Source organism: Chenopodium quinoa, unplaced genomic scaffold, assembly GCF_001683475.1.
Source record: "Chenopodium quinoa cultivar QQ74 unplaced genomic scaffold, ASM168347v1, whole genome shotgun sequence".
In the NCBI taxonomy this organism is placed as follows: Eukaryota; Viridiplantae; Streptophyta; class Magnoliopsida; order Caryophyllales; family Amaranthaceae; genus Chenopodium; species Chenopodium quinoa.
In genome coordinates this window covers 833,692-899,028 of record NW_018744537.1, presented here as the reverse complement: position 1 = coordinate 899,028, position 65,337 = coordinate 833,692, and the positions used below count along the sequence as shown (strand labels likewise).

Below are 65,337 nucleotides of genomic sequence, written 5' to 3'. Positions count from 1 at the left end.
TTGAACAGGAGCCTGATTAGGCTAAACAAGGTCACACAATTCAACAGGGTACAGTAATTGTCAGCAAGTGTAAACACAGCACAGCATAGTAATCATGCAACCATCATGCAACTGAGGCTACTAATCACATGGCATTTGAGCCTTCCAAACATAAACAACACAGCCTAATAATTAGGCAACTATGAATCTCCAAAGCTATTAGCAAACCCAACGCAGCATAACTCAAACTAATAATCAGAGAAAATGACATCACAGGACGTTTAAACCCAACAATTGCAACAATTAGAACCAGCAACTGCCAATACACCAGACAAACCCAGGAAAGGCCAACAACAATCAAAATAAGGCGAGACAACACAAATCAGTACAACCACTCCACATTATTAGCCAATTACAGTTCACAATAACATGCACCAAATATGAATAGATCCATTCCAAGCATTTCAACCATATAACATCAAGTCAGGAAAAAAACCCTAAACCCTAGAAAAGATGAAAGAGTAAAAGAACAAGAAAACGAAGAACCAATTAATTCGAGGGTAAGAAATGAGTTACGCTGCTAGATTAGTAGGAGACTCGAGCTACGACGCACAGCTTTCAGCGCTCTCAGCAGGAAGGGACTCAGATCTCTGCCTTTTTTTGCCAGAAGCGACATCCTTTGCCCTAGATCTGACATCAGCCCAGAAAATAGTCGCTCCCTCTTCAACGGCTTTAGGAGGCGAAACGGCAGGAACAGGGGGTTCATCATCATCGCTGTCCAGAATGATGACTTCTGGAACAGTTTTGGTACAACCCTTACCAGCCTTACCCAGATCTGGGTTCTTAACAACACAAGGCTCATCATCAGACTCATATGGGTTAGTTTCGCGCCCCCCCTGTCCTACGCTTCATATCCAAGTACATCGCAATACGAGTTCCAAACAAACGCATCTTCCCACTGCGCTTGTCACACTTATAGGTAGCAATGACGCCGAAATCGGGGTTTTTTTTGTCTGAGGAACTCATTTTCTGGGTTTCTAGTTGAAGAGGGAGAATCGCAAAGATTAGGGTTTCAAGTTGAAGAGAGAGAAACACAAACAGGCATTGCTTTGGGAGAAGGCAGAAAGTTTGAAAATGAAAAAACGGAGGATAATAAAGGTTGGAAGATGTAACAGAGCTTCATTAATGGCGACGGTTGAGAGCTGCATTGATGATGGTAGGTGAGGAGGTGAGGAGAGAGAATGAATTAGGGTTCCTCAATTGTTGATGGGAAAAGGGGGAGGGGATTCTGATTTTTGGTAGGAAGGATTAGATTAGGATGTTAGATTAAGGGGTTTATTAATCATAGTTACATTTTAGGTTAGTATGTAATCAGTTTTTTTTAAGGGTAATTTCGAAATTTTATATTGCCTAAACTTACTATAAAAGGGAAAAAAAACTTGTTGCAAATAATATGGAGCGCCCACTTTTAGTAATTGTTGCAGATAATAAAAAACGGAGGAAGTAAATAAATTTTATATTACAAAAGCTGTAAATTTTTCATTATGTCTACCCCTATTTTTTTATTATATTTCTTTTCTCGGCAAATTCTCCTAATAAATGGCAATCTTCTTCTCTCCATCTTCTCTATGTTAATGGTGGTTTTCGAACAAGATATGTTTTTCTTTCATGTTTCTTCTCTTTTTTCCTCTCCTCTCTTAACGGAAGTGTCCGAGTGAATGGTGAAGGATCGGACATGTGTCATGTGTCCATATTCGTGAAGTGTCGACACGAACACTTCGCGATATTAGCCGTATCCAATTAACTAACATAGGGGTCAATATAGGGCCAAAATGTTTTTTCTAATTTAATAGACAACAAAATAAATAATGTAAAGAAATTACATAAATAAATTTGTATTAATATATTCTTACTAATCACTAGACGAAAAAGGTAAAAAGGCACCGGTTCAAACACCCCCTTTGGCACCGGTTTTGAACCGTTGGGGATTTGAGGGATGCCAAATCCATGAAAATTGATATTTTATTGGCCCGTCCATTATCGATTCACTATTGACCCGCAACCTGCATTGACCCGACCCGCTATTGACCCTTTAAAATGTACCCTTTTGGACCCGACCTGCAATCGACCCACACTGACCCTAATTCGACCTACCTAATAATCAGGTCTAGTTTATATGAATAATTTACTTTTCGAAGCAATTATTTTAATAATGATGAAGTGGAAATTAAAAGTTACGCTCTAACACATATAGCTCCTAGAAATATCATAGCATGATTTAACGCTAATATATACTACATAATTATTGTAATATTATTTTACCTATTAAATTATTTATAGACTTAAAATTAGGAATGGCATATAGGTATAAAAATGTAAGTCACGCATCGCACCCGTCTTAGTTGGAGCGGGTATGGATCCAACTTTGACAGGTAAGCAGGTGGGTATGGATACAAGTCATACCCATCGTAGGTAGTGGATAAGTGGTGAATTTGATCTCAAACCCCCCTATTACCCGCCTACCCACCCAACAACCTACAACTTATTACTACCCTTAATTTTTTATTTAATTCTTTTTGTATTTGTAACGATAAATGACTACTTGCATACAAATTGACTACTTACTTATATAATATATTATTAAAGTATGTATTTACAACAATCTAGAGATAACATAATGACATGTTGTTCTATAGGAAATTTATCAAATAAATTTTGTTAGGTTAGCGGATAATAGGCAGCCGAGTAATGGATATCAACATAGGTGGTGGATCGGATGTGGGTGTTAAAGTTTTACTTATCGCGGGTGTCAAGTAGGTCACATAATATAAAAATTTGGCAGATGCGGATATAGTGGAGGGGGTACCCGCACCACCCAATTGCCATCATTACTTTTGGATAAATATTTTAGTAGTATTTGTTTTATACTACATCTGTACTTTTTTTTTTTGTTATATTCACTTACGTTGTGATGAGGCTTCCAAAGTCAATATTTCACCAAATATTTTAAGCTTGTATGAATGTAAATTTGATTTCTGAATAATATTGAGTATACATTAAAATGATTATAGTAAGCTTGTACATGAGAATTTTATTTATATATAAATAGCAAATGATGGCCATATATTTTTAGTTTGACCCCATAAATACTACGAACTCTGTGTAGAACAAAAAAAAAAAAAAAACGATGGTAGTATGTACATTTAACATATTTATTTTGCTTGTGTGTGAGAGAATAATGTGCATATGTTTGTAGATATTTGATATTGCCTCCATTTTATAATATTGACATTGTCAAACTTAGCAGATTTATTAATGTTTGACCATAAATATAAATAGTTAAACATTAATAAAAATATACATAAAAATGTAATATTATAAAACTTTATATGCATGATCTTTTATAATAACACTTGTAATAATAATTGTAGAATTTTCAAAGTATATATGGAGAATGCATTAGTCCAAATATATATGTATAGTTTATTCTAAATATTTGGTCATGTACATATGTATAAACAGTCATCAAACTTCTTACACAATAATAACTGTATCACATAAGATAAAAAAAGTTATATTTTTTGGCAAAAATATTATTATATAAGTTCAATTATCTTTATTCTGGTATATACGAACTGTGATTTTTTTATTTTTTTTTGTATTTATTTGAATTTTTTCTTCATTAGATATAAACTTGTATTACCAACTTACCGTGTATTCGATATGGTATATAATTGATGGTCTTTACAAAATATACGGAGTACAAACTAAGTTGGATACTAATTTAAACTATTACTCTAGTTCCAGTGTCCCACTATGCATAGTAATAATTTCCATAAAGCCATTATTTTTTTTTATGCATATTATTATGTACGAATGCACTAAGCCACTAACAAAAAATTATGATATACCATTTTTTTTATAGACAATATTTTATGTTAGGAAATAAATAGATAGGTTGTCTTATATCTTTTTGTAACTGCCTAATTCAGACATGAAGTATACAAGTTTATATTATACTCCGTATTATCTTTTTTATAAATATCTAAGTTGGCAAAAATATTATATAAGATCAATAATCATTATTCTAGTATATATATTTTATTATCAAAATTATATTCAAGTTATAATACTCCGTAATTAACTTTCATGTGTAACGATATTTAATTTTGATAAATTTATTTGATATGATGATTTTTTATTTTAAGAATAATAATGATTTTTTATTTTCCATAATAATAGTAAAGGATTATGATATCATCAATATCATTATTCCTTGATTTACTCCTTGATTTACACAATTAGCTAGGTTCATTGTTAAAGATTTCCCTTACTATTGTCTAATATACCTAAACATATACTCTAATATATTTATTAGTCATACTCTAATGCTTATGCTATAAATACTCTTATATACTCTTCAATATAATCAAGCTTACCAAAAAAAAATAAAAAACCTTCTAATGCTCCACCCTCTCCAAACCCTCTCGGAGAATCACAATGCAATGCAACTCTTCTCACTACCGCTTCAATTCATACATTGATTAAGATTTGAGATGCTATATCCAACATTGGACTCTCGTTTCGGAAGTCCATCCTGCGGGGGCGTGTAAAGGATAATGATATCATCAATTTCATTATCCCTTGATTTACACAATTAGCTAGGTTCATTGTTAAAGATTTCCCTAACTATTGTCTAATGTAACTAGACATATACTCTAGTAGTCTAATGTATTTATTAGTCATACTCTAATGCTTACTTATGTACTATAAATACTCTTATATACTCTTCAATATAATCAAGCTTTCTAACAATCTCTTTCTCATAACTCTATCAATGTACATATATACAAGTTAAACTATTAGACAATAATAGTATCACATAAGATCAATTATTTTTTTGGCAATATACTATATAAGATCAATTGACTGTATAAATTGACGTGGGTATTGATAACTTTAGACCAATTACCTTTAGAGGAAATAAAAATGTGGAGAGGGAAAATATTTTAAAGGTTAGGATGGATATAATTAGCAAGATTTTGTTTTATCAAATACTCGTACAACCATCGGATCAATAAACCTATACAGCTATACTAAAAGCGAATATCAAGTTATCCACTGACATATGTTATTATGTGGTTTAAAAAAAAAATCGCCTATTATTATGTTATGTTACTCGTCAAACAATAAAAAAAAAACCTTGATATTGTCGGTACGTGCATGAAAACTAATCTAGTGTTTCGCCTATTACTTTCACGAGTTCCTTTCAAAATTTCTTTTATGAGTTTTGCTCTAACTATAAATCTTTACTCGGCCTAAGCCCAATTAGTGTCATGTTACTCACGGTTTTGTGTGAAGCCCAATATTTCGGCCCAAGACTAGCTACTTCAATTGTGAGCATTAACCCAACATGAGTGGGTCTATATTATAATTCCTCCATTTTTTTTATTATTTTTTAAAAATAATTTGGTGAAGCCGAGGGGCAAGACCCATAAGAAGAACAAGAAAGCTACAAACTAGAAAACAAAAGAAAGAAAGCAAAACAAACGAAAACAAAGCTATAAAAACTACTACTGCCAGACCCAAGTCCCAACTTAGCTAATTCTTTGGAATCATCCTAGGAATAGCCATTCTGCGCAAGTCCTTTAATAAAACATCACCAAAAAATTTTGGGATCGCCTCAAAAAGTACCATTTTGTGCTCCAAGGTAACCCCATAGTTAAATTAGCGAGCCAAATCACTACTCTATCAACATCCATGTAACAATGACCGATAGTGATAATTTACCCCTTTCTATCAACTAGAGCTTTACACTTTTGAGGGATATGAGTAAAAGGAGAGTTGGAGGGAGTTGACTCCAACAACAGACCCACTAATACAACTTTAGAGTCTACTTGCAAACTAATTTTCCTATGGCTTCTGGTTGAGACTACTGCTAGGCCCCTTAGCACTGCACAAAGCTCTGCTCTAGTACAAGAACAATGACCACAATTGATCGCAAATAATTCATGTACAGTCCCGGCATGATCCATGATGACACCTGATAACCTGTTATTTGATATGATTTTAGGGTGTTTTTGAGCCTTGATCGCTTGATAGATTGGTGTTTTGGTTCACTTTTACTCAATTTTCATGCATTTTTTATATATCCTTTGCTTCACAGGTTGTTACTGTTTTTCTTGAGTTTTTAGGTTTAAAAACGACCAATTGAAGTCCTAGGATAATAAACCGAGGTTGGAAGCAAGAAGATGATGGAAAGAAGCCAAGTCATGAAGAAAGAGAGATGTGCAGTGGAGCGGCCTCTCCATAGAGTGGCGCAACCTCTCCTTAGGCGCGGCCTCTCCTGGTTAGTGGAGAGGCCTCTCCAAGCCTAGCCGGAAGTTTCTGCCTCAACTTTGCAAGGTGAAGAAATTAGAAAGAGCGGCCTCTCTTGAACGAGGCACGATCTCCACATGAAGAGACCTCTCCATGTCAGCGGAGAGGCCTCTCCATTTGTAACTCTTATCATAAATACTATCAAAATTTATCTTATAATGATAGGTATCAAACTTTATTATAAGTGATAGCGAATATTATTGAGATATTCTCTTCATAGGTTTAGGATAAATTTAATGTAAATATTATCTTATTTTGACAGGTTTCCTAACACAGTTAGAACTGTCGTACATATTGTAACCTATAAATATTGATCAATATAATGGAATACTCTCCGATCACGGAGTTTCACAATCTAACATGGTATCACAACCTAGATTTTTTTAGGGTTTCACAATTTTTCCTAGATCTTTTTCCTCTCTTCCTCTTTTCTTTCTTTTACTCTTCTGTGGTAGTTGCATGCAATACCACGGCACTCCCCAATCATCAAATACTGGTGCTTAATTTAAAAAAAGAAAATTCTTTTCTTTGATTTCTTTGGTGGAAGCTACGCACATCATAGTTCTTTCCCCTTACTTCTTTACCAATGGTTGGGAGCAATGAAAACAACCCCATCCCTCTAATGACTACCACCCGGCTAATGTTATTAGCAACATCAGGAACGAAGTACCTGAAATTCTTGATCGTGACAAAGGGAATTATGGTAGTTGGGTTTAACTTTTCGAGATTCATTCATTGTCATTCTTGCAATGTTATCGACCATATAGATCCCAATTCTCCTCGTCCTACGGACCTCACCACGACGCAATGGAACCGCCTTGACTCGATTGTGAAAAAGTGGATCTATAATACAATTTCTACAGATTTAAGAAGTATAGTGTTGTACAAGAATGCTACGGCACAGGAGATCTGGGATAGACTCGCTAATAATTTTTCAAGATAACGGTGAAATTCGTGCTATTTATCTTGAGAATCAATTTAACAATCTTTTTGTTGAGAATTTCCCGAATGTGTCTTCTTACTGCCAGAAATTGAAGGAACTCAAGGATCAACTAAATAACGTTGGTCAACCCGTGTCCGAGAGAACTTTGGTTTTACGTCTTTGTGCAGGTTTAATTGACTTAGACTATGATGGAGTGGCTCAATCCATCACTCAAATTCGACCTCTTCCCGAATTTGATGAAGCAAGATCACGAATTTTGTTAGAGGAGTCCCGAAAATCAACAAAAGAAAACTCCGGACAAGCGTTTGTTACACAAACGAACAACACCACCACCACCACCATCGCGGCAGCCGCCCAACAGCAGCAACAACCGCAACAACAAGGCAGGGGTGGTGGTGGCAGTGGCCGTGGCAACAAAGGCAGGGGTGGAAAGGCAAAAGGGAAAGGCAGAGGACGTGGTCAGCAACAACAGCCATCCCAAGCCCAATCTACTACCCTAAATTAGTCCAGCCCAACTCAGCAACAACTTTGGGCAAGCTTCCAGCAATGGGCTCAGCAAACCGCATGGGCCAGGCCTCCTGCTCCATTTCCAGTCCAGCAACAGCAACAACGGTCCATTCTTGGTTAGCCCAGACCACAACAAGCATATGCAGCCCAGCCTATTTACGGGCAGCCTATGACTCCAACGGACTTGGCGTCGTCATTCTCTACGATGACTCTTCCAAACCCCGATAATCAGTGGTATGTGGATTCGAGTGCCACATCTCACATGACGAATAACGCCGGTAATATCTTACCCTTGTTTAAATTAAGCACTAAAAATCATATTTTAGTTGGAAATGGTCATCATATTCCAGTAACGGGTTATGGTCATGGCACCCTTCCCCATTCTAACACACCTCTTGTCCTTCGTGATGTCCTCTTAGCACCTCAACTCATTAAGAAACTTATTTCAGTCCGTAAATTTACCACTGATAATCCTGTGTCTATTAAGTTTGATCCTTTTGGTTTCTCTGTGAAGGATCTTCGTACGGGGAGAACAATCACGAGATGTGATAGTTCGGGAGATTTATATCCAGTGAGCACCACCAAGTCCACTCCATCAACTTGTCTTGCTACTTCCCTCATTGTTGCTTCCTCCTCTACTTGGCATAGTCGTCTTGGACACCCTGGAGCTCAAGTTTTTAGCTATCTTAAGTCTAAAAATTATATTTATTGTAATAAGGAGCATGACTCCACGTTTTGCAATTCATGTCAATTAGGAAAACATACTCGACTTCCATTTGATAATTCTAATACTACTACAGTTTGTGCTTTTGATATCATACATGCCGATTTATGGACGTCTCCCATTCGTAGTTCTCAAGGTCACAAATACTATCTAGTCTTATTAGATGATCATACTCATTTTGTGTGGACCATTCCCCTCAAATACAAATCTCAAGCTTTTCATTCATTTATCAATTTCCGAAATTATGTTGAAACCCAATTTGAACGTAAGGTTAAATGCTTTCAATGTGACCATGGTAGAGAATTTGATAATGACCCGTTTAAGCAACAATGTTTTGAACATGGGATGCTTTTCCGCTTCTCTTGTCCACACACCTCCTCACAAAATGGTAAAGTTGAACGTATGATACGTACACTTAATAACATTAAGTGTACAATTCTTTTTCATGCGTCTCCCCCCCCCCCCCCCGAATTGGTTTTATGCTCTAGAAACAGCCACTTATCTTTTAAATATTTTGCCAACAAAAGCTCTCAAAAACAATACTCCTGCTTTTCCCTTGTTTGGAAAAACCCCTTCGTATTATCACATTCGTGTCTTTGGGTGTCTTTGTTTTCCTAATTTGTCTGCTACAACTCCACATAAATTAGCTCCTCGATCGACACCATGTGTGTTCTTGGGTTATCCTATTGACCATAGAGGGTATAGATGTCTTGATCTCACCACCTATAAAATAATCATCTTGCGTCATGTTATCTTTGATGAAGCGACCTTCCCTTTTCGAAATCTAGCTCACTTCCAAAGCCAGGATTACGATTTCTTAGGTGATGATTCACCCTCGCCACATTTGTTGTATCCTCTTCTTCCTAACCCGCAACAAAGAAGCCCACACGCATGTCCATCCCACAACCATGGCTCACAAACCACAATCAACTCTCCCCTTCACATAGGCCCAAGCAAAGAGCAGCCCCAACCGCAGTCAGACCGCGGCCCAAGCCTTTCTCCCAGCCCACCTGCGGTCTCCACTGCATGCGCCTCAATCTCCCTCCTCCTCCCAACCGCAGCCAGACCGCGGCCCAAGTCTGTCTCCCGCAGCCCACCTGGGGTCTCCCCTGCATGCGCCTCAATATCCCTCCCCCCCTTCACTCGCAGCCCACTCCCCTAGCCCATCAGTGCAACGAGCCCTCTTCCCACCCCAATTTAGCTCTAGCCCACCCACTCATCACACACTAGCCCAGATCTATACACCTCCCCCCTTGCGAGGAGTGCCACCCATTCAACCAACATATCCATCACCTCAAATGCAAACCCGAGCACGCCATGGTATTTTTAAACCAAATCCAAAGTATGCCCATGCTTTAATTGTTCAACCAGATAGCCAAACTCCACAACGATCTCCATTGCCAAAATCTCATAAACAAGCCTTGGCTGACCCAAATTGGAATGCGGCGATGCAAGATGAATTTTGCTTTGATTGAAACAGGGACTTGGAATTTGGTACCTAGGCCTACAGGGGTAAATATTGTTAATTGTATGTGGATATGTAGACATAAAGAAAATTCTAACGGCGACCTTGAAAGGCACAAGACTCGTCTTGTTTGTGATGGCAGGTCGCAGGAAAAAGGTATTGATCGTGATGAGACTTTTAGCCCGTTTGTTAAACCGGCTACTATTCGCACTGTTCTAAGTTTGGCTATGGCTCGTAATTGGTCTATTCATCAACCAGATGTGAAAAATGCATTCCTTCATGGTGATTTAAAAGAGACTGTATACATGCATCAACCACCTGGTTTTGTTGACAAACGTGTTCCAGATTATGTTTGCTTGCTCCGAAAGGCATTATATGGTCTAAAATAGGCACCTCGAGCCTGGTATTAACGGTTTGCTAATTTCTTGATCAAGATGGGTTTTTTCATTGCAAAGAGTGATACATCGCTTTTTACTTATCGTCATGGTAAAGATATGCCATACTTACTTCTCTATATTGATGATATTATCTTGACTGCTTCTTCCGATGGGTTGCGTGGGAAAATTATTACTCAGTTGAAAACCGAGTTTCCAATGTCTGATTTGGGGTATTTGAGCTATTTTTTGGGCATCTCAGTGACTCGCACACCATCTTACATGCTTCTTTCTCAACAGAAGTATGCACAAGAAATTCTTGAACGTGCAGGTATGGGTAGTTGTAACCCTGCTATTACTCTTGTGGAGGCTAAGTCTAAACTTAGTCTTGATTTGGGTCCTCCAGTGAAGGATCCTACCAAATACCGCAGCCTTGCAGGTGCCCTTTAGTACCTCACTTTCACTCGCCCTGATATTGCGTATGCGGTACAACAGGTATGTTTGTTTATGCACGATCCTCGCGAGCCACATCTAGGTGCATTACATCGTATTCTGCGTTATGTAAAAGGAACCATTGATCATGGGTTACATTTATATCCTTCTGCTACTACACGGTTGGTTACTTATACTGATGCGGATTGGGCGGGTTGTCCTGACACTCGTTGTTCAACTTCTGGTTACTGTTGTTTTTTAGGTGACAATCTCATTTCTTGGTCATCAAAGCGTCAATATACATTATCCAAATCTAGTGCAGAAGCAGAATACTGAGGCGTTGCTAATGTTGTCTCTGAGGCTTGTTGGCTTTAAAATCTACTACTTGAGCTACATTGTCCTCTCCGACAGGCCACTGTTGTTTATTGTGATAATATAAGTGCAGTCTATTTGTCTACGAACCCGGTTCACGCACGAAACATGTCGAATTGGATATACATTTTGTTCGTGAGAAAGTTGCATTGGGTCAAGTACGGGTGCTACATGTTCCGTCACGACATCAATTTGCTGATATATTCACAAAAGGCCTATCTCGAGACTTATTTTTGGATTTCAGATCCAGTCTTAGCGTACGACCTCCTCCCGCTATGACTGTGGGGGTGTGATAGAGAATATTATTGAGATATTCTCTTCATAGGTTTAGGATATATTTAATGTAAATATTATCTTATCTTGATAGGTTTCCTAACACAGTTAGGACTATCGTACATATTGTAACCTATAAATATGGATCAATGGAATACTCTCGATCACGGAGTTTCACAATCTAACAATAAGCGTTTATCATTTAAATATTTTTTAGTATATATATTTTTTGGATTTTTTATACTCGTAGTATTGAATTAATAAATATATCTTTTCCTATATTTTTACTTTATTTTTTTTCAATAAAATAAATTAATTCGTGGATGTGGTATTAAAATTTTAGGTATATCAAATCTAATTTGTTACTTTTATGTAGTTGGCAACATAATTTTTTAATTCTAAAATAAAGTACAAATCTTTCTTCTTATTGGTCGGAATAAGTATATTTCTTACGTGGCGTTCCAAATGCTCTCCAAAAATACCTACTTTATTTATATATATTAGATTTACTGCACAATCAAACATATGCATTAATATTTATTTTAATGAGTCCTTTCAATTGGGGCCATCTCATTGTTCAAAACATTTAACAAAGAAAAAAAAAAGTAAATAACTGAATTTTATCCATTACAATTTATAAACAACAATTAGTCCAACTGGGTTAGTCATATTATCTTCAATCACTCTTCTTGCTAACATAATACTCTACTAATACTATAAAACGTGTTACACAAAATTTAAGGGACCATAGGAGAAGAGAGGGAATACAGTTCGTTCATCAATTATCTAAGAACGTACACATAACACATTATTATGTCCACACCTTTTCCATGTTGGGTTATAAAAACGAGAGTTCTTTGTCCAAGCTTCTATCAATTAACATTCACAAAAATACAAGTAGTTATTCCCATCATGCAGAAAATGAAGTGTATTATTATAATGTTTTTCATAGCCATGCCCATGATTATTGGTGCATTGGCCCGCCAATTTGGGGCTGAGATAACCACCGAGAAGCAGGAGAAGTTCCTCCCGATTGCTAACATCATGCTCTAAGAATGTCAGGAATTAATTTTCCGTAGTTGTATTAGAGTATAAATAGGTATATATATACAACCTATCAGAGAGATTAGGGCTCAATTATATTAACCCGTACACTATACATTATATACGGGCCTAACACCCCCCCCCTCAAGTTGGAGCATGCAAATCACAAATGCCCAACTTGCCAAACAAATACAAGAATTGATTTTTACTTAATGCCTTTGTGAAAATGTCTGCTAGTTGATCTGTTGTTGGTACATACGACGGATTAATGACCCCTTCCTGAATTGCGTCCCTAACATAATGACAATCAACCTCAATATGTTTAGTGCGTTCATGGAAGACAGGATTCTGCGCAATATACAACGCAGATTGACTATCACAAAACAAGCTCATCGCACGGGGATGCGAAACTCCCAAACTGTAGAGTAGAGACTTCAACCATTTTAACTCATCAGTAACTTTAGACATCGAGCGATACTCTGCCTCTGCAGAAGACTTAGAAACAGTATGTTACTTCTTAGTCTTCCAAGAAATAGGAGAGCCACCAAGGAATACCAACCAGCCAGAAATCGAACGTCTTGTCATAGGGCAACTAGCCCAATCCGAGTCACACCAACCTGTCAAATGTAAATTGCAATCTGAACGCAGAAGGATTCCTTGACCCAGGCAACCTTTCAAATAGCGAACCGTACGGAGTGTCGCATCCCAATGATCTTGTCGAGGTTGATGCATAAACTGAGACAGGATATGCACTGTATAGGCCAAGTCAGGTCTAGTAAAAGACAAATAAATGAAGCGACCCACAAGACGGCGATACATTTCGGGATCTGCAATTACAGGAGTCTCTGATTTAGCCAGAGTATGATTTTACTCAATAGGAGTACCTGCTGGACGTGCCCCTAGCAAACCAGACTCTGGAATAATATCAAGAGTATATTTCCGTTGACATAAGAATATGCCTTCCGGGCTCCGAGCAACCTCAATACCAAGGAAGTACTTCAACACACCCAAATCTTTCATATGAAAACAGTCACTCAAATATGATTTGAACGTTGAAATCGCAGAAGAATCATTCCCAGAAATTATTAAATCATCAACATACACCAGAACACTAAGATGAACATCTCCATGATTCAGAGTAAAAAGAGAGTAGTCAGAGTACGATTGCGAAAAACCGTACCTTTGCAAAGAGGTGGCCAATTTTGAGAACCAACAACGAGGTGCTTGCCGTAGTCCATATAAAGATTTATGAAGACGGCACACCAGACCCGAATGAGGGCCATGAAATCCAGGAGGAGGTCTCATATAAACCTCCTCATCAAGATCACCATGCAGAAAGGCATTGTGTACATCCATTTGGTGTAACTCCCAATTTTTCGCAGCAGCAACAGCAAGAACTGCACGAACTGTAACCATTTTAGCAACGGGAGCAAATGTCTCTTTATAATCGATACCCTCAACCTGATGGTTACCAAAGATCACGAGACGAGCCTTCAATCTTTCAACTGAGCCATCTGACTTAAGCTTGACCTTGTACACCCAGCGGCATCCAAGAGCTTTCTTACCCGGAGGTAATTTCGTCATCACCCATGTTCCATTATTTTCTAAGGCAGATATTTCTTTTTGCATTGCCTCCCTCCACCCCGCATCTTGCATAGCTTCCTTGAAATTACGTGGCTCAACCACCTTGTCAACAGCTGCAATAAATACACGGTGTTGCACAGAAAATTTATCATAATTCACAATATGTGCCAAAGGATAGGGAGTACCTGGGGAGCAAGGAGTAGACGATGAACGTGGATAGATAGATGGACCGGGTAGAGAAACAGTATGGGCCACATAATCACGGGTGCCAACCTGGAGGGTGCCTTGGACGTTGACCACGTCCCAAATCAAGGGGAGAGGAGCTCAAAACCTCCCTTGTGTTGCTGGCCGTAGCACCCTCAAGACCAGTAGCAGTAGACGCCGCAGGGTGGCTGCGGTCAGCACTGGGCTCCGCAAGTGGGCTGCGGTCCAGGCTGCCAGCAACAGCAATAGGGGAAGCGGTAGAATGGGTAGCAACAGATGTGTTAGCAGGAGATGTGGGTGAGTCAAGCACGGTGCCTGCACTACCCGCCTGTGAACCCAGCGCGTTCGAGGTGTCACCAACCTCAAGTACATGTTCAAGATCATCCAAGAAGTTGTAGTCAACTCCAGTAGTAACATTAGGCACTTCGTCAACACTTACATGAGAGTGTGTGGAGTCACTAGAAACCGCAAATGGGAATTCATTTTCATAGAATTTAACATCACGAGATACAAATATCACCCGTGTCAAAGTCATACAACTTCCAACCTTTCTTACCATGAGGGTAACCCACAAATACACACTTTCGACTTCGAGGAGCAAATTTGTCACCCTTAGATTTTTTATTATGAGCAAAACAGAGACACCCAAACACCCGTAATGCCTCAAAATTTGGTTGTTTGTCGAAAATAATTTCATATGGGGTTTTATTGGATAACAAGCGGGATGGAGTGCGATTAATCAAATAAACCGCCCCAAGGACACATTCCCCCCAAAAGGTAATTGGCAAGTTGCCTTGGAACATCAAAGCCCTACTAACATTTAGAATATGTTGGTGTTTACGCTCTACCCGACCATTTTGTTGAGGTGTACCAACGCAAGAGGTTTGAAAAAGAATGCCATGTTCATTAAAATAGGGTAACATGTGTTTGAACTCCGTACCATTATCACTCCGTACACATTTCACAGTAGCATCAAATTGACATTTTATCATGGCAAAGAAAGAGCTGAAAGAAGAATAAACTTCAGTTTTGTCAGTTAACAAATAGACCCAAACACCTCTAGAATAATCATCAACAATAGTAAGAAAATAGTGAGCACCACAAGTGGAAGGTGTCTTATACGAACCCCATAAATCACAATGTAACATTTCAAAAATTCGACTAGCTCTACTATCACTAGCAGGGAAACTATCCCGTGATTGCTTAGCTTGAGGATAAATTTCACAAGCCTTATTCAAAAATTTTCTACTAGAACTAGAACTAATAGCAGGCACTAACTTGATTTTATTGTCCGACGGATGTCCCAAACGACGATGCCACAGCTCAAATGTAGAAACTTCTGGAATCGTCACCGCAGAAACTGTAGGAATGCGCCGGAAGTAGTAGAGTCCATCTATCCGTTCACCGGCTCCAATCAGGCTCCCCGAGTGTTGGTCCTGTATAGCACATAAAGAGTCAGTGAATCGGACAAAACAATGCGAATCATCAATCATTTTTGACACCGATATTAAGTTGCAATTTAATTTCGGAACAAATAGAACATTTTCAAGGATAATGCCATTCGCTAAACACACTCGGCCCTGCTTTGTATCCATAGCATGAGCACCATCCGGAAGCCCTACGGGACAAGGAGTTATAGAGGTGACATCTAACAAACAAGAGTCATCACCGGTAACATGATGAGAGGCCCCAGTGTCGACTATCCAAGATAAGGAAAAATACTCACCGGTCATCTTATCATGTGGTTTATTATTAACCATATTCAACATCATACGAACATGTTCGGGTTGGAGTTCGGACAAAGCCGAAAGAGTGTCTTGAGAAAGCACCGAAGAGGCAACACCAAGTGGGCTGCCCACGGCATTTCCTCTAACCGTGGGCTTGCTGTGTTCCATGTTAGGCGAGGCAGAGGATCCAGAGGAACCAGCAGTAGCAACTACCTTGCTACCAGGCGTAGAGGTAGCCTGACCAGAGGAAACACCTCCCCCTTTTTTACCATATTTGTCCAGCCACCATTGAGGATAGCCATGAAGCATAAAACAGCCAGAGGTGTCATGGCCAGCCCGTTTACAATGAGAGCAGAAGAGGCGCGATTTGTCAACACGAGGCGTCGACTGAGATGACTTTCGGTCAGGAGGCAGAGCAAAGACATGGGCTTCATCCTTGGGCGTTTGAGCCTTCTCTTGAGCAATACCTCGAGATCGTTCCTCCTGAAGAAAAACCTGTAAAACACGATCAAGAATAGGGGCAGGTTGCTGAGAAAGAAGATTCGTGCGAACCATAGCGTAGCGATAATCATCAACACCAATTAAAAACTGATGTAATTTTTCCTCCTCCTTATCAACCTCATACTTGGCAGCCACATTACACGTACAGAGATCACATACGCACCCATGTGGAGGTTTAAGGCGATATAAGTCATCAAACAGCCCCATCAGAGTATTGTAGTAATCCTCAATGCTCATGGTGGATGATTGTTTACAACCGGTGATAGCCGAACGAAGTTGTTGCAAGCGGGGGCCATTAGCTTCACAAAAGCGCTTCTCCAAGTACCCCCAAAGTTTATGTGCTTCATCGAAATAGGGCATAGAAGCAGTCAATTTCGGATCAATGGCTTTCAAAATCCAAGAGACCAACATTGAATTAACGGTCTCCCAATCTAACAGCCTTTTCGCCTCAGTTGGTTTGGAGATGGTGCCATCAACAAACCCGAATTTCCGTCGAGATTTCAACGACAAAGTAATAGCTCTAGACCATGCCAAGTAATTATCACCCTTCAAAATCACATGAGTAATCAAATTACCAGGTTGATCACCAGAACCAAGATAAAAAGGAGAAGAGGGATCGATTTTGTCATCCGTCATGATCGAACAAGAGAAGTGTAGAGAAATTCAGAAAAAAATTTAGTGCGTTAGAGAGGTAGAGAGTAGAATTGTGTTTTAGGGTTTAGAGAATAGTGGCTCTGATACCATGTCAGGAATTAATTTTCCGTAGTTGTATTAGAGTATAAACAGGTATATATATACAACCTATCAGAGAGATTAGGGCTCAATTATATTAACCCGTACACTATACATTATATACGGACCTAACAAAGAAGCGCGAGTTGGGGAAACTCTGACTGATTGCCGTCCTGCTGGCCATTGTTGTGACAAACCTGAACAATGTTGTTTTGGGTTCGACTGTACATGGGCTGATTTCAATGCTGAATGCAAAGCGTGCGGCATAGCTACTAAAGATTGTCATGCTAGTTGTAGTTGTTGCAGAGGCTTTCACTGCGTCCGCCCCCATTGGTATTCCCTGGTGGGTACATGCTATAGTGATTGATCTCCGCAATATCATTTGCCCAACCTATCGATCTATCTATCTGTCTATCTAAGCTATATGTGTGTATGCATGGTTATCTACTTTGGGTTTTGTCTGCCCGATTAAATTAAATAACATGTTACTTGGTTACCTGTTGGAAAATGTGAATGTGTAATTATTTCTTGGTTTGTTATACTTTGTATCTGAATAGGTTGTTGTAAAAGGTCCTTACTTGCAATTATTAAATAATTGTGACTTTATTAAATAGGTTGTACTTTTGATGTTTGTAACATAGCTACACAAAATAGCTATGTAGTTTCACTATACTCAAAGTATATGCATGTATGATTCAACTTTATTTTTATTTTTATTTTTTGCATTTATTTTCTTATATTAAAATTACAAAAGGTAGTAACTTGCCATTGTGGATGTTGTGACTTAAACTGAAATTATTTGGGAATAATGATGTAGCAACTCAAAGCTTAAAGAGATGAAGTATTTTATTCTGTTGTCATTTATTTTATTTTATTTTTAAAATTTGTTGGTTTTGACATTTTTAAAAAAAATTGGGTTGTTAGTTTTGAATTATTAATCTCTGTTTTGATTCTAGACTTTTTTTTTTTTTTTATCATATACTCGTACAACCATCAGATCAATAAACCTATACAGCTATACAAAAAGCGAATATCAAGTTATCCACTAATATATGTTATTATGTGGTTTAAAAAAAATTGCCTATTATCATGTTATGTTACTCGTCAAATTTTAAAATAATATCATTAATACAAAGTTAATTAGGAATTGATGTGCTTTTGTGACGATTTAAACTATGTTGTAGGCATGTAATGACTAATAATAATATTGGTGAAAATGATCGATTAAATACATAAAAAAAAAATATAGCAAAGTAAGCATAAAAATTTAGAAATTTCTAAAAATTAGCAAAAAATAAAAAAAATAAAAAATTGTTCTAAGCCTGTTGGGTTGACCCGAACCCAAAACTATGGGCTAGAGTTGAACATTTATTGACCCGTAACCTGTAGTGACCCAATCCGAAATGACTCGTGACCTGATTCGAATGGCAGGTCTACATATAGTAATAAAATCATACTAGATTGTGATATATATTATTTTCACTACTACATTTTTGACCAAATGCAACGGCATAATAAAGGCTAATGCAACGATATTTTAATTGCCGGTGCAATAGAGTAGGCTATTGCCACGGATTTAACACTAATGTTCTTAGAGGTAAATCTATTGTCACGACTCTAAAGAACCGTTGCATTAGCCTAGCTATTTTAACAAAAAAGGGGGCTATTGCCACGGTAGTGTATTATATGATGGAAAATTTGAAAACGCGCGGAGTACTTCCCTCTATTTTTTTCCCCACAATGTTTGAACAACATATTCCCCAATTTTCACTCTGTACTTCCCATTTTCTCCATTTTCCCCAATTCTCCATTTTCTCCCATTCTCATATTTTCCCCAATTCTCCTAATTTACTTCCATTTTCCCCAATTCCGTCAGAGGAAGAAAGCAAACAAGACAATGTTTTCACCGTCAATGTTTTCGCTCCTTTTTCACCGTCAATGTTTTCGCTCTCCATAACCCAGCTTCCTCGAGTACTCGGAGCTGCTGTCTACGGTTGATGGAGTTGTTGCTGCTACCGGAGATTTAAACCGAAGAAAAGAGGAGAGAGAAATTTGCAAATCCGGTAACAATGGATCCCAAATTCACTGAGATTTCCCAGAGCTTCGAACGTTTCAAAGCTACTTCTGTTCGCAATGATTTCGACACCTCCACTCGTCTCCTTTCTCAGCTTAAGGTTTATTTCCTCTCCAATTCAGACCCTAGATCCTTAATTTTCTTCATTGTTTGTGAATTCATACAATTACTATGTTTAATTTAATTGACGAGATTTTGTGGAAATTTTGCTCAAATTGCACTTGTTTGCTCTATTTTTTCGTGTTTCTAGGGTTTTATTATGTTTTTATGCGACATTAATGGTAGATTTTGGGTTGATTTTGCTGTAAGTGATGGTTTGTAGATTGAAATTAGTTGGAGTAAATCCGAGTGTTTTGGGTGGTTATGGGAACCAAGGTGGATTGCAGAGCGCGTATCTAAATCAGCAGCTGGGGCAAGGAGGGGCTGGTGGGAGGTCGCAGCATGGCCATATGGGTGGTGTTGCACCGTATGGCGGCCATTGAGTTACTCTTAAATAGTCACAGGTATACCATCTCCTTTAAACTTTAAACTTCTAGTTTCTATGAGATCTTGAAATCTTGAATTATTCTTGGGTTTTGCATTCAATTACGTGATGTCAGGATTTGTTTTGAATAGTTTTAGCACTCTAGGTAGCCAATTGCTTGTGAATTTTAACTCAGAGTAGTATCTATCAGTTTCATTGGTATTTGATACATTTCAATTTATTCTCAAGTTTTTGCATTATATTTTGCTGTGATCATAATTAACATTGAGTTAGCCCTTGTTAGGCATACCTCTGTTCCTCAAACTTTATGGAGTGTAGTTTGTGTACCCTTATGCAGCATTGTTTGTCTACATCTTTTTGAACAATCATTGTTGTTGTTTGCTTCTGTTTGAAGGTGTTATGGCATATCTGTGTAGTGACTATATTAGTTTGAAGTAGTTGGTTTAATAGCAAATTCAGTAATCAAACAGCTCATACACCGACCTCTTCGGCGACCCAATCTACGATTTAACCCTTTTATGGTTCAAGAACGAGCTCTTTCTCCCTCCTTTCGACTCCTTTCGACCTCTTTCTCCCTCCTTTCGACCCAATCTACGATTTAACCCTTTTATGGTTCAAAGTAGATGGATTTACTTCATACAAGAGGAGTTTGATACTTCATGTTATATCAAAGAAGGCCTGAAATTGAACTTTGAGTCAAGTCTAACCTGGAAGATGTTTTACTACTTTCAACTTTAAGTTTTGCTTGATTCAGCTTTAGCTTTTATTATGGAAATTTACTTTTTCCTGAAGCATGGTTTGCTTTTCTTTGTAGCCTTTCTTTGGAATGTTTGGATATGGTGGAACCATTGCGTCTATGCATTTAGGAAGGTATGATAAAGAACTTCTCTTAATTGGTTAATTTGAAGCTTTGATCTTGCAATGTGTTTGTTGGCATCATCTCTGAATTCTGTGCCCTTTGCTAGTCATGCTGTGGTTTTAGCAAAGACCAGAGAGTCCAAGAAGGTTTATTAGCTACGTCTTGATACAGATGCTTTGTTAAAGCGATCTGGTTCTGGTCATAGCTGGAAGGTTATAGTTTTTGTTTTGGAACGTTTTTTTTTTTTTATTTTAATTTTTTTTTTTTAAATTTCCTCTTTAGACAATACTTTGCTGGCCCAGAAGTTAACTTCAATTTCTTTCATTGTTAATTAATTTTCAGGCTGCTGGTGGAATGCGAGATCCGTCAGATTGTGAGATTGAAATGTCACCTCATGGAAGTTTCACTAAGGTACATTTTGTGAAATATTCACTAAGTTAATTCTTTAGTGTGGGGACGTTATTGTGAAACATATCCTCTATCGTCACCTTCAGCAAAATCAACATCTGATTTAAGAAGCAATTAGCAAATTTGTATTATTACTTTTTACAGGAATCATCATAGCTGATAACTTCTTTCCTTTGTTTGTAACTCATGAATTTATGATAGTCAAGCCATGAATAAGTATTCTACAGGTCTACAGATTCCTAAAAATCTTGCAAAATTCTATTCTAATTTGAATTGATAGCTGTGGTACGATATAAAAGATGCTTGTTGAACTTCATAAAGCATAACGACTACTCAAGCCTGTCATGATCTTGGTCTAATTGCTACATTGTTTCAGGACAAACTATATTAGATTAATCTTAACATCTGTTAGAAAGTGATTCGATTCAGACATTAAATGGACATGCTATTGGTTGTAGCCTTTCTAGAAGAGTGATGTTCATAACTTGTGTGATCTGTTCTCTCAAATGTTTCACTGATGTGACTGATCTGCTACATTCATGGGCAGGTTCCCAAATCCCTTTGAATTGTAGATACTATGAAGTATGATTTAGAGAATGTGGAAAGATTCTAGATGCTTAGAACTTTAAGATGTGATGCCGTAAGACATTGTTGCTCATTGTATTCGATCTGTTTAAAACTTCTGCCCTTGAACTTTTGCCCAATGCACTGCAAATTGTTATGAAGCCCAAGTTGAAGCTGCCTGATATATATCAACTCCAGTGCAAGCTCAAGGATATTTATTTCCCTTACATTCAGGCATGCTCATGTTTCATATTATACTAATTTACTGCTTTTCCAAGATCTATGTATCATATTATTTTGGTGAGTGATTAATATGTAGTCTCAGACCCTTAATTCTTATTATAATTATTCTGATTCTTTCCTTGACTTATTTTTTCCTCTTGAGAGTCTTGACTATTGAAGCTCTTTTGATCAGTAAATAACATCTTCAACTCTGGAAGGAGCTTTTGTTCTACCACATCAGTTTTCATTATTAGAAAGTGCTAAAGTGCTTTCTGGTTGTATGTTACTCCCTCTCCTGAGAAATGGTAGCATAACAATCACTTTCAGGTAGCTATATGTTTGTTCTGATCTTACTGTAGTATACAAGGTAGAAGTGAATTTTGACCAATTTAAATAATTCAATATTGTAATTTAGAAAATTTTGCTTGCAGTCCTGTAATTTCTGAAATTCTTCTCTGTATTGAAGCTGTGCAGAAAGTTTTAGATCTTTGACTTGTTATACAATATGTGTAGTCTGTCAAGGAGTGAAAAGTAGTTATTGCCGCCCACCTAGATGTTTTGCATTCTGCAGTGCAAAGTCCTGCATTGTGAGCGTTACTGTGTGTTTGCCATAAGTTAATTGCTATCCATATTAGTCACTTTTGATCATTTTTTGTACTTCTAAAAGTAAATTAAGAGCCTACTGTTGCAGGGTTGAAGAAGGCATCCTGGTTTGGACTTGCTTTTCCCTGTTTGCTTCTGGTTTGTTGCCTAGTTTTCGTTGCTGTCTTGTTCTGGTTTTGGCTGGTTACTGCTGCTGCTGTTCCTTTTACTGCTGCTGTTATGTTTCTGCTGTTCTGCACTGTCAGCACAGCTGTTGTGCTGCTTTCTGCCTGGTGCTATGCATGCCTGGTTCTGGCTGCTGCTGCTGTTCTGCTGAGCTTGTTGCTGTTGGGATAGCTTACTAGTGTTGCTGGTCTCTACTGCTGTTGTTCAGCTGCTGATGTTGGTCGCTTGCCTCTCAAAGATTGTAGTCGTGTAGTTTTCTCAATTAATTTAATTAGTGAAATTTGATTTTGTAACTTTTCCCTTAAAGGGCAATAATGTACAAACCTTCAATTTATATTAATGAAATTCCAATTTAATCTTCTTAATTATTGTTGTTATTATTATTATTATTATTATTATTATTATTATTATTATTATTATTATTATTATTATTATTATTATTATTATTATTATTATTATTATTATTATTATTATTATTATTATTATTATTATTATTATTATTATTATTATTGGCATTAGGGTATAGGGAACCGTGGCATTAGGTATAGGAAACCGTGGCATTAGATATTATAGCTAATGCCATGATAATAATGTTGTCGTTGCATCAGGTGTTGATCTAATGCAACAGATCATTGATGCCGTGGCATTAGGTGTCATATGTCGTTGCATTAGACCTACTGCAACGCCATCAGATGCCACGGTACATGGCCGTTGCATTAGGCCTAATGCCACGGATTTTGACGCCTAATGCAACGGAAATGAGGGTTGCAATAGGTCAAAAATGTAGTAGTGTTTAATCAATTATAATATATTATAAATGGATGTTTGTACATTTTGAACTACTTCATTCGCTCCAAAAAATATTATGATATAAAAAAGTAATTTATATGATAATTATTGAGAGTTATAATCTATTTATTTTTTGAAAAAAAATTATATTTGAATTTGTACATATGAATTATTGGTATTTTATTGAAAATAAAACTCTAAACTAACAATTTTATCCTAAAAATCTATCCAACTTTTATCGAAAATAGAACTCTAAACTAACTTTTTTTTCTTATAAAAGCGAAAAGTTGAAAAGCCAGGCTAAAAGTTTCTTAAAGGTATTTGATCGATAATAAAACTCTAAATTAAAAATTTTAACCCAAAATTGTAACCAGATTTTTTTTGAAATAGTATCCTAAACTAATTCTTTAATCCCACAAACTCTATGTAAATCTATCCAACGTCGCGCGATACTTGTTTTGAGTGGGTTTTAGTTAGTGGGTAATAGGTGGTGGAGGGAACCACTAACAAAAAAAGTGGGTAATAGTGGGTAATTAATAGTTAAATATTACCAAAAAAGGAAAGAAAATTTTTTGTTGCAGATAATAGAGAGCACCCATTTTAGGTAAATGTTGCAGATAATTGCGGGCGGAGGGAGTAATATATTAGGTAGATATGATATAATATATTAGGTAGATTATAAAGATAAGAATATAAGATAAATTTTCTAAGTTTTTTTCCACTAATAATAACATTTACAATAAATTCACTTTTTTTTTTTTATAATTTTTTTTTTAAAATTTTTATTGATTTCGTGTGATTGACATCCTTGGTTAATGCTTATATATATAACCCTTAGGGCTACACATAGCATAACCCTTTTTTTTGGAAAATGATATACATATATAGTCCTTAGGACTACATATAAGCATTAAATACACACTAGAAAATCGTATAAATTTAGAAAATCATAAAAATATAAGCACTAATACACTAATTTACGCGTATTTTTGTCATGAATTCCTAATTTTATAAAATATTCTAGAATATATTTAATGCTTATATATAATTCTTAGGCAAACACATAGCATTAATTTTTTTTTTTCCACGTTAAACATTGTGTCCCTCTTTATTATATCTTTTCTTTATTAATGTCCTAATTACAATTCTCACTTTCAACATCCACGCGAGTTTATGGCTAGGTGTTTTATAATTTCTAAAAAAAATACAGCATCAATTATCAATCTGAAAATTTCTAGAAATAATTTGTTATTAGACATGATAAACATGGTAAATTACGTGCTCGAATCAGTCAGATATCAACAAATAAATTTTCAAAGGTTGGCCTAAAGTATGATATCCTTTTCGTGCCAAATAATGTCACGAGTATTGCGAAGCAACAAATGGAGTTCTTGTTGAAGACTTGTTTACACAATATTCTTGTTCTTGTTTCTCCACCATTTTCATAAGTTCCTCTTGTGCTCTCAAGATTCGAGAAGAAAGTGTGAAGGAAAAGATAAATACATATAAATGCATAATATAGTATAAAAACCAATAATTTTATTTATTTATTTTATAACGTGAAATAAAGAAATGGTATAGTGTCATAACTAAACCTAAAAATGGATGTAGAAATTTTACAAATGATAGGAAGAATGATTATATATGCACCACAGATAAAAATATTTCAGTTCATAAACTTATTAATTCCCACTTACAATTTGTAGGTGGCTTGCCCCTCGTGATCACCAATTTGTAGGTTTTTGAGTGTTGTTAAGTTGTGAGTAATATAAGTAATATGGCTACTATCGGGTATAGCAGCCGTCGTTAGAAACAAGTTTCTCACTCACAAGTCGTAGCTTCGCTCCTCCGCTGTGTCTGTGCTCCCCCCGTGGGTTGGGGGTCGCGTCCTTCGAAAATCCGAATTCGACAGTTCGAAACAAGTTTCTCACGCGACAAGGCAACTGAGAAAACCGAATTCGCCCCAACCTCGAATTCGGATTTTCGAAGGACGCGACCCCCAACCCACGGGGGGAGCACAGACACAGCGGAGGAGCGAAGCTACGACTTGTGAGTGAGAAACTTGTTTCGAACGACGGCTGCTATACCCTTAGAGCAGAGTGAAGCAGAAATGCCCTCGCCCGGGAGGCTGCGGTCAAGATAAATAATAGTACGCACGTACATTCAAAGTTTTTAATGGTTGTGTAGCCGATGCTTTATCGGCCCTTTCAGAACCAACTCACGAATCCACTAAAAGCCCCTCCGAGAACCGCTACCTATTGCAAAGCGGGGGCTTTAGCTTAGGGATTGAGGTAATTCGAAGGCTACACGTGAAAGGATTCTTTAGATGTATGTTGCCCTCCTTGGACATCTGAGAAGGTATACTACCTGACGTAGCAGGACGCGAGGCAAGGCTTATCTGCTCGGGATAGACAGCTTTTTACCCTTGCGCCCTGTGAAAAGGTTGGTGCCCGGAAAAAGACAAGCGTGTAAACGCGTTGATCCAGGGGTATAAAAGGTCCAACTTGCTGTAACTAGAGGAATTTAAAAATTCGCTCTCGGTTACTGGACTGAAGCCGTAAAACCTAGTTCAAAACACCAAAGCCCCAAAAGGGCCCTTGCGAGCCTTAGCCATTTAGGAAAGGGCTCGTTCCGGGGAGATACTTCGGATGAAGAAGGGAAGACCTTACTTTCACACGCATGAAAGCGAACGACGCGACGGGGGTAACCAAATATAGCAGCTGCCAGTCCCTTATTTTCCTTAAAAAACTGGAAAAAAGGGACAGTTCGAAACAAGTTTCTCACGCGACAAGGCAACTGAGAAAACCGAATTCGCCCCAACCTCGAATTCGGATTTTCGAAGGACGCGACCCCCAACCCACGGGGGGAGCACAGACACAGCGGAGGAGCGAAGCTACGACTTGTGAGTGAGAAACTTGTTTTGAACGACGGCTGCTATACCCTTAGAGCAGAGTGAAGCAGAAATGCCCTCGCCCGGGAGGCTGCGGTCAAGATAAATAATAGTACGCACGTACATTCAAAGTTTTTGAAGCTATAAATTCAAGGAATTAAAAGAAACTTTTAACAAAACCTTGAATTTAAAGAAACCTTCCTTGTCGAAGGAGGCAGGAAAGGAACGCCCTCATCCCATTTCCTACCAGAAATGGTAAGGGCGGATAGCAACATTAACCACATTAGCTACATTAAGAAGGAACGCGACCCCCCAACCCCACGGGGGAGAAGTTTACAAAAAATCTATTTAGTAGACTTCATTTCAAAAAGACAGAAGATTCAAGTCTTTTTGAAATCATCGTAAGTGACCATTGAACCATTTCGAGGCTGCCTAATAAGCAGGAACATTCACAACAAGAGGTCATAGACTTATAAGTGTGAATGAATGACTCGGAATGACAAGACGACAATGGTTGTGTAGCCGATGCTTTACCGGCCCTTTCAGAACCAACTCACGAATCCACTAAAAGCCCCTCCGAGAACCGCTACCTATTGCAAAGCGGGGGCTTTAGCTTAGGGATTGAGGTAATTCGAAGGCTACACGTGAAAGGATTCTTTAGATGTATGTTGCCCTCCTTGGACATCTGAGAAGGTATACTACCTGACGTAGCAGGACGCGAGGCAAGGCTTATCTGCTCGGGATAGACAGCTTTTTACCCTTGCGCCCTGTGAAAAGGTTGGTGCCCGGAAAAAGACAAGCGTGTAAACGTGTTGATCCGGGGGTATAAAAGGTCCAACTCGCTGTAACCAGAGGAATTTAAAAATTCGCTCTCGGTTACCGGACTGAAGCCGTAAAACCTAGCTCAAAACACCAAAGCCCCAAAAGGGCCCTTGCGAGCCTTAGCCATTTAGGAAAGGGCTCGTTCCGGGGAGATACTTCGGATGAAGAAGGGAAGACCTTACTTTCACACGCATGAAAGCGAACGACGCGACGGGGGTAACCAAATATAGCAGCTGCCAGTCCCTTATTTTCCTTAAAAAACTGGAAAAAAGGGACAGTTCGAAACAAGTTTCTCACGCGACAAGGCAACTGAGAAAACCGAATTCGCCCCAACCTCAAATTCGGATTTTCGAAGGACGCGACCCCCAATTTCGTTCAAAAAAAGAAAGTTGTGAGTAATACTATTCAACAAAAGCCATTAAAATTAGTTTTATTTTATTTTCATTCTTAATTCACTTGAGGGTACACCAACTCAACCAATCTTTGCTTGATTATGCTGCATACTATATGAGTAAAAATGATACGGAGTACTTGTATATACTGGTAAAAATTGTGTAAAACCAATAAACCATGACTATTGACTAAACTTCATTATTCTAAACAAAGTGGGGAAAAGTAGAGGTGATCATTGGGCGGGCCGGGCCGGGCCGAAGCTAAAAAAATTTGCCCACTTCTCGGGCCGGGCCAAGCTTCGGGCCGAATTTTTTGTGCCCAAACCCGCACAAAGTGGTCGGGCCGTGCGGGCTTTTCGGGCCATTTTCGGGCCGGGTCTAAAAAATCAACTAAATATGCTTTAAAACGCATTCCCAAACCCGCCCAAAAAAATAAAAATTTCGGGCCAAAATTTCTGCCCAAAGCCCGCCCAAAATCGGGCCGGGCCATACTTGATCAGGTCTAGGGAAAAGTAAACGTTAACCAGTGTTGTGTATATTCGTGAGTCGTGAGATCCTAAAACCCTTTTTTTGGAGCTCCAAAAATGGCGAAAATACTCACACTCCTAACAATTCTTCTTCTGAATCTAACTCATTCTCTCTCATTCTCCCCAGAAAACCCTACAAATCGTCGAATTCTAGTTCTTCTCGATGATTTCGCCATTAAATCTTCTCACTCTTTGTTCTTCGATTCCCTTCTTTCACGTAATTATCAGCTCGATTTCAAGCTCGCAGATGATCCTAAACTTGCTTTACAGCGTTACGGACAGTTTTTGTACGACGGTCTCATCATCTTCGCTCCTTACATCGATCGTAATCTCTTCTTCAACTTTCAATTTTGTTTTGGAATTTTAGCGTTTTTTTTTTTGGATTTTTGGTTGATTTTTTGTGATTTTATTTGAAGGTTTTGGAGGTTCGATTAATCAGGCAGCGGTGCTTGAATTTGTTGATTCTGGACGTGATTTGATTGTTGCTGTTGATGTGAATTCGTCTGATTTGATTCGCGAAATTGCAACAGAATGTGGTGTTGATTTCGATGATGTGAGCTTATTTTCTTAATTAATCTCCATTTTTTCCGATTTATCTGTTTTAATTACCTGCTGTAAGTGTGCAATTAGCTTTTAGTATTCTGAAATGGTCACATTTGGCTGTTAGTTAAACTAATTTTATGATCTTTAATCATAATTTCTTTCATCAATTGCAATCTACATCTACATTTCTATGATCTGTGTATTGTTCGTTTTGTTTTGTATAATGCAGTATGGTACATTTGTCTTGTCCTGGCCCTAGACATTTTGGATAGTGTTATTTCAAACTCGTATAGTTAGTTCTGTTTAGATTCGAGGGAAAAAGAGAATGAGTAAACATACTATGAGTTCAGCGAATCAGTGTTATTTTAACTCGTATAGTTAGTTCTGTGTATATGCAAGGAAAAGAGAACGAGTAAACGTAGTATGAATTCTGCGAATCATTAAGGCGCACAGTATTCTTTTCTTCTCAACGGAAATGCCAAATGATTCGTTTTTGCATAAACTGATTTAGTATGAGTATGACCTTAATTTTACGTTTTTCTTTTACCATTTTATCATGTATGTATGTAGTTGGCGAACTTTCTGTTATCTGTGTGACCCTATAAAGAAGTCAGTGCACATATCTTTTGGGCTGTGTTTTTGTTTTTCGAGCAAGTTATCACTTTCTTCCTGATTTGATTTCTGTATGGCTCTAGGACCCTGCAGCGATGGTTATTGATCACACAAGCTATGCATTGTCAGAATTTGAAGGTGATCATACACTGATTGCTAGTGATGAATTTATCGCATCAGATGTCATATTAGGGAGCAAGAAAATTGAGGCAAGTCAATCCATTATTGTAATATGTGACATATGCTTTTAGTGATTTGAGGTGGCTGTAAATGCTTGTGCAGCTTATATCTCTATTCATGTGGGTCATCTATGCGTCTTATTATAGTGCATTGCTTCTTTGGTTTCTACTTAAATAATGACTAACAGTAATGTTCAGTAATTAACGTGTATGTTCTGTCTGGGTTTCCTGCCGAAGTTTTTTCAGAGTTGTTGCTTATAGTTTATGCTGCTTTAAACTATACTTGTTTCATGGGTTTCTATGATATACATTTTGCTAACATAAACGATCTGGAATTCTGGAGTTAATTTCATTGATTAGTGGTGGGTGATTCTAACATGAATATGCTCCAGGCTGCAGTACTTTTCCAGGGGACTGGTCATTCAGTAAATCCTTCTAACAGCCATGTAAGTTACGCTCTATTGACCTTGTAATGTTGAAAGATGTGTTTGGCATTCGGTCATCAATCGATTATGTTTCAACTTATTGTCTTATTTTATTGTGTCTCTGCAACTCTGATAGGTGTTGCAAGTTCTCTCCGCTTCACCATCTGCTTATTTGGCTAATCCTTTGTCCAAGTTATCAAGTGCCCCAACATTTACTGGACCCAGAATATCGTTGGTTTCAGTTGTGCAGGTATTTTACTGCTCTTTATTCTTCTGATTTTCCTAATAGATAAGCTATGTAAGTAAAGGCTAAATTTGTCATGAACATTGATAGCTGTTTTTCATTTGTTCTTGTTAGGCAAGAAACAATGCTCGTATTCTGATATCAGGCTCACTTAAACTTTTCAGTGACCGGTAAACTTGTTTGCCTCTGTAACATATTGTTCTTTTAGCTGTTGAAGGTCTGTATTGTTTTTTGTTGATTACAGAAATTCTGTTTCTTTGTTCAGATTTTTGAGATCAGGAGTGCAAAAGGCTGGTAGCTTGACTAGGTAAATAGAGCTTTGATTTGGATTTTTCAGGCTTAATAGCATTTTATGTAGAGACAATAAAACAACTATCTAGCGATTCTTGTCATTAATTCAATCAGTTGCTCCACTGAGCATTTGCAGTTTTTAACCTTTTTTGTAAGGTTTCCGGTAATGATGGTGAAATTAAAGCTTTACTTTCTCAATTCTGATGAAAGTTACTAGGAGAGTCTAAAGCAAAGTAGCTCTAGTAAGAATACATAAGAACTGATCACCCTAAATAAGATCCATTGTTGTCCAAGATGCATTAGTGATTTTTGTGGTTGCTTTCAAAATTTAGTACATATGTTGTTTATTTTAGCCACTTTTGGGCTTGTTGCAAATTTTCTTATTATTGGATCCGTAAGTAAATCTAAATCCTTGCATATGTCTATGTAACTACTTCCTCTTTCATAAAGTCGATGGTTTCTGTGAGGACCATTTTTTTTTTTATCAGGATGTTTCCGTATATTTGGGCACTGAAATGCAAGTGGAATATCTAATGCAACAATTTTCTCAGTGGTTTGTGTGATATTTTGACAAAGCCTTTGAAACATTATTGGACAATCATTGTTTTGCTAGCACATTCATCATTCACGTATTTAACTATCTATCTCATGCATGTCAGTGATAGGACCTGAATTTGTTTTTAAAAAATTATTTATGACTAGATGCTCAGGTCTTTGCTTCCTTTATTTTCTTCACCGTGTTTACTGCATACCTTTCTGGGAAATATTGTTTGGCATCTGTGCTAGCATCTCTTCTGATCAATACATCCTGCTTACTTCCTTGGAATATGATTTGAAGTAAATTTTTATTTGTATAAGCGGAAATGCTTCTTGTTGTAACAGATTTGACAAATCCGGTAATGAGCAGTTTGTGACTGAACTTAGCAAATGGATTTTCCATGAAAGAGGTCATCTCAAGGTGTGTCATTTTTTTCTTGCTATGTATGCTCAATTTTATGCTCTTAATTTAATGTTATCTCTTCTATAGAAAGTTAATGATGTTTCTTTTGTGTCAAAGATATTACAAATGTAAGCTTTGGAAGCATGATCACTGACCAGACACTTGATTTTACAGGCTGTAAATGTAAGACACCACAAGACAGGACAAACAGATGAACCTTCAATATATAGGATCACTGATGACCTGGTAATTTATTTTTGCTTCACATTTTACCTGTTCCTCAATCTATTCTGCAAAATGCAATCAACTGAACTGGTTTTTCTGTTACTGCTTGAATTTGCAAAGGAATATTCTGTTGAGATTTATGAATGGTCTGGAGTGAACTGGGAGCCGTATGTAACTGATGATGTTCAAGTGCAATTCTACATGATGAGCCCTTATGTGTTAAAGACATTATCAACTGATAAGAAGGTGCTTATCTACATATCTATTTCGCTTGTGTATTTATTTCAGCTTTTCCTTGGTAAATAGTCACCAACTCACCACTGTTTTGCAGGGTCTTTATTATACTTCATTCAAGGTGCCAGATGTATATGGTGTTTTCCAGTTCAAAGTTGAGTACCAGAGGCTCGGATATACAAGCTTGTCTCTAGCAAAGCAGGTATATAAGATTATTACTAGTATAGATTTCATTGTGTGCTAAGCTATGAACAGCTGGAGAAACCCTTTTTATATACTCAAAGCTATAAAATCATAATATTCTCAAGTTTCTGTGAAGTCATAGCTAATTGTGTGTTGGAATTTGGTCGTGCACATTTAGACGTTTATTAGTGCTACTCATAGTACTTCCTTTGTTTCATAATATTTAGTGTCTGTATTCTTTTTTGATTCTTATTAATTTGTGACATCATATTCATATAAGCTCTTGTTATGTTATTGACACTTGACAGCTGTGCACTTCACCATGGTTTAATTTTTTCTCTTTTGATTGCAGATTCCTGTACGACATTTCAGACACAATGAATTTGAAAGATTTATAACTGCTGCATATCCCTATTATGGTTCATGCTTTTCAATGGTACAGCATAAACCCAATAATGACCACCTGCATACCGTTCCTGTTTTTGGCTAAGATATTTTTTATCAGTGCATTTTTTAGTGCTACTGTATATTATTGTCATGTTTTTTTGCTTCCGTTTTGGTTCTCTTTTCTGTGAGATTTTATTTGGCTAATTTTAAATGAAGTATGAGGTTTGTTGTAGATTAATCTCATTATCTTTTCCTCAATGCAGATGGCTGGCTTCTTCGTCTTCACACTTGTTCATCTCTATAGCAAGTAAGAGTAGCATGACAATTTTGGCTGGCGATATACATCGGTTCATCCCAAGTTCTGTTCTTATTTGTAGTCCTAGTATTGCACTCAATGTGTGCACAAATATCAGACAAAATGTAGAAATCAATCTTAGAAAGAAATCACCTCTGTAGAAAATTTGATCTTATTTTTTACTGGAGAAATTTTAATTCAAGGCTTTAATCATTGTTACACAATATGATGAAAAGAAATGCTAGATAGGAAGTTAAAAAAGCTGTTTGTAGTATTGTGCATGGCGGCGATGTAGTGTAGGTGGCTTCAACTTCAAGTCATCATACCTGAACTTTTTAACTATTGATAGTCATTGACATTGTCTGATGGTTGTTAAATAACGATATAACTGACAAAGTACTCCGTTTTAACTTATCTCATAAACTGTATCTGATAAACTATATGCAGTTTGGAGTAAAGTAGATTGTTTTTGGTAGGGATCAAATTTGCTTAGCTTCCTTAATTTTTCTCGTCTGAACGTGTCGAGCAGTATTGTTGCTTTAATATACAATGTCTAGCAGGTAGCAGCCAAAGGGTCCAAACTGTGTTAAATCCATCTAGAAGACGATAATTAAGAGACTGTTAAAGATTTGATAACATCAGCTTATATTTTGTATGGAGACAAAGGCCTGGCCTGAATTCTTCTTTCTTTGTTGATATATTTGCAGTTAACTAAGCTGCCTCCTCATTTTCGAAAAATTTAACATTCAATTGCCGAAGCTTAGATATAGTACAGACCGTCTTACCACTAATTTTTTTCCCCGCAAATAAGCTTTGGAAAATTATAAACAGCAGCTGATCAAATTCTCAAGTACAGGATCCAAGCAATTCAGAACAGTCCAACACGAATAAGATTGATGTTCGAGCTTAAGATAATTGAACTGAGATGCAAGAATAAAAGCTTGATTGCATCAAAAAGCACCAACACTGAAACACACATTTGCAGGGACAACAATTACGCCCTCTAGAACAGCTACTGTAATGAAATCAAAATGGCGAGAAAGCACATGTACACTCACCCCCTAAGATCTATGCACAATCAACGTAAATGATACTATTCACTATTGCCTCTAAATTCTCGAAGTAGTCGTACAAAAAAAGTTCGTGTCAGTCTTCCTCTTCAAAAATCCCACGTTTTGTCCTTCTTGACTCCCAAGATGGTAGACATCCCAAGTAGTGTGAATGTAAAAATAAGGAAGAAATTGATTCCTCCTTCTGAGACGTTGAGAAGGATGAAAAGCAGCTAAAGGGTCGTAGGTGCTTCTTTTCGTTTTCATATACTTCGAGATGGGGTTCCGGAATAGTAGATGCCTTGAGACTTTCTGGTAGTATGCAGTTGCAGACTGAACCTATCATCATAACAGTGTATCAGATTGATAAGTGCTAAGCCCCATCACAAACGAGAGATCAACGATTGCATTGAAACAAAAATCCCATAAACACAATGCAGGTTGCAGGGTGATCTCTCCAAATCAGAGGATTAAGAAGTACTGACTAATTCTACAGGCAAAGCTACTGAATATCGATTATCTATTTTCTACTAATATTATGTGTACATGTTTTGAATTTGAATTAATATTGGTGATGCCATAGTCTAGAACAACATGTTAGACTTACTTGTTATAGTGAGACTATCATTCTTCATATCAATCAATAAATATACCAGTTAAAAAGATGCATTTATCCAAAAACACTTATATCAGATAGTCGGTTAAAAAGATGCATTTATCCAAAAACACTTATATCAGATAGTCGTGGTAGGGAGACGGGGGACGGAAATAAAAGGCTAGGTACAAATCTACATACCTATTCTAGCAAGTCGATTAACCCATTTAGGGATCTTCTTTCCTGTTAACTTGTGACAGATATCGTCGCAGAAATGGTTGCAATTCTTGACGATCAAGTGATAGGTATCACCATGATAATTTCGTGATTGTTGCTCCATGAAATCCCTGACTTCACTAGGCTCTAGAGATGTTGTTCCCATGAATATCGCTTTTCTAAACTTGAAACCAGGGCATTGCCGAGGTTCAACCTCAAATACACCACTTGTGGGGAAGTCATGAGCGCCAAAAGCGTACTCCGAGCCATTAACTGTCAAACAAAAGAGATCAAATTTCAGCATCTAACAATTCAAAAGTAAATGACTATGCATCAGCAAGCAAATCTGGGCTATATGTGCTAACTGCTATTCTGCTAATCATCTGGGAAAGGCAGCTTAATGATCACTAAAAGTGCAATTTGTACCTACATACATGGTGATGAATTTTCCTGAAATAACTCCCTCGAAACCATGAAGCAACTATAGGAGACTTCCCCTTTCTTTTGCTTATAGTCGACAAACACTTGGGTATTGTACCAATTACCAAAGCTGAGCTCTATTAACATCAGCTTTATTAGCTCTATTCTAAGATTGAAACATTGAAAGATGAGCTCTATAGCAAGAAATTCGCTAAATTCACAATTATCCTAAGATGATTATGTCCACTAACAAGTAACAAAGTCTATCAAACTGGTTTCACAAAATCATAAATCGATACAAGTCTATAAAAAGATCAATCAATTAAGTTCTATTATAGTAGAAGAAAAGCTAACCTTCAACACCAGTGTGATATATACCAACTCCTGCCCAATACATGTAGCCATTGATTGGTGTTAAATCATAAACATTTAGGTAGACCGGAGCAAAGCCTGGACCGGTATCAGCTGATTTTACCTTGGGGAACATACAAAAACGAGAGGCAAATTTTCCTCTACTACGACCAGATTTACCACTCGACGAACCATTTTTGGATTCTCGTTTCATATTTTCTACGAGGATGAGAATCTATGAAACGAGGAATTCCTTGATGAGTAGTTACAACCTGCAAAATAGAATGGCATCACAGCTTAACAATCAGAAACACGCACACGCAGACGACAGAGGCACTATCTAACACAGATCAGGCAGACAGGCACTAAGAGTAATTGGGTTTTTTCTTCAGCTTATTGACTTAGGAAACATAGCTTGCAATAACATCATTCACTAATATAATTACTTATACATTTAGTTGCTACTTGCACAATCATGTTGCACTATAGATGCTTCTTATTTATCAGCAATCTGTTTATCAATCAATCATATCATTAAAATTTCAGTTTATGTGCGAATCATACAGATTTTGAGAAGCAAGATGTTCAAACACAGTGCATATGCATCATCTGCTTCAGACAATAAAACATACAACACAAAAACTTCCTCATTTTTCATGAAAAAAACATGATTTTGTACAAGTTACAATGCTACATCTTGAATCAGCAGATTAAACCAAATAACCAGCAGATCCCAGAGATAATATTATTGGGAACCCAATTTCAGATCCCAGAAAGCAAAATGCAGCTTTAATAAAAGCATATCAGCTTCAAAAATCCCAGAAAAAAATTTGCAAGAAAAAAAGAAAATGTTCTTGAATTTATCCCCCCAAAAAATTCAACATTTTGCATCTAATTTTCTACAAATCATGAGCAATGCCAGTAAATATAATTCTTGCCAAAAAAACTCAAATTCAAGATGAACCCATTTTCAAACCCCCAGATATTAACATAAACATGAATAAATAAATAAAAAATAATAATTTTCCTTGATTTCATTGGAATAAGAACAAGAAATGCAATTTCAAGAAATACCCATTTGAAAAAATAAAAAATTAGAGAGACCCATATTTACCTTTAAATCAAGGAAGAACCACCATCAAGGTTGCAGAGAAATGCCCGGTTGTACATATACTTTTGCCAACTATGCAAATCAAATCATAATCATATCTTTACATAATTATCATATTTCCCATAATTCTATCTTAACACCGGTTCACCAACCTAGTGCAGACCCGCCATTTATGTATCTTTTATAAACTTCCTTTTTTTAACTTCTTTTTTTGGGATTTTCAGAGCTTAATTAATAAGCACCTGAGAGTGAAAGTTCCTGTGAATTAAAACCCACCCATTTTCCTGACAAAAATGACTATATAAAATTAAAATCATAAAAAAAAATTACATAAAAAAAAAATTAAATTAAAGAAGGCTGTTTTTAGCTTCTGCCCAAGAATTTCATCCCTTTAATCTTCTTTATTAAAGAAAGGTCCCCTCAACTAGGAAAAAGGAAACAACCCCATGAGATAATAATATGATACATGTGTATGTCTTAATAAAATGTTTCAATTTTTATAGTATGATAATAAGATAAGAAAAATACAAAAGAAGACCCCTTTACATTATTTTTGTTCTACAGCACATTTATATGGATTTTTCCTAACTATCTTCCTTGGATGATTCCTTGGACATAATAATGTCCTCTTCCTAAAATGTTAATAGATAATTAACTGAAGTGTGATGTGATGGAAACTTCTAATAGAGGAACTTCTTGATCCAATGGAATTTTATTTATTTTCCTACTTCTTCGGCTTCTTACAAATTGCCTTATTTTATATTGGAGTATTCTTAAATAACCGTATCATTTCCTATTTATCTAATATGATTTTTTTAAAAATTATTATTCTAGAGTAGTTAACTAAACAACGGAGATAGATACGTTGTAGGCTTAAGTTTCTCTTATTGATGCTCTATTGTATTTTGAAATGAAACCTTATTAGACTTGTGTATAGTCACATTCTTCTCCAACATGAGCTTATGCTTGGCTTGGTAAGATTTAAATGTTTAATTGAAAATAATGAAGTTTTTAATCACTACAAGATATGTGGCTTTTATCACTTAATTATAGATAATCAGCTTGTTGGAACAATTTAGAAACTACAACTACTATACCAACGAAAATTTATTGGTCACAAAGTATCTTGTACTCTTATAGTTATGTAAAAGCGAGCATTTTGAAGCTACAAACTCTAAATAATACTAAGTACTTGTATCTTTTAATGCCAATACACCCAACATCAAGTAATTATGAGCTTCGCTTAAATTTGATTTATACGGTTATACCAAACTCACTCGTAGAAAATTTTCTTTAATATGAACCTTCAATCCTTCATCTTACCTCAAACACAAAAGATGACCATTAAATAACACATACACATCCTAAACATGAACCCTCTATTATTCTGAAATCTTTTATAGATCTATACCTATTTATTAATCAGAATGTTTAAGGGTGCAATTCCCTAGGGAATTTCAACAAGAAGTTGGTCAATCTTCAAACTTGGTAAATGACATAGGATTTGAGTAAATACAGAGTTAGTAATAATTAAAGCCGGCAGCAAAAGCAAGCAATGGTAATTGGTAAGGACAAAAAGCATTGGAGCTTAAGCTTTTTTGTCTGATTTGCTTCTAATTCTCTTTGATTTTATTTGATTATGCTTTTCATGATTGTTTTCACTTTCCTATAATGTCGCTCTTGCTTAAAATATTAGAGCGTGGGCCCCATATTATTTTTTTTTCCTTCTGTTCATTTATTTTTAGGATGATAATAATAATGTTAGGTGCAAAAGAAAGTTGCAAATCATTATGAAACTAAATTATTGTGTAGAATTTGAGTTTTCATATTATCCACAAACAAACGAAAACAAATAATGGAGCTATTTATATCATTAACATGAAATTATTCATTTTTGGCTAATTAGCTAATGTAACATTGCTCTACATCTTTTAAGAGTTTGAATAGAATATGATTTACTAGTGTACTACTAGTATTAAAGTATGTTAAATAAGAAATTAGAAGTAAAATAATCTGAAATTAGTATTTATTATACATTCATACTGTAGTACAAGTCGCCAAACCTCAATTAGGCAGGTTTGGTTATGAGAGACGTGGACGAAAAAAGAGGTTTAATTACTTTAAACTCTAATGAGAGTGCTTCGTTGAGAGAGGTTTGAGCTCAATAAGCTAATTTGAAAAAAGCTGGCTATACAAGCTCTTTGGAAGATCAATTTGTATGTAATGGTAAAATGACGATTCCATCCTATACTTTGTCAAATTTACCACTCTTTACCAAAGATTTACCCACCCATATATGGTCATTTTACCTGATGAATTACAAAACAACTACAATTGTCAAATGCTTTACGTACATACACAAACACCTAATACGACGAGTAAATTGGCTGATACAAACAGCTAACAATTACAGTAATCTATAATTGCCAAACATGGTCAAGAACACTACTGTAGTCCCATTAGAGTTTTAAGATCCATCTTACAAAGATTATTCTTGTTACAAGATGAACGAAGCGGAATCAATCAAAATGAGTCATCTTACACTAGCCAATGTAATCTAAAGCCAAAGAATTGTAAATAATAAGCTCAATTGAAAATGAACATAAAGATGTAACATACTGAATAGGAAAAGCATAACACCACAGGAAATTAGTTCCCCTATGGTTAGACAAAAATCTTGTACAATCGAAGCAAGAAAGAAAAAACAGTTCCTTCAGCCGCAAACAATGGCATGGATAGGATAACCATGTTGATGCCAGAGTTCGACTTGTAATGTGAAAATATTTCATCTTTAAGAAACAAAGGGAGTATAATTCGTAATATTCTAAAAGAAGTAGTATGAGAAAGCTACTTGATAATCACTATGCTATATAAATTGCAAAAAAGTATAAATCAATAACGTCCCTACTTTCCTATGGTCCATGTATTATTAGTAATATTTGCTACGAGAAAAATGCCCCGGGCAACATGATTATAGACATTATAGTAGATCATAGCCACCACACACTAATCCATAAATCACAACATACAAGCATTTCCTTCATTGTTGCAGAAACTAAACACAGAGCCAATAATATACACTAAACAAGTTTGTAGAAAAAGAAAAAGAATGGAAGAAAAAATATCAAACACTAATGTTGAACTTCTCCTTTAAGCACTCAACAGTTTCCTTGAGAGCAATTTTTAAGGGAATGAACTCAATGCCTAAGGTCTTGGCTTTGTCCTGCGAAATCTTGTAACTCGCCGCAAGTGGCTGGTCATCATCGCACCTAGAAGAAAGAAATGAAGGGTATCATGTAACAATTACATAATAGTTACAATATAAGCTACTGTAGACCAAAGACAACAGATTTCAGAAAGCATGTACTTACTTGTCAGGAAGTTTGAGACTCGGGTAAAGCTCATGCAATATTTTGACAATATCTGAGAAATGTGCAACAGTTTCACTCAATATGTACCTTCCATTTGCAGAAGGGATCTCAAAGGCACGAATATGTGCTTCGGCTACATCTTTTACATGAACCCACCCAAAACTTGAATTTGGATAGGTTTCTGCCCCTAAAATCAACTCAAAGATTAGAAACAGTCTGATGTTTACATAAAGGTCTTACAACATGCACCACAGGACTCGATACTTAAGACTTTGTACGAGAGCTAAGGAAGTTATTGATCATACCATTAATCAAGTTAATAATATAGTAAAATGTTGTAGCATTTATAGTTGGCTGTAACAATGGGCCTATTACACCAGCAGGGTTTACTGAAATCAGATTGATGCCATTCTCTTTGGCGAATTTCCATGCAGCATCCTCAGCTAAGGTTTTTGAGAGACTATAACACTCCTGCATATGATGATTATGAAAGTGCAATCGTATAACCTCCTAGCTAATTAATTACATACCGTGTAACTTGAAAAGGAACAGAATTATGCCTACCCCTTTTCTGGCTTTGCAGCCTTCTGGAGAAGAAAACCATGTTTCATCAACCACTGTCTCATTGGTGAGAGGTCTTCCATTGTGTACAACTGCTGCAGTAGAAGATGTGAAAATCACTCGTTTGACAGATGACCCGGTTTTTATACACGAGGCAAGAACATTAAGAGTTCCCATCACAGCAGGTTCAATCACTTCTTCCTGAAACATCCAAAATACAAAGATGTAGCAGATGTCTGATTGTTACTGCCTTACCAGTAACTCTGCAAGTATTAGCAGGGACTGCAACATCTCATGTGACACTAACTAATGGACATAAATACTCTAAGAGCATGTTTGATTAGTGTATTTTTTAGGTTGGAAACGGATTCGGTTAAACCATTACCTTTATCCAATGTTTGGTTAAGAGATTTGGTAACCATTACCTTTACCTAAGGGTAAGGGATTCCACCCATTTGTTACCACTCTAAAACCTAAGGTAACAAATACCCTTAACCTTCTCAAACACAAATTAATTCATTTTCATAGTTAAACCAAACAAATGAAAAGGTAATAGTTACATGATTCCTTTCCCCTCTTTTATTTGTTTCTTTTCCACTTCGTTTCCATTGTTCTAACCAAACGCCCCCTAAAGGTGCAACACTTTACATACAAATGAGCCAGTTTAGAACCGGCCCTGTATCAGTTAAAACCTTAACTAATAGAGCAAAAAGGGACTTCAGAGTTATGTAATCACAGCTTTTAAACTAACAGTTAATTAGTGAAATTGGTGGAACTGTTCTGAAACTAGGAAACAGAAGGGTTTAAACTTTAAAGGGAGTAGTTGAACTAGGAACCTCAGGATTCGTGGAAAAGAGTATAAGCGGAGTTGCAGTGTGGAAAACACCATCACATCCATGGATAGCAGAATCGAAGGAACCTTCTTCCAAGAGATCTGCTTCAAACAACTGAAGTCTCTTTTCAGCACCATCCATTGCAAGCAAGTGCTCCTTTTGCATGGGATCATCTGTATGTTCAATAACATAAGAACCAAAAATATTCACATATATTGTGGTTTTAGAACATTAGATAGCTACATTAGTAAATTTGAAAATAATCACCACCTTGCAATTTAAACAAACTAGTTACAAGACCAGAGTAGTCCTATTATGCAAAAAAATATGCAGATTACAATAAATATCAAGTGAAATAATACACACCCTCCGATCCTTTATATTTGTCCCATATGAAATATTAGAGATATTAACTTTGACCATGACTATTCATCGATGAATAAGCATACACAAATGGTGTTATTATTGTTCAATGGGTTAAAGTGTTAAACTATGAAAAAAAAAAAAAAAACTCAATTGGCACAAACATTCCAGTTTATCTCCTCTCACAACTTTATGTATTGATTCGTGTGCCACTTTATTATTTTACTTTTATCATTTACAAAATAAAAAAAAATAATTATGTTGTGAGAAGAGATATATTCACAGATTTATCTCAGAGAGAAACTTGAATTTACCCCAAATATTAACAGGAGGATATATGAGCTTAAGGCTTAACACTACCATGAAATTCAAGTCAATAAAACACACACATACAGAAAGAGAAGAAACATACTTAGGTTACGAACAGTAGCGTTGACTTTATAACCTCGTTGGAGCAAAAGCTTGACAATCCAAGAAGCAATAAAACCTGAAGCACCAGTCACACAAACTCTCTTTTCTTCTCCATTCATAACTTTTTCCATTCAGATTTACGTACTCCTTGTCTTGCTTAAGAGTTTTTCAGATTTGATTGCTTGATTAGACCGAAACTACTAGTATAATAGTTGAATAATACATTTGTTTAAGGAGTTCTTTATATATAATTCCTCTATCATCAGTCTTTGTTTAAGAGTTGAGGGCACTCGGGAAATTAGACGCTTTGTGTTTCGTCGTCTTGTTACTGCTCAGCCAACTACCTCAATTTCTTAAACAATATCTGCGTTTACTTTCAAAACCATTCAAGGACTAAAAAGTACGTTTTAGTCCATCGACCCAGTCGGTTATAAGTAGCATCGACGATTATGACATTTAGTTTAGTTTAACGAGCAAAGTGACATCCAAATATCCGTAATAATGCAATCTCATCCCAGACTTGTGTTCTTCATGAATGTATGTTATTACCATGGAAATTTGTGATAATGGATGGTCACGAAAATTTGTGAAGAAAAATGGATAATTTGAGGTGAACTAACAATACCATGGAAATAAGTTAATAAACATTGATTTTTCTTAGAAATTAATATACTTATTCATCCTCATTACCATCATCTATTACTATATACCAAACAGGCCGTTAGAGGAGTAAAAGTAGCTCCTTTATTAACAAGTTTTGGTTTTGCAGGGAATCAGGGATAGCAGTATTAGTATGAAGAATCTGTTTCTCATAAGCTGCAACAATAAAATATTCCAACACATTCTACACCTATAACTTCCTATACATCTATTTACAAAACAGCAGGAAACTAGATTTGAAACTAAACCAGATAAAACTCCCTGATTTTTGCGTTCTCTATTTAGTAAAAGATCAACAGCAGAAGATTTTTAAAATAAATAAAAGAAAGTAGTTCACTGCATTGAGACAATAATCAATTTTCATGTTCCGAAGGTACATCCTCATCTTGTTCTCGTTCAGCCGGACCTTCAATTGCAGCAACACCGCCTCCATTAGGGTGCGGGGTTCTTCTGAGTATCTGATTTACTGCTCAAGAACCAAAGTAGAAAGTGAGAAGGTAAAAGATAAATGCATAGTACTAACTTGGAGAACACATAATGTAAAGACAAAAAAATTCAAGTAGAAGAGAGTGAGAACCAGTAAGGCACTGATAAATTGGATATTGTTTGTATTATAATATAAAATGTAATTTTTAGTAGTGTCTAATAATGCTAATGGAAGTCGATATTAGAAAATAAAAGGAAGAATGCCCAATCACGCACCTGGTTCAAAAATGTTTACAAGGATTTTCTTTAAAAATTGGAGTTCTGCTTGGTGCACGGATACAAATTTAGCCTGCAAGTCCATAAAACTTGTTAGCTTGCAGTAACTGTTTCTATTTGCTGTAAAGAAGAACGTATTATGTCTAATAAAGATAACTTACCATTTCACCATACAAAAGTCCCACAATTTGATCAAGTTTAACTTGATGTCTCAAGAGAAAAGGACGCAGGTGGTTCATGTACAGCTGTGTTGCTCCCTGTCATAGAAAACAGATAATAAGAACAACTTGCATAGCACTTAAATCCAACTGGCCCCAGTAGACATCACCAACCCCCACCCCATTTCCTCAAAGTATCTACTTGCCGTCCACACAACCACCAACAAACTCTTGGCCTGGTGGTTGGAGGTGGGAACCTAGAGCAAGGAAAAGTTTGTTAAAACTGAGGCAATATATATTTTTTCCCCCTCAATAAAGCAAAAATACGCAAATAAAAATAACCACATGCTTTCTCAATCCCCTATTCAACAATATTATTGACACAAAAGTCGCACAACTTGCACCTATTTATAACAACAATAATGCATATAAGTTAGCTATCCCAAGATCAAAAATCAATAACACAAGAAACTCACTTCTTTTAGAAACATCATAACCCGTTTAACAATGTTAAGTGAAGGAAAAACCAAACCAGTGACATTATGCTAGAAGTCAATTATAGTACTCCAACGTGCACATTAGTAAAGGATAACATTAAAATCAAAGACACTTTGATCAGAAACCTTTTAAAAAATTTCATTTTAATTTTGGGGAAGCGCCTTCTAAGACAGAGTTTGTCTCAAGGCAACTTTGTGGGGGGAGAAAACGGAGGGAAGAAAGAGGAAAAAAAATGAGTGCCTGTAAGCTAAGGTATGAAAGTGGATGAGTCACACGAGGAAAAAAGAGGAGGGAGGAGGGGGATAAAAGGTAAAGGACAGGAAAACAAGTCAAAGAACCAGATATTGAATATAAGCCACAAAAGTTGGTTTTGGGTGCCATTGTACAAATACATAATTTTTACAAGGTACTTTCTCACAAAATAGATTATAGAAGATGCACCCACAACAAAATTTTCAAATAAATTACCATCACATGCACGTGTGAAACAAGTGAAATTCCATGACATAAAGCTTACATTGGTTGATGGAAGTTGAAGCCAAACAAGAAAAGCAAACTTCATATGGTAGTATAGGGGAAACCTGACAATAAGAGACAAGGAACTTTTAAGTTTTCAAAAATCTAAAATTGAGAAGTAAGGGTAAATACTTGTACATAGAAATGAAGTGCAAAAGGCAAATTTAGCAGATAATGAAAAAAAATAAAGAATCTAACCAAGTGACCTAACACATCTAATCTATAAATATGTATTCAAGCTCTCTTCACCAATAAGGTGACAGCTTGGTTGGGGGATTGTATTTTGGTTAGGGGAAAATGATTACTTCTGCAATGCATATTAAGGTTGGGAGAAAATCAATTTCTAAATCATTAACACATGTATAAGCAGGAAGGTAAAAACCATATTTATCATAATTAACAACTTCAAAATCATTTTCCCCAATTAAAATACAATCCCCTCCCCCAAATGACTTTGTAAATCACAATTGAATATAAGAAAAGGATCATTATAAAATCGTCTTGCAACACCGACACACTAGAAGTTCATCACCAAGTAATACATCATTTATCAATCAATCATCCATGTGTTTCAAGAGATCACCTAAGGGAGATTCACCTTTTCATTTCCTCCCTTTTTATACTTATTTTGTGTTGTGTGTGGTGGTGATGGTGGTGGGTGTTCTAATCCCATTTTTCTATCTCTCCCATGGACACTAGCCCTTCATGTGAGCATGACTCTACTCAAACATATCTTTGTGATTATACGAAATTTAATTTCGGGAGGAGATGGGACCCACTTTGGTAAGAGATTGAAGAATATCTGAAATCTTTATAAGATATTCTACGCAAGTACTCCAAGAATAGCAAGAATCTCTTTCATTCTTCAACATCTCATATACAAAAATTAGACAAAAAACGATAATGATAGTATGATAAATAAATGCACGGGAGGAAAAAAATAAAGACGACAGAAGTTCTTGATCTTCTCAAATCTAAGCATGAGAAATCTGCTGAGAGCTTAATAGTTATGAAATACCAAGTAAAAGATAAGAAAGGTACCAATAGACGAGCTTGTCAGTGATCATTTCAGCAACAGTAAATGACCCATATGCTGCATATAAAGAAGAGCTGTTATTAAAATGGTGAATAAATAAAGATAAAAAATGATGTAGACAATGGGAAAAACTAAGGAAGCTACAAAAGTCTAAAGTAGAAAAGTGATCAGCTATGTCCTTAGAAATAAAATGCCAAAGAGTTTGAATCCCCTACAAACTTGACATTGGGAGTAGATAAAATCACCTGGTAAATATCCCATGTTTCTTTGAAGTCAATTTATGTTTCTAACTCAGCAGTGCTTATTATTATTCTCTAGAAGTGAAGCATGATAGCTCCAATCCTTTGTCCTTTTAGAAAGCAATTTTCTAGAATTAAATTTAAGTGATCTATGTTTGAAAGATAAGTTGATGAGCGTAAACATTGACAACTATTTGTTTCACTTAAGATTTAAGAATAACAAAGACAACTTCAAATTAAAGATCCTCGATTCCTTGCAATACAACTATAGGTGAGATACACTTAAATTAGTCTCCTCAACAGCTTCACAAATCAAAACTATCATAAGAAGGTAACAACTCATTGTAAGAAATGAATAATTAAGCAACAGAAGCTAACTAGGACTCAGTTCCCCTTATCAGTTATCACAATTAGGTGACCAGTTTACCTAAAAGATTAGATTGCAACATTGAGAATATCCAGCCATCTAAATTGCTCTTAGATTCAAGATGTAATTTAAACAGGACCATAAGTTGATTGAGTACTAATCATTGAAGAATGATAGTCAGAAAACAAGGAGCTAAATCCAGCAGAGACTGCACCATCAGTGAGACAGGGAAGAAGCTTCAGGTAACAGAAGTGCCCATGGTACATTTGAAGTAAGTTATTGGTTGATTAATGCTCACAATTTCACATTCTAAAACAACAAAAGATAAAGGGCAGTCCAATAAACCAATACACCAACACCAAGAAAAACAAATCAAATCATCAATGTAATATTTGATTGAGGAAAAGCCTCTTCCCAAAAACTAAATTTCAAATAAACTTATGTTCCGCATGCCTTATGAGAGCATCTCCAATAGTTAACTTGGGACTTGCCTGCAATTTTTAGAAGTCCCAAGCTATTAGCCAGTGGAGCTGAAATGGGAAATTTACTTGGGGCAAGCTAATTTATTGGACAAAAAGAGTAATAACAGTGGTCAACCATCATTGACAAGTAGGACTGTAAAAAAGCAAGCTAGTAGCTCATCACTGGGATACAAACTAGCTAGAAAGAAAAATAATTTGAAATCCTATGTGCCATGACAAGTTAATTTGACAATTAGTTTCTCATTGGAGATGAATAAAGAGCAACTTCAATGGTGAGTTATAAGAATATCTCTAATTTTAAGCTAATTGCCAAATATGTATGCCATGCCACGAAAGGTTTGAAGCTACTTAAATTAGTCCCAATTGTCAATTAACTTTTTGATTTTAATTGAAATAGATAAGTAGCTTGGAACTTCTGAGAATTGCATTTTTGCAAGCAAGTCCCTTACTACACCATTGGAGATGTTATATAATGATGTAGTTTGGCTTGCCACGTCATATTTTCAAACTACAAACCTTTAAGCTACAAGATCCCCCAATGATTGGCCACAACATCTTAAAGCTTGCACGTGTTCCTTCAATTCGTTTTTTCCCCCAAGCTTGTAGCTTTTTTGAGTTAAATTCGGTTGCAAGTTAACTTATATTCTCTCCAACAGTAAGCTAGTAGCTACAACTTACACATAGATTGTCAAAATTGCAATGATTGGTGTAAAGGGCTTGATTGCAATTTTTGTTAAAAGTGTAGTAGTAGCACAACCATTGGAAAACAAAAATTAACCCACAAGTGGTTCTAACTTAATAAAGCTACAAGCTTGGAAAAATTAAATGAAAAGACTCCGCTGGGTGTTCCTTACAGCCAACTATTGTAATAGCTTGTAGCTTGAAAGCATTGTAGCTTAAAAATACAATATGGCAACAAAGGTTACAAAGGATATATACATCGTTAATATCTCTATTGGAGTTGTTCTTAACTTCCAGTCTAAATTTCAAAAACATGAACTAAACAACGGAAATCAAAGTCGAAAACTAATACATAGAAAACAAAATTCCTTACCAAACACAAAATCACTTGAAATTAAATTTAAAAAACATGAAAAAACAATATGAAAGCAATATAATATTGCTAACCTGCCCAGTAAACAAGACACTTTCGTTGTTCTTCAGGATCTTCCCTTTCAATTGCCTTGAAAGTAGTATAAACCGGCAATACCACCCCCACTGAACAGCTGAAATTAGAAATATTAACAAAATCCAACAAAATGAAATTAAATTTTTATGCAAATCCAAACAAATTATATCAAAGTTTCACAAAAATAACAAATTTACAAACTTTATTCAATTGATCAAAATTCTGGGAAATCACACAACATAGTAACATACCATGCAGTTCGAATAACCACATTCGAACCAGTAGGACTGAGTAGCAATCGCAAACCAACCTACAATTAACCATTAATTGTATTTCAATGCTAAATCATAATACATTTTTCTGAATGATTTTCCAATAATTAGAAAAAATACGAAACCCTAATTACTAAATTACCGACAGCAATATAAAGAAGAGAGAGAAACCTCGAGTGGGTTGACTGATCCAGGGAACGCCATTATCGAATTGATGAAAATGCTTCAAAAATCAATATTGTTTGGAAATAACGAAGGGATTTGGATTGATATTGTAGGGATTTAAGTTGTTAAATTATGTTTATCACTTCTAATTTGACTGAAAAAAAGGGCCTATTTTTTTTTTTTTTTCTTAAACAAAAATTAAAGAAGATCAAATGATCAATTACAGATTTACAGTAGATCATAAGGAGCGTTTTACTTTTAGGCTGCAAACTTTTTATTTTTTTTATTTCTTTTATTTTTTATTTAAGGTAAGATGAAATGCCTCTGCCCTTGGTTTACATAATACTCCCTCCGAAGTAGTGATTTGTGATGCTCATTATGCGACTGAAGAATTCTACTTCGTATTTTTTACTCTGTATGAAAAAGTGCTTGTGAGTACTAGGAAATTTGATTGGTTGAATGCAGAAATCCTTGCAAATTTAATTTCCCACGAAGAACTTTCTGCGAAATTCTAAAAAGTGTTTGGTTAATCAAAGAAAGTGGAAATTTCCATGGAAAGTTCCACTTATCTAGGCCCCCTTGATAATTTAGTTCCTCCGTTTTGTCAACCAAACAACTTCAAAAAATTTCAAGTTTAGGAATTTCAACTTCCCATGTTTTTATTTGTCAACCAAACCACACCTAGGTTATCATTTGCTTGTCATGTATGAAAAAAAATGAAAAAGTGTTTTTTCATGTTACACAAACCCATATGGCCAACCATTATGGGGTTACTGAGTCGATCATGAGTTATTGGGTCGATTAGGGGTTGATTGGTCGGTTAGGAGTTACTCAGTTGGTCAAGGATTACTCACTCATTTAGGATTTACTAAGTTGGTCAAAGGTTACTTGGTCGGTCATAGGTTACTCGGTCAGGGGTTACTTATCGGTTAAGAGTTACTTGGTGTGTGTCAGCTGGCCCCACGATGTGACCAGCCGCACACAAAAGTGGCTATTCATGTTATCATAAGTTAGATGATACCCTCACTTGGGTATGGTCCAAGGATGAACATTATAGTGTGAAATCAGCCTACACTTGGTAAGTCTCTTGACCTTGATAATTTTGATCATTATTAGGTTGAGATATGGAGGGCTAAGGTCACACCAAAAGTCAGACACTTCCTCTGGAGGTGCTGTTCTAGTACATTGCCCTCTCGAAGCCTTCTGCAATATAGACACCTGGTTGAGAACCCTCGATGCCCTTGCTGTAATTCAACTGATGAGACGGCTATACATGCCACAATCCTATGTCCTAGCTCGCACCAACTATGGTTGAGAAGTGGCTGCCAGGATGCCCTCTCTCTTGTTTCATCGAACTCTTTTGGAGAAGTAATTCTCAATTGGGCAAAAAATCTCTCATTTGAGTTGTATCAAAGGAGCTTGTTCCTTATTTGGTTTCGTCGCAATAGATGGGTTTTTGAGAAGGAGTGGGATCCGGATGAGGCTCTCTTGCACAGACACAGCAGACTTGTTGTAAATTTTGGTGAGTACTCTGAAAGGATTTATGGGGGAACCTCTCCTCCCACCGCTTCTGCTGGCAGACAGATATGGGAACCCCCCGCACCTGGTCTAGTGAAGGTAAATGTTGATGCGGCGATCTCTGATGATGGATGGATTGGGCTGGGTGCTGTTGCTCGTGACTGTACGGGTAGTGTCCTGTTCTCGGCAGTCAGCAGACAGAGCTAGATGGGATCCTTTGATTGCCGAAAGCAAAGCAGCTTGGTTTGGGATAAAGAAGGCAGTAGAGCAAGGCTTAAGGGATATCATCCTTGAGGCTGACTCTCTGGTGATGGTTACCAAGCTAAAGAAGAAAACTTTTTCTCTAGCGGCTGTTGACAATGTGCTGGAAGATATCGTTTATGTTAGTTCGGGTCTTTCTTCTATTACTTGGTCTCATGTAAAACGGGATGAGAATTTCGTGGCCCATCATTTAGTGAGGTTAGTGTCATTTAGTCAGGAACAGTTATGGAAAAAATCCGTTCCGGATGAAATTTCCTCGTATGTCTTGTTAGACTTCCTTTCTATGAATTAATATATTGACTGTTTTTTGTTCAAAAAAAAAAAAAAAAAAAGATTAGATTTTAAGTAGTTAATACTTAGATCATATTGTTGCTTGTCGAGTATGAAAAAGTATTCACTACGCTATCATTTTCTTAAAATTTTTAAACTTATAGACAATGATTATCAATTAGGTCTATGGATGTCTTTAATTATCAGAGATCATTTTTTATCTGAAATTTTAGTTTTTAGGGTGGGGGGTGTGAAAAGTTGCAAAAGCCCTTTTGTATATGTGACTGTGTTATTTATATTCTACTTAATTGAGAGGTCATTTAGATGCACTATTATTTACGAACTACATTTTAATACATCATGGAATGAATTCTAAGAAGGATTAATTTTGTAAATTTGTGCTTTTGAAGTATATACTTAAAAATTTCATAGGTAGATATCATTTTGCCATGCGAAAATATGTGATGATATATGCCTCTTTTATTAGCTTCAACTTTCTTTGGGTTTAAATGATGATTAGTGGTAGAAGAAAATTTGAAACCATCATATGCAGAGTATATCAATAATTTTTTTTTTTTTGGGTTCAATATCAATATCAATACAATGATGAATTGCGCCCGTCAAAAAAAAAAAAAAAAAAAAAAAAAAAAAAAAAAAATTGCATCACAAGTTGTGCCATGCTATATTACAAGCCAAGTCCATCAAAAAATTGCAAGTTTGTAATTTTTGTAAGTTTGTAAGCCGCTTACTCCGTATAAGATTTTCTTGCTCTCACCATACACAGTTACATTGTAATTACAAGCTTAACCTAAAGGGGAAAGGAAGAAAAACAACAGTATATCACACTCCCTTCGGACCTAAATAATAGGCCACATTTAAGGCCTTCTTAAATTAACAGACCACATGTATTAGCCTGATGAAATTTTCATAATCCTAATGTAACATTAATTCATTAACCCAAGCTTTCCCAGCACTAGCACCTACCTGCATGGAGGTTTTACCAAATCCAAGCCCTGATCTCACGCCAAAAAGGCTTAGTGGCTTGCAATACCAAATTTTCAATCTCAAATCTGTCGAATCCATTAAGCGATGGGTCACTCATCTCTGAGAAAGTCACAGCATAGATTCCTGGAACACGACTTTAGCAGCTTTGTATACTGCACCTGCATCATCTGTATTAGCAGAAATACACCAATTACAGAGATATACATCAACGTTTTCATAAAGGCACAATAATAATCCACGCAACTGAAAAATAGAAGGCATAAAATCAGTGTCAGATCATCATCATCTATGATTTTCCTCAAAACCTTCAAGATGCAAAGTATACAAGAGAGCTTGTGTTTAGTTAATTTGGTCATGTAAGAATGTTCATTTGAAACACTGATCCTATGACAGTATGACTACTGATAAAAAGATCATACTTTCCTCATAAAATCAGAAAATGTTGGCCCACACGTGAAGCCATTGTAATATGTTACTAAGTTTCAGCTTTAATGTCAAGAACAAGCTTGAAAGACGAAATCAGAATGTAACCTAGTCATTTAAAACATTAATGTCGAGACCAAGCTTAAAAAAACAAAGGTCAAATATAACATGAAAACCCCATCCATCTTAAAAAGTGGAACTAGGGGGAAAAGAAGAAAAATTCTTACACCAATATTTCTAGGATCTGAGAGAAAAGTTGCAAATTTTTATCTTTATATTTCTGACTTCATGCTTGACAAATCTAAAATTGGTGAGTAAAAAAAGAAAGAAGCGGTGAGAGGGACCCCCAGACTTCCTCTATATGTCACTTCACCAAAACAGAAAAATTGAGTTCAGGGTGGTGGGAGTTAGATGGGCAGGTTAGCTCGTCAGTGGCTCGTACCTGCAACTGCTGTTAAATTATAGATGTCGGGCACATTGGCTTTCACTTCAATGGCTACCTTAGCAGCAGCAACACCAACAGCTACACTCTGCATGACATCCAAACCTGCACATAATGATGCAAGCACCCCACCAACTAAACAATCTCCAGCACCACTAACTCTCCCAACTGTTGCAGGAAGTGCAGGAAAATGCATTGCAAATAGCCGAGAACCTCCTTTATAAGGCGTAGAGCAAAAATATTGATGTGTAGAGCATCTACTGTTCACCATATCAAATATTTCTCTCTTTCCATTAAAAACTTTTGTGCTCTTCAAGCATTCTCTTAAATCTGAAGGCCCACTTCCAGAACATAGGAATGCACCATCAGGTCCAAGCGTCACTAGCACATACTTGATACCTTTTTGCAGCAAAACTATAATTGCAGGTTTCAGCTCCTTGAACAAGGACTCTACGGAAGTTTTGTTTTGATCCCTCTGGATAGGGCTAAATCGATTTTCATTAGACAAAGAATTTGCCATCGCAACTAGTTCATGCTCATTGGGAGAAGCAAAAGTAATCTGTAAAAAGAATTAAGCTGTTCAAATCAAGGAACTAGAACACAAACGTATATAATTTGTAAGACAGCTAATTACCATGGGACCAAATTCTAGTTATAATCAAAGAATAAACTCAATTATTACAAAGATTGAAGAAGCAATGTAAGAAAAAGACATTCCTTGGCAGAGGGTAGCATGACAGAGAATTATAACACCTTTTAATTAGTGAGCACCTCTTGTTCCAGTAGTTTATTGATTTGAGAAGCATCATTTCAAAGTTAGATGACTTAGATCTAGAGTTTTGATGTCTACCACTTTTTTAATCCAGCAGTATATTTGTATCTGGTTCAAATTCCAAATCATACAACATCCAAATTCAATGTCAACTAACTGTATTAGAGCAAAGATATTATATACTCACATAGTTGGCAATCGCAGCAACTCTTTTTGATTTTGCAACTGAAACAGGCTCAAACCATACTGGAACATCAAAAGCAGCAGCCACTGAAATGTAGAGTTTGCATAAGCTTGAGGAAAATAAGATGCTGAAACAACCATCGAGGTAAATCATGCTAAAGAAGGGGCTAGGGAGGTCAGGATGTACATTGCCTTAACCTTAAGCTGTCAAGAATAAAAAATTAGAAAAGAAAAACGGAAAAGAAACAAAATTTACAAAGAAAAATCTCCGCAAATGAAGAACAGAGGAACCCATGTAAACTTGGAAGCATCTCTACTATCTCAGCAAGTAACAAACATAAGACATCATTAAAATTAATAATTCCAGATTAGAGGATAATCTGTAATTTGGATTTCTGATCAGAGGACAGCTTATCCTCTTTCTCAGTCCTCATTATTCAGTTGATCATATATCATATTTCTTATCAAAAAAATTACATAAAAAAGATAATTCCTCCCATATCCATCCCAATTCAAATGCCTAAGTTCCACAGATGATTGTCAGTAACTAATAGCCTCAAGAAAAACACCAGACATATACATCAAATATTTCTCTACAAGGAATGTGACCGTTTAAATAGACATCCTAAACTAAAGAGAAGGAAATTTAAGAAAACAGAGAAAATATGTGACACACTAAAATGCAGGTTGGTTGCAAAAAGTAGAATGAGAAAGAATATCTTCCTCAGCAATACCAATGAATAGGCCAGGACACGAGAGAATATGTTTAGTAACGACCAAGTCTCAGTTTGATATGTGTAACGAGGAAATACAAAATTTAGAAGCTCACTACCCTGCGAGATGCAAAGGAGAAAGGTAGACTTACTTCTACAAGAAGCCTCCAGAGCGTCAGTGTTCAAATTAGCATCAACCATCATCAAGGGAGCAGAATGTACAATGGACTTGAATTGCTGGATCCACTGAGGAGTAACACATCTTTCCTGAATTTTATGCATTAAGACACTATAGCCCTTAAGTCCCTTGATGTCAGAAAATTGTTAAACATGTAACTTAGCAAAGCCATGTCAGAACAGGACATACACATATCAGGGTACAAATGATGAATACTCTCACTCACAATTGATTCCACACTAGCAACACCTGATGTCAAATCTCCATTAACGTCGAACATGTTGCATACAGAAGCAGTCGTAATGTCCGGGCCTCGTTGTATACCTATTCAATGTGATCATACATATTACAAGGGGTCAAGGTATGATTTTCTTTCTATCCTTTATAGCATTAGTTGGAAACTAGGAATTAAAAAAAAAATACATTCTATGGAGTAATATCTAACTTAGGTTTCCAAGGATGCTTCTAGGTGATGTTGATTAGTGGTAGTGCCCAATGGCCTTGAGACAGGCAGGTAGTAAAATTATCTTAAGAGTGTTGAATACCAAGTGGCTTTGCTACTTTCTATAGTAATCAAAAATTCAAATGTATCGCAAGAATTACCCTCTACTTATTTCAGCAAATAAATTTCCAAACAAGGGCCAAGAGAAAGGCTTTTATTAAAATAAAAAAACCCTGCCCATGACAACAGCCTCATGAGACTATGAAAGGCATTAGTATCATCTATAATACTAAGATAAGGTACATACTTGATGCTTAGAATCTTACCTTCTGTTGGTAACCCTGCAGATCTCCATTGTTCCAACAAGAAGTCTCCTGTTTAGCAAACAATGTCATTTTTGGCATAATCTGACATATAGATTCTATAAGAACTTGATTAATCTATATGATAAATCATGACCCATTAACACACTAACAAGCTATAATCTAGCTTTTTGACAAGCAGAAGTGGAATAGGAACTAAGAACTAAATTTTGTGTTCATTAAAGATAATTAGACAGCATATATGGTCATTTATTGAGAGATTTGGTAGAGCCAAAATTTTGTAGAAACTTTGGCCAAAATTTAGCGTAATGCAAGAAATGCTATCAGATTATAGCACAATTGAAATCATCAAGATGCAACATCATACAAATAGAAAAATCACCTGCCAGGTCACATCCCAGAGCACTGATCATGAACGATTCTGTTCCGAGCTTTAGCAGGCACTCGGCAATATTTCTTGCTACACCTCCAAGCATAAATTCAACCTGCACAGAATTTAAAATATACTTAAGAACCTGCCTTTCTTTCATTTCATTGATTTCAATTCAACCCAACTTCAGAAAACACAAATAAGTCCACTTACTAAAAAGAAAAATAGTAGGCATTGATTTAGACTAAGATTGGACAACAGTTTTTCTTAATTTTCGATTCTACTAATCGAGGTGCTTGTTTCTTGATACTTCATATTAAGCAAAATTAATTACCAACATATATCTCAAAAAAAAAAAAAAAAAAAAATAACAACAACAACAAATAATACAATCCAGCCTTTGCAATGAAGTTCAGCTATTAAAATTCATACAATCAATTTGTTTTAAGATTCAGCAAACACATCAGCCTAAGCATGATTATACATTGTACAAACTAAAATTCATTACAAATAAATATCACCCAAATCATCCAAAACTGAAAAAGACAAACAAGGGATTTATCATCATTATACTTTATAGCCCAATCAATCATCTCAACCCCACCAAATTAAAGCCTGAAAAATGTGGCAACTGAGGCAATAATTATCACAAATTTCTGACAAAAGTAAAGTATAATATTCATATATTACATACCTCAAAAACCCAATTCCATAATTATAGCTTAAATAATAAATTAAAAAAGAAAAAAAAAAAAAAAAAAAAGCAAACCTTGCCAGGAGTGGTAGTTTTGGCAGTAGCAGGAATTGAAGCAGTAGCATGAATATCAAACACCATCCCTCCGATTATAACTGCCATTGCCTTTGATTTCTTCATCTCTTTCTCCCCCTTCTACAGTTGAGAGTACTCTTTAGTCCCTTCTGAAATATTTTATACACACCGATTATATCGTGCACCCAACTAATTGAGCGGATTGGATCTGCGGGTCGATAAAAAATCAAAAAGAGAAAATATGAGAAGTATATAATTGTCTCCATTTTATTGAATGAAAAGACAAATTTAACCCTTTGATATACATGTATTTACCCAATACTGAATTATTAGTTATTACTGATTAATGCAAAATCAATTTCTATCATAGACAAAATTATCAGTCACCAGCAACACCAAACTCCAGTTGTCTGCAGCATCAACGGTAAGTTTTTATTTTCTTCTATTAATTACGCATGATCCACGATTAATCGTTATTTTAGTGTGCTGTCATACCATTTTTCGATTAATTATGCATAATGTATAAAATGAACTCTAATTTCAAAATTTTGATGAAGTTTTGGGTTTTTGATTAAGAATTTGTGCATATTTCTTGACTAATAAGTTGTATTATTGGTTTTTTTTTTTTTAGAATTTAGGTGAGCTGTTGGCTTTGATCTTGGAATTGTTCATGTATAGCAGTAAATTCTGGAATTTTCTTTTTTTATTCGTTGATTTGGAGAAAAGAGTGGAAATTTTGAAGTGGCTGATTTCATTTTATACCCATTTTAAGATTTCTTGATCTAGGAATTACTGGTTAACTATTGAATTGGAAGTTAGAGAATATGGATGATTGACAAAACTGAGATAGCTAATTAGCTGATCAATTGCAGTAAATTATGTGTTGTTTGCCTTAAGATCCTTAAGATCTAGTTGTATAGAAACGAGTCGTGAATCGCGCCTCCGTGTAGAATGTAGGGAATTTCTGAACAATTATTGGCATTGGTCTGAAGATTAGAATGGGTGTTTAGATTTTGGAAGGTTTTTGAAACATTGTTGCCTGTTTAAGAGATCGAGTAGCATTATTACTTAGATTATGGTTCACAGCCCTGATTAGGAGCAATGTATTTGGGGTGAACTGATTGCCCATGAAATCCTTGAAAGTACTAGAATGGATGTATGGTCTTTTTCTTGCCTGTGTGGATCACCTCCACAAGTTATGTTTGATTGGATCGGTCGGGGTTGTGATGTGGTTCTTGCTATTTTGAATGTGCAAGTGTATTTATGGGGGCATTTGGGGGAAGGGTAGGCATAATTCCTAGGGGTTTCTTGAGGTAAATATGGTTCTATACGATCATTTGAAGCCATTTCGCTTATTTCTGTAAAGGAGGAAGATACCTCTATGGGAGTTCATCGGGGTAGCAGGAAGAGCTGCATATATGGTTAATTTATTGGAACATTTGGCTCAATGTTCTCATTCTAGGTGTGTATACTTATCAATGTTATTATTAGAGAGGGAATTATGACTTTTACGAGGAAGCTTTGAAGTTATGATTGCAAATCTTCTTGTCATTGGATGTATTTTCTAGCATTAGTGTACGAGGTTTTTGTTTGGATCCAGTGCTTTAAGTAATTTTTCTAAAACTACTTCAGGATATAATGTGGATTTAAAAAGCATTCATAAAGAACAATCTGAATCTGATAGCAGTGAGGAAAGTCAAGGGACATAGTTGCAGAACAGAAATGGAAAAACAAAGGATGGTTAAGGACTCTTGGATACTTAGGAATTAGGATCACAAAGGATTTTAATTCACTGGATTATCCTCAAAGGATGAAGATATGTTTTTTTTTTTTTTTTTTGTGTGTGTGTGTGTGTGTGTGCAAAGATGTGTAGTTAACTTAATCCAAGGCGCCTTGCTCTTGAACTTGATAGTCAGTATATCTTCCATAGAGCCTTGAGAAGTTAGGAATCAACTTTGAAATTAGGGGTGTGAGTGAATGGAACCCCGTTTCTGTGGTGGGAGTTTGAAGGAGATATTAAGTATTGGTTACTGGGATGGGAGTTTGGAACCAAATAAGTTGTATGAGTGTGGTTGATCCCAAGTGATACGGGCATTTGGCCGTATGCCCTCTAAGGCCTTTCATCTTTTTCTCACTCTCCACTTCTTTAAGTAGTTCCTTGAGCACTTTATAATTTATAAGCCTAGTGTCAAACTCCTGCATCATATTAGTGTCCCTCTTAGATCTTCCAATTACAATGAAATAGAAGTATTGATACATATGAGCTGGACTGTAATATGAGTATATTCCTTTATACAGCACAGAATTTCGCTTTGCTGACTATAATTTTGCAAGAGTAATTTTGTGGCTTGTATGTCTGCAATGTTGAAGCTGTACTGTAATACCTCATATGTTAGTGCAATAAAGATGTGATGAATGGTCTATATATGTTTGAAACTAGGTTGGTTTTTGTGACATGGGAAAAACCTAATTAAGTTTCCTAGACTAAAACTTGGATTCGAGTATGTTGATAGTGAGGCTGATAAGCTTTAGAAATACAAACACAATTGTGATGACTTAAAGCTCAGAACTATAGAAGAAAATTGGATTTTCAGGTTTAAAAGATTTCTTTGATCATTTGATGATATCTGTGTCAATTATCTTTACTGTGATCTAGTGTAACTTTTTTGGTAAGTTTAAACTTGATGCCTCATAAGGCTTAATCTATGATTTGGGCTGTGTTGTTTCGTTTTTTTCGATATCATTGCAGACTTTAAACTGGAATAAAAATTAAGCTTACTTTTCAGGTTTGATCATCTTTCCTAAATGGCATCAGCAGCCTCTATAGCCTTTATGTCATATTCAGATTGCTGCCAGGGTATCCAGCTACAAAAGGGCAGATTTCCAATTGCATATGAAAGTCAGGGAGCATCTCTACTGCCAGCCTTGTCTTTCCTGTCTCTACACCATCGAAATCACCAGCGAAATCACATAGGGCTTCTCAGAGCTACACGACGCCCTCCGGTAGTCTGTGCACGCCACCCCAAGAGTAAGTACTTACCCCACATATCTCTCATCTACAGCTATGTTTTCCTATATCATCCTTATTTCAACTACAAGTTAAAGCTTTTAGCTACTCCCTGTGCCCCACATAGATGCCTCAGTTACCTTTTTACGGTTTTCCAAGGTCAAAGTTAGCCATCAATCAATCAAAGCCTTAATCCCATAAGTGGGGTCGGCTACATGAACCAAAAATGATCAAGTTAGCCGTTGCTGTAATTTTATCTTTGAAAGTGTACTTTTCAGAGTTAATGCTATCAATACAACATACGTTGTATTTAGCAAATCAATGGTTAGAATTACCAAACTTGGACTAAAATTAGGCAGCTGATGAGGACTAAGGACATTTATCTGATGGTTAGAATATTAGGTTGGGCTTGCAGTACCATAGTGGGCTTATCTGAGCTAAGTGTAATATTGGAAACGATGAATTGTTGTTCATTAGGGACCTGCTGCAAAATAAAATCTGGTCACAGTATATTTATATTTATCACACATTCACACCCTTAATTCAAAGGAATTTTAGCTGTGAGCTGTAAGGTCTTAGTATCGTCTGTGCTTCTGGCTATGCCTGTGTTTGGAGTTTTTGGCCCTTGGAAGAATCAGGAAACCTGCTGTAGTCTTATATCAAGATATGTCAATCTTAGTTCTTAGGTGCCTCTTAGACAGGAGCCACGGGCAACAATTGTTTGTTCTTCTTGAGCAGTTCGGCTCTGGGCATGCAGGGCAATGTTATGTAGATTAGTGATGATTGATTGATTGATGCTTTGAAACTTCAATACAAAAGCAGAAAGTGATATTGGAAATGGCAGCTGCTGGGGCCTGGCAAAACTGACCTGACCCATTTCTGAAACTGGATGACTTGGTATTGGCATGACTCGAAATTGAGCCGACTTGAAATCAATTTATTCATACTAAGCTAGCTGTCCACAAACCCAAAAGTGACCTAGTTTGACATTTCGACCCCAAAATGAATGCTTGCTTAGCCATCTTGAATGGAGTTAATAGGTACCTGAATTAAACGACCCATTTTGAAGATAAAGCCTCGAGAAGATCCTACTACATTTGGTTTCGAGTGAGTATTCTGAGTAATTAACTGAAAGTACATGCACAGATTAACATAAATGTTGCTTTTCGCACATTATTCCAACTAAAGACTTACTGGTTGTGCCATGTCAAGAAAGCCTCTTTGACTGACTTCAGCTCTTAGGCCTTGTTTGAGAGCTTCATTTTCATGAGTTTCTCTACTTAACTGTAAGTGGGCTAAGGTTTGTCAGCAAGTGTTAAGATTGGAAATATAGTAATATTGAAGTTGAACTCGATTTTAAAATTGACAGACGTAAATTGGTAGAATGGTAGGCATCCAATGGACAATTTCATGGTTTGCCATGCTGAATATTTTATTTGCACCTTTGCTTTTAATGGTTTAAATGTAACTTTTGAACTTCTCGTAAAGCTGTAATGTTTAAAAGGATGTGGAGTTTGGCAGTTTGCTGCATTGTATGCTGTGAAGCTCAATAGCTCATGCAAGACCCCAGACTTGTTGCAAATACACTGATGTGGTTGACATTTCACGTTTGTTCATTCGAATGTATGTGGTGCAGCTGCAACAGTAACACAGAAGTCATGGGACAAACTGGTTTTGAAAAATGAATCTCCTGTTCTTGTTGAGTTCTACGCGAGTTGGTGCGGGCCCTGTCAGATGGTTCACCGAGTTATCGATGAAATTGCTGTGGAATACAAGGGGAGACTCGATTGCTTTGTACTCAACACGGACAATGATTTGGAAATCGCAGAAGAACATGATATTAAAGCTGTTCCAGTTGTGCTTCTGTTCAAAAATGGAATGAAACAAGATAGTGTCATCGGCACCATGCCAAAGGAATTCTACATGGCTGCCATTGAGAAAATGTTGGCTTCTTAACTTCTGAAGAAAATGTGAACATCCTTTTGGTGATGTTCATGAAATTATAGGCATTAACCTGTATACAATAGGTGTGCTGTATTTTGTATACAACACGCATAAAATCGTATAGAAGTCAACTTTGCAAAGGGGTGATTTTTATATGATTTGGAGTGAGCAGTGACCAAGATTGTAGTATATTATACACCCATAGTATACAAGACTTGTTCATACGAGTGTGGCGATGTGGGATCAAAGTTGTCAATTTGTTCATGCCCGATTGGGCCAAGTCCTTCATATTGTGAATAATTTTTTTATTTTTTAATGGAAGTAGACTGTATAAATTTGTTCCTTCATATATTAAATATATTTGTTTAATTTTTTTTTTTGTGAAAAATAAGTTGTAAATCACCCTCCCACAATTACTTGCATATTATAATCGATTGGTAGGATTATTATCTGCGTATTGATTAAAGGTGAGATTAATAGAATTAATTTTTTTATGTTTCCTGAATCAAATTTTTTTAGGAGAATTGAATCTTATGGTAGTTATAATTTATAAATATCTAAAAGACTTAAAGTAGCTTAATACCCTAAGGTAGTTATGAATATCTAAAAGCCTAAAAGTACTTTAATTACCCAAAGGTAGAAATCATTTGTTTTGTCAAAAAAAATAAAAAAATAAAAAATAAAAAAATAAATAATAATAAAAATCATTTGTTGGGCAATCAACATTATCTGCTCTTTTGCCATTAAATTAAATTTCTTTTTGTCCTAGATAGGTCACAAAAACACCAATTTAAATTTTATGATATAAGTTTTGTTTAATTTAGAAGGTACATTTTTAATGGAAAAGTTCTAAAAACATGAGTGTATTATGAATAATATAATGACATAAAAAGAAAAGCTACCTTTCCATTATTATAACTTCCAATTATCTTGATGCTAATTAGCCATTAAATTATCTTTAAAAATAATTAATTAAAAACTAGCCATTGAATTATCTTCTAGATATCTGCATACCATCCTGGCAACATACTGGATTACTACGTGAGTACGTGGTAACGTAGATATAATTATGCGCTGAATCTTATATTAAGAATTTTTTTTTTTTATTAATTTTTTATTGTTAACTTGCTAGCTAATTGAATATTCAATAGTTAATTTTGTGTTTTGTCCATCTTTTTCCAACAAGACCTTTACTATATTAGAACGGCCAATTCTTGACGTCAGTAGCTGTTTTGGTGGATCAAGATTTTTGACTATTCAGAAATTTGTAGAAAATCAAGTATTAAGATATCATGTGGATCACTAATTAATTTGACCTAAAACGACATTATTTCATACGGCACACATTAAAACACACTTATAAGAGTAATAACATAACGACGTGATGGGCTATAGTCATTGTTTTAATGTCCTCGTTTTGATATAATTAAGTCGAGCTATTAAAAACAAATCACTTAATTTCAAACACAAAAAAAAAATAAAAAAAAAAAATTTACTTTAGATACTTTAGCTATAAGGTGTTTGAAATTTATTTTTACTCGAATAAGAACATAATATCCCTTCCATTTTATTTTAAATGTTACATTTACCAAAAACGACGTTTTTCTTAAGTGTAATAATTTAATCATATGGTCGGAGTACTTTGTACCTCCTCTCTTCCTTTGTGCCATTTTTGAAAATTCTCAACTAATAAGGACTATATAAGGAGTAGTACTTTTTTTTTTTTTTTTGCTTCAAACAAAAAATATAAGGGCCATGTTTAACTAAATCCATGAATATCTCAATATGTCTTAAATCTTTTTGTATTGTAGCTAGTCCAACTGTCCAAGTATGGCTTAAACTTAGGTCAGCGCAATAAATACAGTGGGAGACTGGGAGTACTATATATTTTGTTGACTTTTCAGTCAAAAATGGGATTAATATACTATTGATTGTTGACTGTTAAGTGTTAATAATCCTACAATTCACCATCGTTCATAAAATTGTGTACCCCTTTACACCAATATTACGCCATGTCATCATTTAACAATCTCTATCATTATGCTACATCATCATCAGTCAATGATCCAAATAAAAAATGCATGTAAAGAGATTCGAACCCAAACGTCATCTAATGAAAACCACATGCATTACCACATTAGCTAAAATTAAATTATAATCTATTAATCCACATTTATGTATAAATACATGCAGTACAAGTATAATAATGTAGAATAATAACAAAAAAAAAATCCAAAATGAGTTATTTTTGTTGTCATTGTATTCTAATTTACCACGTAAAAAAATTTATTAAGTCTTTTGAAGCGTCTAATATAAAAATGAAATTATTCAAAGTATCACCCGAGGCAAAGCCTGAGCCACACCCTAGTTCCAAATTAATTGTCGTATTTTTTTTTCGAAATTATCTCAATTGTAAGTTGTGACATAATAATTTTTATTATTTTTTCTCTTAACCATTTCTTTTAAAATGGTGGAAATAGCAATCAAATATCTTGTCATTTTTTTTCTATCTACCTTTTCATTTAGCATTGCTTAAAATTCATGTCAAAATAATTTGTAGAAATTAAGGTAGGACGCATGATTTATCAGTTCATCAATCAGGTAGAAAATTATAAATAGATAAATTAATTTTCAGCATGATTCTAATCAATAATCAATTAAAAAAATTACGTGATGATGTTTGTTTCAAGGTCTTTGACTTTGTCGTCGTCCTAATTTTCCTACTTTCTTTCGGTAAGGTTGATCAGCAATGTTGCATGTTGTATTGTTGTTAATATACTTCAAATTGGAAAGTTTTACCTAAATAGCATTAATAGATGTAGAATCCTGCCAAAGTACTTAGTACGTGGGAGTATGTTACAATACTGAATATTTCTATGAAAGTATTGGGTGAATTCGCTCCACCATGATAATCATACTATAATAGTACGAGTCTTACTACATTATTTGACCAATGCAAATATCATCGAACGGCTGTTCGTCCATCATCATTGCCTCTATACAAACCCGCGCACCTAGTCCTAAGCTTGTAAAGAGTCAGATTCGTAACACAATTTATTTTTTCTACGAACACTACAAAAAGCAGTCGAGCTAGCTAAATACGTTAAAAATGACAATAGAACGTAATACGGAGTAATAGTACTTTGGTAGTTTAGATGTGATGGAATCATAGAAAATCCGATCAGTTTGTTTGTATTAAGTAATTTGAAAGCAATGATTCATAAAGAATACACATTATGCAACTTGTCATCAATAATTTTTTTATTTTTAATTTTATAAATTATTAGTTTATTACATAATGACTAGAAAAACAAATCGTGTGTCTCTAATCTATTATGGAGCACACCTTACTTGACCTCTCCAAATATTCTTTGTGTATAAAATCTATTACGGAATCTATTAACTAATACTAAAATAAAATGTTGTCGACGTCATCACTATCATCACACATTCTCATAATAAAAAAATTTCCCGCCTAAATACAAGGATGATATCAGTTTTTTTTTTTTTTTTTTTTTTGTTTTTTTTTTTTTTTTTTGTTTTTTGTTTTTTTTGTATGTGTGGAGCTACCATATTTTACAATTTTGAAATTTGAATATTAGAACCTTTTACATTACAACTAAAACCTATCAATTTATCCAAAAAAATATAACAATTGTAAATAATACACTAATAAATAGACTCCTACATTGAAAATGTATTAGACGACATTGAACAAGTATAATATTATAATTTTGATGAAAATCTAAAAATTTTAAAATTACAAATATTTTTGTACAAAGTGCATTTATATTTATCCTTTTTTTTAAAAAAATGTACAAATTATAAAAATAGATTTTATATAAACCGTGCATCGCACGGGTTCTAACCTATTTACTATTCTTAAAACAAAATATTGCTAAGATCATCAACTCTCAAACTATCCTACATGTCATTCTCACATTAAAAAAATTTCCTCCAATTCTATGTGTGCTGTCATTAATTATTAATGATTTTTTTAATTTTTATTTTTAATCAAGACTTTTGATTTCAATGCATAATAAGTGTTTATATAAAATTCAATTAACCAAGTTTCTCTCCTAAGTTATATTTCACATACCTAATTTGTTTGATGTTTGATCGTGATTTTAATTTATTTATTTATTTTTTTTTACTTTTCTTAAATGTAAATTATTTTTATATCTAATTTTAATCTTCATATACATTGTAATACAACTGAATATAAATTACAATAAAGATTAATTCTAACACAGGATAACCTAGTTTGAGAAAATAAAAGAAAAACTATAAAATGCATATATAGCGAAAGGTTTTAGATTAAAGTATTTAATAAACAATCTTTCTCATACCTCGTAATTATTGTTTCATTAAACTTACAAGTGCCCATATAATTTCGTTACTTTGTAATTGACTAATTAGACTTTAGACTGTCAAAATCTCATATTAATGTACCATTATAATAAATGTTTCACCAGCTTGCTGCTACCTGCCGTAATTTGAATAATCAAAGTCTAGTTATGCACGGTTTTACCGGCAAATTGGCAACCGTTTGAACAATAGTTGTTCTAAGCATGTGCAGGATGGGTGATTGCACAGGATCCTAAGTAAACGGGTCT

General features: G+C 35.7%; 7 protein-coding genes across 7 annotated transcripts; 4 read left to right on the top strand and 3 right to left on the bottom strand.

Moving 5' to 3' along the window:
* Window positions 1-7,247: 7,247 nt before the first annotated feature.
* Window positions 7,248-7,805, top strand: LOC110698914. The gene has a single exon (XM_021876419.1). The coding sequence runs from the start codon at window positions 7,248-7,250 to the stop codon at window positions 7,803-7,805; it is 558 nt and encodes a 185-aa protein (XP_021732111.1).
* Window positions 7,806-10,430: 2,625 nt separating this feature from the next.
* Window positions 10,431-11,138, top strand: LOC110698913 (uncharacterized mitochondrial protein AtMg00810-like). Its single transcript, XM_021876418.1, has 2 exons — window positions 10,431-10,809; window positions 10,939-11,138. The coding sequence occupies exons 1-2, from the start codon at window positions 10,431-10,433 to the stop codon at window positions 11,136-11,138; spliced, it is 579 nt and encodes a 192-aa protein (XP_021732110.1).
* Window positions 11,139-28,032: 16,894 nt separating this feature from the next.
* On the top strand, window positions 28,033-32,947 carry LOC110698497 (dolichyl-diphosphooligosaccharide--protein glycosyltransferase 48 kDa subunit-like). Its single transcript, XM_021875938.1, has 13 exons — window positions 28,033-28,363; window positions 28,455-28,591; window positions 29,277-29,402; window positions 29,765-29,818; window positions 29,934-30,047; window positions 30,156-30,211; window positions 30,307-30,348; window positions 31,215-31,290; window positions 31,447-31,518; window positions 31,618-31,743; window positions 31,829-31,933; window positions 32,267-32,350; window positions 32,565-32,947. Exons 1-13 carry the CDS (start codon window positions 28,096-28,098, stop codon window positions 32,610-32,612), a joined length of 1,308 nt encoding a protein of 435 aa, XP_021731630.1. The 5' UTR covers window positions 28,033-28,095; the 3' UTR covers window positions 32,613-32,947.
* A 456-nt stretch (window positions 32,948-33,403) lies between these two features.
* On the bottom strand, window positions 33,404-37,034 carry LOC110698496 (deSI-like protein At4g17486). The gene is made up of 4 exons (XM_021875937.1): window positions 36,342-37,034; window positions 35,231-35,499; window positions 34,442-34,729; window positions 33,404-33,984 (listed from the first exon to the last, which is right to left on the bottom strand). Exons 2-4 carry the CDS (start codon window positions 35,439-35,441, stop codon window positions 33,743-33,745), a joined length of 741 nt encoding a protein of 246 aa, XP_021731629.1. The 5' UTR covers window positions 35,442-35,499; window positions 36,342-37,034; the 3' UTR covers window positions 33,404-33,742.
* Window positions 37,035-39,207: 2,173 nt separating this feature from the next.
* On the bottom strand, window positions 39,208-42,238 carry LOC110698871 (cinnamoyl-CoA reductase 1-like). Its single transcript, XM_021876385.1, has 6 exons — window positions 41,879-42,238; window positions 41,107-41,276; window positions 40,274-40,471; window positions 40,015-40,180; window positions 39,710-39,896; window positions 39,208-39,607 (listed from the first exon to the last, which is right to left on the bottom strand). The coding sequence occupies exons 1-6, from the start codon at window positions 42,006-42,008 to the stop codon at window positions 39,463-39,465; spliced, it is 996 nt and encodes a 331-aa protein (XP_021732077.1). The 5' UTR covers window positions 42,009-42,238; the 3' UTR covers window positions 39,208-39,462.
* A 427-nt stretch (window positions 42,239-42,665) lies between these two features.
* LOC110698912 (pseudouridine kinase-like) lies at window positions 42,666-55,901 on the bottom strand. The gene is made up of 16 exons (XM_021876417.1): window positions 55,771-55,901; window positions 55,014-55,116; window positions 54,635-54,682; window positions 54,093-54,190; window positions 53,841-53,955; window positions 52,980-53,062; window positions 52,015-52,579; window positions 51,314-51,322; window positions 51,135-51,220; window positions 47,916-47,974; window positions 47,664-47,761; window positions 45,453-45,504; window positions 44,413-44,476; window positions 43,401-43,496; window positions 43,240-43,312; window positions 42,666-43,003 (listed from the first exon to the last, which is right to left on the bottom strand). Exons 1-16 carry the CDS (start codon window positions 55,873-55,875, stop codon window positions 42,891-42,893), a joined length of 1,767 nt encoding a protein of 588 aa, XP_021732109.1. The 5' UTR covers window positions 55,876-55,901; the 3' UTR covers window positions 42,666-42,890.
* Window positions 55,880-61,086, top strand: LOC110698495 (thioredoxin M3, chloroplastic-like). Its single transcript, XM_021875935.1, has 3 exons — window positions 55,880-56,194; window positions 58,557-58,798; window positions 60,414-61,086. Exons 2-3 carry the CDS (start codon window positions 58,576-58,578, stop codon window positions 60,731-60,733), a joined length of 543 nt encoding a protein of 180 aa, XP_021731627.1. The 5' UTR covers window positions 55,880-56,194; window positions 58,557-58,575; the 3' UTR covers window positions 60,734-61,086.
* Window positions 61,087-65,337: the final 4,251 nt, after the last annotated feature.

What these genes read in the sequence shown, in the direction of transcription:
- LOC110698495 (XM_021875935.1), top strand. Translation starts at nt 58,576, where the DNA reads ATGGCATCAGCAGCCTCTATAGCCTTTATGTCATATTCAGATTGCTGC. An exon ending in CTGTGCACGCCACCCCAAGA is followed by an intron (nt 58,799 to 60,413) that starts GTAAGTACTTAC and finishes TATGTGGTGCAG; the next exon opens with CTGCAACAGTAACACAGAAG.
- LOC110698913 (XM_021876418.1), top strand. Translation starts at nt 10,431, where the DNA reads ATGGGTTTTTTCATTGCAAAGAGTGATACATCGCTTTTTACTTATCGT. An exon ending in CAAATACCGCAGCCTTGCAG is followed by an intron (nt 10,810 to 10,938) that starts GTGCCCTTTAGT and finishes GTTATGTAAAAG; the next exon opens with GAACCATTGATCATGGGTTA.
- LOC110698871 (XM_021876385.1), bottom strand. Translation starts at nt 42,008, where the DNA reads ATGGAAAAAGTTATGAATGGAGAAGAAAAGAGAGTTTGTGTGACTGGT. An exon ending in TCTTTTCCACGAATCCTGAG is followed by an intron (nt 40,472 to 41,106) that starts GTTCCTAGTTCA and finishes TGGATGTTTCAG; the next exon opens with GAAGAAGTGATTGAACCTGC. An exon ending in TATTATTAACTTGATTAATG is followed by an intron (nt 39,897 to 40,014) that starts GTATGATCAATA and finishes AGTTGATTTTAG; the next exon opens with GGGCAGAAACCTATCCAAAT.
- LOC110698496 (XM_021875937.1), bottom strand. Translation starts at nt 35,441, where the DNA reads ATGAAACGAGAATCCAAAAATGGTTCGTCGAGTGGTAAATCTGGTCGT. An exon ending in ATATCACACTGGTGTTGAAG is followed by an intron (nt 34,730 to 35,230) that starts GTTAGCTTTTCT and finishes TTTGTTTGACAG; the next exon opens with TTAATGGCTCGGAGTACGCT. An exon ending in TAATCGACTTGCTAGAATAG is followed by an intron (nt 33,985 to 34,441) that starts GTATGTAGATTT and finishes TTATGATGATAG; the next exon opens with GTTCAGTCTGCAACTGCATA.
- LOC110698914 (XM_021876419.1), top strand. Translation starts at nt 7,248, where the DNA reads ATGCTACGGCACAGGAGATCTGGGATAGACTCGCTAATAATTTTTCAA.
- LOC110698912 (XM_021876417.1), bottom strand. Translation starts at nt 55,875, where the DNA reads ATGAAGAAATCAAAGGCAATGGCAGTTATAATCGGAGGGATGGTGTTT. An exon ending in GTGGTTATTCGAACTGCATG is followed by an intron (nt 47,762 to 47,915) that starts GTATGTTACTAT and finishes TTCTAATTTCAG; the next exon opens with CTGTTCAGTGGGGGTGGTAT. An exon ending in ACTGACAAGCTCGTCTATTG is followed by an intron (nt 44,477 to 45,452) that starts GTACCTTTCTTA and finishes TCTTATTGTCAG; the next exon opens with GTTTCCCCTATACTACCATA.
- LOC110698497 (XM_021875938.1), top strand. Translation starts at nt 28,096, where the DNA reads ATGGCGAAAATACTCACACTCCTAACAATTCTTCTTCTGAATCTAACT. An exon ending in CTTCGCTCCTTACATCGATC is followed by an intron (nt 28,364 to 28,454) that starts GTAATCTCTTCT and finishes TTTTATTTGAAG; the next exon opens with GTTTTGGAGGTTCGATTAAT. An exon ending in CTTAAACTTTTCAGTGACCG is followed by an intron (nt 30,212 to 30,306) that starts GTAAACTTGTTT and finishes TTCTTTGTTCAG; the next exon opens with ATTTTTGAGATCAGGAGTGC.